The following is a 72089-nucleotide window of genomic DNA, read 5'->3' as shown; positions in this document are numbered from 1 at the left end:
AGCCTGGTCCAACAGGCACCATTAGCCACAAGGACACAAATGTGGGAAAGGATAGTCCAAAGGGTCTATGCAGTAGGGACCACCCCGCGATCCAAGAAGGAGATCATGAAGCAGTGGCATGATCTGAAGAGGGTTGTCTAGGAGAGGAGGAGCAAGAACTGGGAGCTGGCTAACCGGACTGGCAGTGGCCCTCTTATCCCACAGAAAACATTCACACCATGGGAGAAGATGGTGCTTGCCATACTGCATCCAGAGAGTCTCACAGGAGTATCCGGGGGAATGAAGGCTGGTAAGTACAAACAAATGGCAACCAACACACTGATAAGTACTTCCTTGCACAACCCAAACACCATTGCATTGTTCACCCCCACCTAACAGGTAGCTAGCCATCTTGCTTGTGAGGCTTGTTTGGGGGTGGAAGGCCTGTACCACGACTCCCACCATGCCCCCTGTTCCACACTCCAGCAGCATGGAGGCCTCCCCCACCCAGGAGCATATGTCAGCCATTGCACTGTTCTTCCTCACCGAACAGATAGGTAGCCATCTTGCTTGTGAGGCCTGTTTGGGGGTGGGAGGCCTGTACCAAAACTCCCACCATACACCCTGTCCCACACCTGAGGAGGATAGAGGACTTCCCCACCCAGGAGCATGTGTCATCCTTTGCACTGTTTACCCTCACCTAACAGGTAGGTAGCCATCTTGCTTGTGCAGCCTGTTTGGGGGTGGGAGGCCTGCCCTACCACTCCCACCATGCCCCCTATCCCACACTTGAGCAGGATAGAGGCCGCCCCACCCAGAAACATATGTCAGCCATTACACTGTTCTCCCTCACCTAACAGGTAGGTAGCCATCTTGTTTGGTAGGCTTGTTTGTGGGTGGGAGGCATGTACCACGACTTCTACCATGCACCCTGTCCCAAACCTGAGCAGGATAGAGGACTCCCTCACCTAACAGGTAGGTAGCCATCTTGCTTGTGAGGCCTGTTTGGGGGTGGGAGGCCTGTACCACGACTCCCACCATGCCCCCTGTTCCACAGTCCAGCAGCATGTAGGCCTCCCCCACCCAGGAGCATGTGTCAGCCCTTGCACTGTTCACCCTCACCTAACAGGTAGCTAGCCATCTTGCTTTTGAGGACTGTTCAGGGTTGGGAGGCCTGCACTACAACTCCTACCATGTCCCCTGTCCCACACTTGAGCAGGATAGAGGCCTCCCCCACCCAGAAGCATGTGTCAGCCATTGCAATATTCTCCCTCACCTAACAGGTAGGAAGCCATCTTGCTTGTGAGGCCTGTTTGGGGGTGGGATGCCTGTACCACGACTCCCCCCATGCTCCCTGTTCCACACTCCAGCAGCATGAAGGCCTCCCCCACCCAGGAGCATGTGTCAGCCATTGCACTGTTCACCCTTACCTAACAGGTAGGTAGCCATCCTATTTGGGAGGCTTATTTGCGGGTGGGAGGCCTGTACCAAAACTCCCACCATACACCCTGTCCCACACCTGAGGAGGATAGAGGACTTCCCCACCCAGGAGCATGTGTCATCCTTTGCACTGTTTACCCTCACCTAACAGGTAGGTAGCCATCTTGCTTGTGCAGCCTGTTTGGGGGTGGGAGGCCTGCCCTACCACTCCCACCATGCCCCCTATCCCACACTTGAGCAGGATAGAGGCCTCCCCACCCAGAAACATATGTCAGCCATTACACTGTTCTCCCTCACCTAACAGGTAGGTAGCCATCTTGTTTGGTAGGCTTGTTTGTGGGTGGGAGGCATGTACCACGACTTCTACCATGCACCCTGTCCCAAACCTGAGCAGGATAGAGGACTCCCCCACCTAGGAGCATGTGTCAGCCATTGCACTGTTCACCCTCACCTAACAGGTAGGTAGCCATCTTGCTTGTGAGGCCTATTTGGGGGTGGGAGGCCTATACCATAACTCCCACCATGCCGCCTGTTCCACACTCCAGCAGCATGTAGGCCTCCCCCACCCAGGAGCATGTGTCAACCCTTGCACTGTTCACCCTCACCTAACAGGTAGCTATCCATCTTGTTTGGGCGGCCTGTTTGTGGGTGGGAGGCCTGCACTACCACTCCTACCATGCACCCTGTCCCACACCTGAGCAGGATAGAGGCACCCCCCACCGAGAAGCATGTGTCAGCCATTGCACTGTTCTCCCTCACCTAACAGGTAGGTAGCCATCTTGTTTGGGAGGCTTGTTTGGGGGTGGGAGGCCTGTACCACGACTCCCACCATGCCCCCTGTTCCACACTAGAGCAGCATGGAGGCCTCCTCCACCCAGAAGCATGGGTCAGCCATTGCACTGTTCACCCTCACCTTAGAGGTAGCTAGCCATCTTGTTTGGGTGGCCTGTTTGTGAATGGGAGGCCTGCACTCCTACTCCCACCATGCCCCCTGTCCCACTCCCCAGTAAGATGGAGGACTCCCCCCACCACCCTGGAGCACATGGAAGCCATTGCATTGTTCATCAAACAAACTTACAGGTAGGTAGCCATCTTGCTTGGAAGGCCTGTTTGTGGAGGGAGGCCTGCACTCCTACTCCCACTATGCCCCTTGTCCCACTCTCCAGTAAGATGGAGGCCTCTCCCACCACCCAGGAGCACATGGAAGCCATTGCATTGTTCATCAAACAAACTTACAAGTAGGTAGCCATCTTAACTGGTCTGGCTGTTTATGGTTGTGAGACCTGCATCACTACACACTGCACCAATTGCATGCAATACATCGATACCTGACATGTATGATTAATAGATGTTCCTCTGCACCATGTAATAACACCCAGTATTGCATTTAACAATAATAGTGACGTTGTTTCAATTGTGTAGTGTACAGACAGTTGATGACATGAATCTAACAGAAAACTTGCACATTGCCCAGCACTGACCATTCCCCATCTAATCCACAGGTGATGAAGATCTCGCTGCTGAGGACAACAACGACCAGCAGAGCCAGTCTCCACCCCCGGTACATGGACTCTCGGATGTTGACTCCCAGGATAGTTTGGACGATGAGCTCTGGGCCGGCCCATCTGGTGTGCCAATGACCAACAGATCCCAGGACCCCATCCTCTCCACCACCACGTCTGTTGTACCAACAACAGCACAGCAGACCCCTGCAGTCAAGGCCTGTGCCTCCACCGCTGGCACCTCGGCCACCACCACCACCACCACCACCACCTGTCCCAGGGGATGACCAGGGCACACCACCAACTGTGGAGGGCAGGGAGGGTGTGCGTGGACCCACCGTTGTGAGGCAACAGGTCAGTGGCAGCAGGGCAGGTGCGAGGGCCAGGGTCACCCGCAGACCTCAGGAGGTTGGCACACCATCCCTGGACCATTTCACCAGAGTCATCGGTATATATGAACAGGCCCAGGGACAAAGTGGCCGGTCTGACGAACTATTATGTGAGCTCATCCTGCTGATGAGGTCCATCGACACACGCATTGGTCAAATGGTGGACCTCATGGCCTAGCAAGTGGTGTTGCTGAGGGACAGGCCTACGTCCCAAACAACACCTCCACCCCCCTCTGTTGTGCTGCTGGATGACAGTGCACCATCCTCCCCTGCGCCAACAGAGAGGGGTGAGTCCTCAGACACTGCTGGCCATGCAGCAGCCCCCCGCCCAAGCGATTAGGGGGGTGTCCAAAGAAGAGCCTGGGAGGCTCTGGAGGCAAAGCACCAGTCACGGAGCCAGCTCTGATGGCAACCCTCTTACCCACTGCATTGACTGTTTGGACTGTCCTTCCCCACACTGCCTTGTAAATGGCACTTGTCTGTTGGACTGGGTGAAGTAGTGTGGCTCACTGGTTAGAGGCGGCAGACCCGAGAGCAGAGGACGGCCCGGGACCAGGGTTCGATTCCCGGCGCGGCAGGTTTCTGGACCAGGGTCAGCGGACTCGATAATTCTCTCGCCTCGGTGCCCACTCTGATCAGCGATCACACTCGGCAACTCTGGGCATTAGCTTGCCTCATCTTCACTAACGGCCCCACCAGACCGCCGGGGATGCCTGGTCTCACCCTGGAGATACCCATTAAGGGACCATCTCTCAGGGAAGCCAGGAAGGGTTTTGCAGCGGTCGAAGCGCCTTGGGACCCTACGGGTAAGTAGTGCGCTATATAAATGCCTATACATACATACATACATACCACATCCATGTGGTGTCTACTCTTGCATCTCATCTAACATGACTGTCAACTCACTGCTCCATCACCACCTTCATGTAAATATGCCCGCACCCCTCACATGTCCACTTTGCAAATAAAATAACTTACGCACTACAATTTGTGCTGTTTTGTTTTTAGTGCAATATTTACAGTTTTGAAAATGTCCATGATGTATCCAAAAGATGTACAGTATGTAGGGCAGGATAATTTTGAAACACCTAGGGAGACACAACAGAACAACAGTCACTGACGACAGTGTGGCATCACAGACATAACACTACACAAAACATACACATAAGTCTACAGGCATACAACACAATGTGCAACAACTGTCAACAGAGTGCTGCAAATGTTCACATATGCAATGTCACTGCCACTTTCCACACACAGGTGACTCAACATGTGCCTGTCTGTACCCTCCGCCCATAGCCCTTCACAACAAAAACAAACACACCAGACAATGTACAAGTCGTACCTCTTCATCCACCTTCAAGTGAAGTAGCGGGTGATGAGCTGTTGACGCATGTCAACTCCTTCCTCCTCTCCACTGTCCTCATCACTGGACTCAGGTCCTTGGGCAGGCGGGGGCCTTGGTTCCTCACCATCATCCAGGAGAAGGGGAATTCCCTTGTGAATGGCCAAGTTGTGCAGCATACAGCATGCCACAACGATCTTGCAGACCTTCCCAGGCAAGTATGCCAGTGCACCTCCAGTCCTGTCAAGGCCGCGGAATCTTGACTTGAGCAGGCCAAAAGTCCGCTCAATGACACGTCGGGTCCTGCCATGGGCCTCATTGTTCCTGACGTCAAGCGGGGTCCTGGGATTCCTTAGTGGGCTAAGCAGCCATAGACAACTGGGATATGCAGAGTCACCTGTAAATGACAAACACACATTGCAATGTTGCAGAGGCAAAGGGCTGGAGGTCACACACACACAGCACACCATATCACAAGGCATACTCACCCACAATCCAAGCACGCCCGGGAAGCAGATTAGCCATCATCTGGTGCACCATGCTGTTCCTCAGGACGTACGAATCATGGGCTGAGCCGGGGAATCTTGCACACACATGTGATATGGTCATGTCCGCAAGGCACACCACCTGCACATTTATCGAAAGATAATGTTTGCGATTCCTAAAAATGCGCTCAGTCGCCTGTGGTGGCACCAGACCGACCTGGGTGAAATCGATGGCACCAACAACATGGGGGATGTGCCCAAGGGGATATAAGTCACCCTTCACATCGGCCAATTCTGCTCCCCTGGGAAAATGTAGGTATCGATCCTTATATATCACCATGGCTGCTAGAACATCCCTCAGCACCATGCTGAACATGGGTTGCGACATCCCTGCAGCGCCGGCCATGGTTTCCTTGAAGGAACCAGTTGCAAAAAAGTGGAGTGCTGCCATCACTTTGTATGTGGGTGTGAATGCTGTTGGGTAGTGACGACGGGGCTGCAGGTGAGGCTCCAAGAGATCGCAAAGGGTCTTCATGGTCGGTCTGTCGAGGCGGAATTTCCGAATGATCACTATATCCTCCATGTCCTCCAGCACTGTCAGGTGACGTATGAGATTTGGCCTCCTAGTTGAGATGTAAATGGACACATTTCAATGACAACCATCATGAGATGGCCTCAGCACATTCCGTTAAGGATGTCACGCAAAACCAAAAAATGCCATGAGAGATGCGTGGCACACAAGGTTACATGGGTGGATATTTGAGACAAACAGAGGACACACCTCTCCAATTGCAATACACAAGTGCCGCAAACAACACATAGGTCAATGGGAATGCACACATACTGAACCCCACATTCCACATTTGCACGCATCATACCGTATCATCCACAAAAGTGTGTAAGATGACCATAACTGTCTCATACCCATCTGCTGTACCTGTCACACTTCAATGCATCATGTGAACCTGGCGCACATCAAGAACCCAATGATCACAGTAGCTGGTAAACTTGTGTGCATGAGCTGATATGGTAGCACAAATAAGTAACAACACCATACAGTGAGACAAGCCTTGCCAAGGTCAGCCCTGACCCAAAACACATTGATTTGTCACATATCATTGACAACAGCTTAACACTGTCAAGCATCATCAACCATCAAATGCATAAGTGACATTGCAGGGACCACAGACCAATGTGGGTCACACATAACGTGCGACCACCTTTGCATTATATAGAATAATGGCATTGTGTGCACAATGATGTGCCCTTAGACATGTTGCTGCTGTTTACTGATGCAGAGTTCACAATGTAATTTGACATTGCATGTGGCCAAAATCGCATTTGCTACCGCCTGGCCACGGCGGTGGGCCTGCTGCGCCACCCAAATGGCGGTTGCTACCGCCTGGCCTCTGTGGTGGGCTTGCTGCCCCACCCAAATGGTGGATGCTACCGCCTGGCCACGGCGGTGTGACACCAGCAGCACCCCTTCACAAGTTCGGTAGACATTGGCATGGAGATATGGGTAGATGGCGGTGGGCATGCTGCGCCACCCAAATGGCGGTTGCTAGTGCCTGGCCATGGCGGTGCATCACCACCATGGAGCTTTGCCTTCAGCCAATGGAAGCGATGATTGCTGTGGCATGATTCACTTTTGAAAACCGTGGAAGGCGGTCATTGGATGCACCATCGCGTTAGCACACCCCGGGCCCCTGCGGTGCATCACCGCCATGAAGCATTGCCTACAGCCAATGGGAGCGATGATTGCGGTGGCATGATGCACTTTTGAAAATCACGGAAGGCGTGCTCCGCCACCGCGGAGGTGGTCATTGGATGGGTTTGAATGAGGCACACCTGGACAACCAATTATTGCAGCTTTAAACCTTACAAACGACCCCAGGGGGCTATAAATCTGTGAGAGTGAGCCTCACATTTTCACTGCTCACAGAGCCTGCTGCCTGGGACCCTCTCCTGCTGCTGCCTTAAGTGCCTGCTGCCTGGGACCCTCTCCTGCTGTTGACTGAGACCTTCTCCTGCTGCTGCCTGGGACCCTCTCCTGGTGCTGCCTGGGACCCTCTCCTACTGCTGCCTGGGGCCCTCGCCTGCTGCTGTCTCAAGTGCCTGCTGCCTGGCACCCCTCACCACTCTCTTCAAACACAGGTGTTCCATGTCCACAGGGATGGCAAGAACAAAGAAGATCCATGTCAGTCTATTCACAAGCGAGGAGCTGGAGGTCCTAGTGGACGAGGTGCTGGCACAGTACCCAAGGCTGTATGGTGGCCCCAATGTAGTGGTAAGTTATCATTGAGGGAGCTGTTGGGCAGGAGGGGTGTCAGACATGCATGGGACTGGTGATGTCTGCGACCCACTGAAGGGGGTTCAGTGCAGTCATCCTGCATGCGTGTGTGATTAGCAGGTAGCCTCTACGCCCTCATGTATGCATGCAATCATATCTGTTTGGGCCATGCAGCGTGCCCTTGTGAGGTGTTCCCCAAGTTTGCAATGTAGGGAGATTACAATAGGTCCTGAGTCTGTGTATTGCTACTGTTCTTATAGATGTTGGTACATGACACTGTGTAACTGGTCATTTACCCTACTTTTCTCCCATATCTGCAGCTCAAGGTACACCAGCGTAAGGCCGTGTCGAGGGCCATTGATGCAAAGGTTCAAGCCCTGGGGGTATCCAACAGACGACGCACCCACTGCCACAAGAGGTGGGACGACATCAGCCAGCTGGCAAAGAACGTGGCAGAGATGACCTTGGGGCAGCAACCGCACACTGCGCGTTTGGCACGGCGCAACTTAATACCACTGATGGTCCGCATATTGGCAGTGACTAATCCAGAGCTGATGCACGTCTGAAGGAGCAACGCCAGCAAGGCAGGGGTGAGTATTTGGGGAGGGTGACTTTGGCTGGGAGCGGATGCATGTGTACAGGGCCTGTGGCAGCGGTGACCCATGTGATGTTTGTCGGGTGGTGCTGTGCTGTGTCATGTGGCTGGCTGCAGGGATGTGTGCTAGTGTCAGGCATTGTGCCAAACAGCCCTTACAAAGCTGATCCTCCCTGCTGTGCTTTATCATAGCCAGGTGTGTTAGGATCCACATGGTCATTCAGCATTGGGATAGTGTGGGGAATCTATTAGGGGTGAACAGCAGGGTCCACTATCTTAGTGTGGCTTCATGTATTTCTACTTTGCATGCACCATGATCGTTGAGGGCCACACGTCTGACAACAAGGTGCCCCAGAGTACCACATGGTGCTTGGTATGGCCTACTTGCCATTGTGGACTGTCATATCCTAATAGGTGTGTGTGTTGTCCCCTCCTGTTCCCTGAAGGTCTGTCAGTGGCAATGAGTGTTGGGACATGATAGGTGTGGCATGGCAAGTTGTGTGTCTGGTACACTTCATCCACGGGCAAGGTGCTGTGCTGTGTGGCCTCAAAATGGCTCAGTCATGGCAGATATTCAGTGTTGCAGGCACTGTTGTGGTCTGTAGTGTGTTGCTGCAATGTGATTGCAGGGTGTGGTGGTAACCATGTTGATTTGGGCATCCCCTGTATGCATTGGATTGCTTTGTCCTGATGATGACATTTATACAACCCTGCATCTCTCTCTCATGCAGAATCGCCAGTGGACACGGAGCAACGGGAGCCGGAAACCAGTGGTGGCGAGAGTTGCACCGGAGACCAGTGACACAGAGCTCACCAGCGCATCTGAAGGGGACCGGAGTATGCAGGAAGAATCTGTGGCTGAGACACAGAGTACTACATCATCTGATGCCAGTGGTGATGCATCCATGTTGTCAGGCACAGGGGATGGGGAGTCTGCAACATCATCTACCACTCAGCGACCAGTGGCCATCCGGTGCTGCCCGTGTCCGTGTCAGTAAGAGGGTACGAGTTACTTTCACACCTGGCACCGCTGAGCCTGCACCTGTCCTACCTGCTGCCATCAGTGCTGAGTCTGTAGAGCTCCAGCACCAGCTTTGTGTGGGCCAGACCGCCCTGATCAGTGCCTTCAGTGACCATGACAAGAAATTAGGCCAGGTGGTTGCATACATGGAGGGCATACACTCTGACGTGAGTGAGCTACACCGTACAGTCCAGGCTTTGTCATCCGCAGTGACGTCTGCCCTTCAACAGGCACATGCTCCCATTCTAGCTCAGGAGCCTTTGTCTACCCTCCCAGTTAGTGGCCACATCAGAGGACAGTGACCACGATTCACATGGGTTACAGACACGCTACAGCACAAGGAGCACAAAGCAGACTCAACCCAAGCAGTCCCGCCCACAGACACCATCCCCACAGAAGAGCAGAGCCACCCCAGAATGCAAGGACAAGAGCCCGTCAGGGTAGAGCAAGGCCGAAAAAAGCAATGAGGCTGACATCAGGCTCACATACCTCTGAGGCATCACCAGCAAAGGACTCTCCAGTCCCTAAATCTTCACGAAGAGCCAGGCGTGCAGTGTCTGTGCCCACTGAGGTGTTGTATAGCAAGGGTACACCTAGGAAGGGCACAGGGCCACATCCCCCCACCACATCAAATCCAATTCCGAGCCCAGTGAAGCAGGTGGAGGAGGGCACTGTCGGGGCCACCCCTGGCAAAGAGGTAAAGGAGGGCACTGTAAGTGCGACACCTGGCAAGCAGGGGAAGGTGGTCCAGGGGCGTAGCCAGACAAAGTTTTCTGCAGGATCCAGTACGTCACCAGAGGTAGTGCCAGTGTCTAAACCTGATGCGGGACAGTTGGTGTGTGTGCTTGTTGTGTCATCACCAGTTCCCATTAACCCCAAGACGGGGAAGCCACTTCGTATTCCCAAAAAGTGGAAGGGCACCCCTCCAACCTCTCCCAACCACACTGTGTCACAGGTCTGTATGACTCCACCTCCATTATACCACATGGTCCAAACAGCCCTCCAGCTTGCCAAATGACTGATAGCCCTACATCACCGGCTTCTCTGTCTCCCCAGTCAAGTGTTCCTGCTGACACCGACACACAGCCAGCTCCAAGTCCACCTGACAGCCAAATGTGAGTGGCAGTCCCACTCATACACCTGTCTCTCATACAGGTGTGCTAGTCCTGCCCATTGTTTGCCACCTGGGTGTGTTGCTGGTCATGGAAGGGTACAGTGAAGCACAGTCACTGTGCAGCTCCTCATGTCCTGACTCCGCATCTCTCCATGGCCACTGAAATTGTCATTAACTGCTGTGTTGTACTCTCCCCTGTGCCCTGGACACTGGCCTTGTTGCTCTGCTGTGTTGGAGTCTCCCCTGTGCCATGGACACTGGCCCTGTTGCTCTGCTGTGTTGTACTCTCACATGTGCCATGAACACTTGCCCTGTTGCTCTGCTGTCTTGGAGTCTCCCCTGTGCCATGGACACTGGCCCTGTTGCTCTGCTGTGTTGTACTCTCACCTGTGCCCTGGACACTGGCCCTGTTACTCTGCTGTGTTGTACTCTCACCTGTGCCAGGAAAACTGGCCCTGTTGCTCTGCTGTATTGGAGTCTCCCCTGTGTCCTGGACACTGGCTCTGTTGCTCTGCTGTGTTGGAGTCTCCCCCGTGCAGCATCTCATGTACTTGCTGTGCCACCTGCCATGGACACTGGCCTTCCTGTTTGTAGTTTGCCTGGACAGATTATCTTGCATATGATCAGCATGTTGTGCCTTGCTCTTGTCTACTGTTGTTCTACTGTCACATCTGTGCAATATGTGAATAAAGACAGTTACTCCTGTTGTCTGTTTTGTCCTTGCTGATTAAAGTTATTTTGGTGTGTGCATTTGGTTGCCTGTGCCCCATGCTCTATGTCTCAGTTCAACATTGCCAAGATCCTTGCCAGCATCACAAGTTTATCCAGGGGTGACAGAGTCTTCAGGCCATTCAGACACCGATACTAGTGTTATCTGTGTTGGCTCTTTTACCTGGCATGCAGTTCTCTTTTTAGTGGTTTGCTATTGTTGGCTACGTTGTTGCCATGTCAGGTTGGGGTACACCGCCAGCACAGGGTGTGATGCTGTGCACAGGATTGCATGCAGGCTGGGCAATGTCATTATGTATGTGTGCTGTTCCTGTATATGTGCCCAGCTGTGTATGTGTATGGTCATTTTGTGTTGGCCCTTAGTCCTGGTCCCCTGGCATACATGAGATGTGTGCTCTTGGGTGATGAGGAGCTGTGCTGTGTGAAGGGTGTGCCTTTGTTGTGGGTGTGGATATGTGTGTGCCCCTGGATTGTGATAGACACACATGTCTCACCCAGGAGTTGTGTGCCTGTTGTTTGGATTGTCTTGCCCTGTGTAAATGATGGTATGCACGTGTGTGAGTTGTCTGTTGTGCACTGTGCAGTGTGTTGGTGTGTCCATGCAGTTATGTGTGACTCCTCCTTGTTGTTTTGGTCACTTATGAGTATGCAAAGTGGGTGACTTGCAAATCAGTGTTGTGTTTGTTTGATCATCAATGTGTCTTGAGTGTGTTTATGTAGACTGTGTGGCCCTGCTGCTCCTCACTGACATTGTGTTTGTGTTTCTCATGCATTGCATGGTGCCTTTTCTCCTCCTGTATGGCATGGTGTTTGTAGTGTGATGCCATCCCCTATGTGTGCCACTTGTGCCTAGCCATTGTGGGTCTGCACTCCCTCTATTTGTGTATGGGACACCCCTTACATGTCGGTTCACTTTGATGTCAGTGGTCCCCTTTGTTTACATGTGTATGTGCCTCCCCATCACTTCATTTGTGTGACTGTGCCTTGTGGTGCAGTTCTTGGGCCAAGAGTTATGTCCCACTCTGGACATTGCCCCGATGGTTTATGTGTGATGTTCTTGAGCTACTTATCAGTGAGGATTGCCCATGTGCACTTGAGCTGTGTGTGCTGCCCAGTGCTCTGGTGTAGATGGTTGTGCTCTTGTATCCCAGAGTGGTGCATCCTGTTGTTGTTGTGTTGGATGTCTCTGTGTTGGATGTGGTGTTGCTTCACTTCCTGGGTGTGCTGTTGCTTTTGTGATGTGCTGATTTGTGGTGTATGTGGGTTGAGGTTGTGTCAGTCGAGTCTGTGTGTAGCTGTTGTGCTTGTTTTTCACACACTGCTTGTTGTACATATAGTGCTGTGTGTATGTGGGCTTGACATTGCCTGATGTGCATCCCCTGATGTCCTGTGGTGTTTGTTGAATTTGTGCTTTCATGTGCATGTGTGGTTGGTTTGTTGTGGCAGTGTAGTTCTGTGCAGGTGCACTTCTTGTGTGATTTGTGGTATGTTGTGTGTTTGTTTTGTCCGTGAGTGATGATGTTGTGCACTCATGTTGTGTTTGTACTCCCATGGCCTTTCCACAGTTTGGCTTGCAGGGTATGTCTGCTTCTGTTGGGGTTGTGTGTGTGTTCCTGTGGTGTTTGTGTGTAGTTTTGGGCAGGCATCTGTTCAGGCTACCCTGTGTATCTGCTCTGTTTGTGGCTACACCCAGGGTGAGTGTTTGTTTGTGTGTGTATGTGCTAGGAAGTTTTGTCAGCCTTCGTTGTTTGTTGTGTGGTGCAGGGTGCGGAATGTGCTTGCTTGTTGCTGTGCTTGTTTTTTGTTGCTGTGTATGGGGGTGCACAGGATGGGTGGTGTTGCTGTTGTGTGTTGATGTGTGGTTAGGGGTGGTGTGTCCCTGTGGTCTCTGTGCCCTGCCCATGTCTTGTAGGGGCCCTGCCTTCTGCATTGTGCGCATGTGTTGACCGCGGCGGTGACGTGCCCGGGAGCGGGACGTTGCTGCTAGTTCGCGATCGTTGTGTGTCCCGGATGCAGAGTGGTGACTTGTTGGCAGGTGGGTAATGTGTGGGTGCCCTTGTGGATGTGTTGTGACCCCCAGCAGGGAGTCTGTGGTGGAATTGGTCCCTGTGTCAGGCCGTGTGTTGTGTGTTGTTTTTGTGTAGTTGCGTACCTGCGGCGGCGTCCGCGGCAGCCCATTTGATGGTAATGCTGTAGCAGGTACATCACCGGATGCATATGTAGAGCTGGGTCCATGGCGTTCATGACCAGGTGGAGAGGACCGGGTCTCGGCTATGGCGTTCCGCTGTCGAGTGTCTGCCGTCTCTGGTTGTGTGGTGTCTCCGCTGCGGTGCGTCTGCCTGTTTGGGCCATCCTAATTTGTGGAGCGGGGCGGAAGTCATTCTGCACGGCGGTGAGTCTCCATTGGCTCCCACCGCCGCGGTGGCGGGCGCACTTTGATGGCGGTGTGCGTCGCTCCACGGCGGACGGGAAATTACCTATGTTTTGCTATACTAATATGGCAGACGTGAGTACCAGTTCTCGCGGGCGGAAAAAGGCATTTTTCCGCACCGCCAGCGCAGCGGTGGTGCCACCGCCCGACATCCTAATGGACCCCTAAGTTCACAAACTTCACAGTCACTGCTTCATGCACAAGCACTTTTAACATGTGCTTGCTTTGGGGGCACTGGAATTATGCAACAATGGAGGAAAATGTTTTACCACAGTGCTGACTAAATTATGCAACAAACAGAAGGCAGCAGCGTAATGCAGTATATTTTCTGATACTTTATTATTTTTACAGATGGTAACAGTCTCTGGAAAAATGTTGCCTTATTAGTACCAGTGTAACATACATATCCAGCAGTGACAAAGGTGATCAGACAACCTTTGCAAAGGGCCGTACACTTCGTAGAAACACCAGTCACATTTGATCCGTTTGCGCTACAAATAATTTTTTCATTAGAATCATAAAATTATGCAGCATATGATGCATTATGTGTTAAATTTTGCAGAACCAGAATTATATAGAAAACATTTGCAAACTAGGATAATTTGCCCATCATTCTTGAACTGCTGTTGTTGAAAAAGGGAGGAGAAGTGCTGATGACAGAAGCTGCATGGCTCGGAGACAAATGGTTTGTGCTTCCTCTTTTAAGCTTATGACACCTGGACAGAGACATTTTAAGGCATGGGCAAAGTGGGCTCAGGCCCTCTGATAAAGCCAGGATTGTTCTGCAAGGCTTGCCCTGACGACCTTAAATAATTTTTTTTTTATATTTCTTTTTATTGAAAATTAACAAAGAAAAGAGCAAGGTGTCAAATAAGTACATCAAGCAGATAGACTGTGCGATGGCGGATCCTGAAAACAAGCATCATTTCACTCAAATATAATAAGGGAAGGGGTGAGGGGAGGGGAGGGAGAGGACAAAAGGAAGCATTCAGGCACTATATAGCGTGATGGTCAGGGGGAATGTGGGAGATCAGGTATCACTGTTTCAGGTGGTATACATATATCTCCTCTATAGCGATTCCAGGGGGCCCATATCTTCTGCCATTTCCGGGGGCGACCCCAAGCTACATACTCTGTCTTTTCCCTAAACATACACCAATCCATATCATTCATCCAACACTCAATAGTAGGAGGCTGTTGGGATCCCCACAGCTGTGCAATATTACGTTTGGCAATCATCGTTCCCAAGCTCACCCACTGAGTTTGGGCTACATTGTGATCGGTGGGCTCCCAAACATTTAAAATACAACGCCTGGCTTCAGGTAAAAGTGCGATCCCCGTCACATCCTGGAGTACCCCGTGAACCCTGCGCCAGTAATCGATGATATGATCACATTCCCATATGATGTGCAGAAAAGTGGCCAGCCGGCCACACCCCCGCCTACACAGATCCTCCTCCGAAAAACCCATCTGCACCAAACGAGGGCCCGTGACATATACTCTGTGCAGTATTTTAAGTTGCACTAATCTAAGGCGAGCTGGTATCGCCACCTCCTTCGGGGAGGAGATCGCTGACTGCCAGTCCTCATCATCAAGTTCAAGGTCATCACGGGTCCACTGATCCCGCAGCTGGGAGAGAATGTCCGCTCTATGATTAGTCAATTTTTTATACACCAGAGAGATGGTACTATCCGGTATATATCCATCCAGCACACGATCCTCTAGCGGGGCAGATTCAGGTATCTCCGTCCCTTTAGGAAAGACCGAATCAAGTGCACAACGAATCTGAGCATAACGGAAGAACTCCGATCCACCCAGTTTGAACTCGGTCTGCAGGGCCACAAAGGACTTCACCTGTCCCTTCGCCCAGAGGTCTCCCACCTTGGAGATACCTATGAGGTCCCACCTGTCAAATCCCTTCGTATTCCACAGTTTACCAAGCCGATCCGATCCAAACAGTGGAGTAGCCAGGGTCAAACGATCCTTCCATCCCAATGCATCAGTGGCAACCTGCCAAACACGCACAGCTGTATGCCCCGTCAGGGATCCCACTGCAGATTTGGAATATAGTGCCCTATTGTAGTTACCTCCGGGGAGCAGCCACCTATCCATAGCGAAACCCGGGGGAGGCCCGGGACAATATGTACCATGGTTGATAGCTCCCAACTGCGATGCCCAATAGTACCGTTTAATATCAGGAAGAGCAATACCCCCATTATACCAGGGGAGTGTAAATTTGGCAAGAGCAATTCGAGGCCTACCATCCCACAGCAACTCCCTCTGCAGACCCTCAACAACACGGAAGTAGCTACCAGGAACCAAATCTAGAGTATTTTACAAGGCATACAGAAAACGAGGAAGGGACATCATCTTAAAGAGGGCCGCACGTCCGAGTAGAGAAAGCGGGAGCTTTCACCACCCCGCCACATCCCACCTCAAGTGTGCCAAAGGAGGGAGGAGGTTTTTCTCATATCGGATCAAAGGGTCCATTGAAATAAAAATACCAAAATATTTGAACCCCTGCTGTACGATCTGAATAGGAAAACCACGTGGCAAAGCCGGCGCCTCACCACTGAGTACATAAAGGGAGGATTTCGCCCAGTTGATAATCAAACCAGAATTCTTACCGAAAGAGACCAAAACGTCACACAACACTATCAGGGATTTTCTGGGGGAAGTAAGATACAATAGGATGTCATCCGCATACAAGGAGATACGATCCTCATGTTCCGGGGACCAGTAGATACCTCTCATGGAAGGTTCCCAACGGATCCATGCAGCCAGGGGTTCAAGCGCCAACGCGAACAGGAGGGGAGAAAGCGGACAGCCCTGCCGAGTATCACGCGCAAGAGCGAACATTTCAGAAGCGCGGCCATTAACCACTACCTGAGCGAGGGGGTCAGCATAAAGAAGTCGTACCCAACTGATAAATTCAGAACCAAAGCCGAACTTGGCCAAAACCGCCCACAAATACGGCCATTCCACAGTATCAAACGCCATAGTGGCGTCAAGAGACGCCAAAATGGCCGGTTCCCGCAGCGTCCCTGCCATAGCGATAACACCATGCAACCGCTGAAGATTCAATGCAGTATTCCGTGCGGAATAAAACCAGATTGATCCGGATGTACTAAATCACCAATTACCTTGATTAATCTACTGGCCAATACCTTAGCCAAAATCTTAGGCTCGGCATTCAACAATGAAATCGGCCGGTATGACGCACATTTGTTCCGAGGATTTCCCTCCTTGTGTATTTATTTATTTATTATTTATTTATTTTATCGATTTTTAGAGCGCGCAAATACCCGAAGGTGTCTCGGCGCTATTGTTGCAGAACTCCCTGGCGGGTGGATGAGATTTTAGGCTGAGAACAGCCAAGTTTTCAGATATTTTCTGAAGTTGAGCAGGGTTGGAGCACATTTGATGTGGAGGGGTAGTGTGTTCCATAGTTTGGCTGTGGCAACCGTGAAACGTTTGTCTCCCCAGTTGACCCTCCTTGTGCGGGGGACTGTTAGCAGGTGAGCCGAGGATGAGCGTAATGTCCTTGGGTGTTCAAGCGGGCGGAAGGCTTGTCTTAAGTATAGGGGACCATGGTTGTAGATAGCTTTGTAAGCTATACATAACGCTTTAAATTTGATGCGGCTCCTCAACGGCAGCCAGTGTAGCTGTCGGATGTAGGGGGAGACAGATGCAAATTTGGGAATGGATAGCAGGGTCCTAGCCGCTGCATTTTGCACTGTCTGTAATTTGTTGAGGACCTTTTGTTGTGCGTTGAGAAGTAGGGCATTGCAGTAATCGGTTTTAAAAAAAACTAATGTACTGACTAATGTTTTGCCTGCAGACGATGGTAGGTAAGGGATAAGTTTTTTGATCCTTTTTAAAATATGGAATGAGGAAGAAACCACCGCGTTGGCATGCTGCTGGAATGAGAGCTTGTTGTCAAAGACAACCCCCAGATTTCGCACTTTAGATACTGGTTCCGGAGGTTGTCCCATCTGGTGTGGCCACCATTGTGGAGACCAGGTTGGCTGTAGTCTCCCGAATGTCATCACCTCTGTCTTATCAGAGTTAAGCTTCAGACAGTTTGATGACATCCAGGAGCTTATCGCCTTCATTCCGGATTGGAAATTCGCAGCTACAGCAGTGCCATCGTCCTATACAGACAACACCAACTGTGTATCGTCTGCGTATGTAGTGAGGAGGATTCCGTGGGATTTGATGACCCTCGCCAAGTCGGACACGTATATATTAAACAGTGTCGGGCTTAGCGAGGATCCCTGGGGTACACCACAAGGCAGAGAAAAGGTCTGGGAGGTGTATTGGCCCAGCTTCACAGTTTGTGAGCGGTTGGACAGAAATGAGGCGAGAAGCTCCTTAGCTTTGCCTTTTATCCCTATAGCTGCGACACGGTCGATCAAGGTGGCATGATCGACCGTGTCGAAGGCTGCGGACAAATCTAAGAGTATTAAGATTGCGGCTCCTCCATTGTCCATAGTGGACCGTATCTCGTCCACAGCTTTTAGGAGCGCAGTCTCCGTGCCATGTCCCTGGCGGAACCCAAACTGGGTGTCATCCAGTAGGTTGTTGTTGTGAATAAAGGTTGACAACTGGAGGTTCATGATTTTTTCGAAAATCTTGGCCGGGAATGGGAGGCATGCAATGGGCCTGTAGCTGGCCGGAAGGGAAGGGTCTAGAGTGGGCTTTTTGATTAAAGGTTTGATAATGGCTTCCTTCCATACTGAAGGGTAGGTGCCGGATGTGAACATTGCATTGCAAATAGTAGTTAGTGGTGGGGCAATAGTTTCTGAAATGAGGTTAAGAACGCTTGGAGGGCATGGATCCAAAGGTGAGCCGGATTTGGTTTGGGCGATCAAGGGTTGGATGACTTCTACCGAGGTGTTTTCAAAGGCTACAAATTTTGGGGTTTTATCTGAGGTTGATTGTTCGGTAGAAGGTGGAGAAGGGTCAGGCAAAAAGGTGGAAAAAATAGCCCTGACCTTATCCTCAAAGAATTTAGCCAGCGCGTCTGCAAGGGCCTGAGATCCCTCTGACTGGGGTAACAGAGGGTTGGAAAGATATGTTACCACCTGGAATAGTTTCCCTGGAGAATTTTTGGCCTCATTAATTTGCTTGGTGTAGTAGGTGGTTTTTTCAGCAATTAAGAGTTTTTTGTAATTAGAGAGGGCATTTTTGTAGGTCAATTTGTCAGAGATATTGAAGTGGCGACGCCACTGCCTTTCTAAGTTTCTGCAGTGTTGACGCTGTAATCTGAGCGATTCAGAAAACCAGGGGGCTGATGGTTGTTTTCTGTTCCGGTGAAAGGTTCTTAAGGGTGCTAGCTTGTTACATGCTTCGTTCAGATTGTTCAAGTAGGTATCCGAAGCTGCAGTGGGGTCCTGTTTATTTAGCTCCGGGCTGTCATGTATCATCAGGGTGAGATGGTCAAGATTGATATTCTTCCAGTCTCTGAAATTCGTAGACCGAGAATTTATCTGGGGGCGTGGACCGGAATTAATGGGAACAGAGAAGCAAATTGCAGAGTGATCTGTCCAAATTAAAGGGAGGACCTTAGTAATAGAGATCTCCGAGTTGTTCGTGAAGAGACCGTCTAGGGTGTGTCCTGCTGAATGTGTAGGTAGTTTAACAATTTGTGACAGACCAGCTGCCTCTAGATCACCGAGTATTGTTACAGTATCGGGGTCTTCGAGAGATTCAAGATGAAAATTGAAATCACCCAAGATGGTAAATTGAGAGGATCCAATTGACGTCTCAATGACTTTGTCTAAGAGTGAGAGGAATTTCGTTCTGGATCCTGGGGGGCGGTAAATTAGCATGCCTTTAAAAGTTGTCTTACTGGAGAGGCATATGGCGAAAAGGAGAGCCTCGCATTCAAGGAAAGTGGTCTCTGTTGTAGTTAGTTTAAGGTGGTCTTTATGAATAATCGCTATTCCACCGCCTTTCCTTAATGGTCTGTCTAATTTACTTACACAGTAATTACTAGGTGTTGCAACTCTGAAGTCAGGGCCAGACGATTCGTCTCCCCATGTCTCGGTGATAAATAGTATGTCTAAATTATGCGCATCTATGAAATCAGCGATTTCAAATTTGTGTTTTGGTAGAGAACGCACGTTTATGAGAGCTGCTGACACTGAACGAGGAGAAAGTGTGGAGTGTACAGGCCGCGTCTCGGTGCAGGTAGGACATTTAAGCGGTCCTATCCAAGGGTTGTGATAGTTGAGGCGGGGTATGGAATGGGCTTTCTCTGCAATGGGTTTAATGCTAAGGAGTTCAGCGAAGGAGTAGGATAGTGGTGGGGAGTTATTGATGGGCCGGGAGCACGATGGTACAGGGGGGGTGGCCCTAGGCCCGTCCTCGGCGCGGACGAGCGCAGACGAGCTTGCCTTATGCGCGCCTTTGGCGCGCATTCGTCGCGCCCGCTGCGCTCGTCCGCTGCGCTTCCGGTTCCTGTACATGTAAGTAGTGGAGGAAGGCTGGCTGTGGGCGTGAGCAGCTTGTAGGGGCGTGGCCTGTGGCCGAAGGGCGGCGTTGCTATGGCAACCCTCTCCGCATCAGCAATCAATCTGCTGGGCGGATTCGGGTGCGAGCAGTGAGTGCCTCAAATTCAAATATGTAACACAATTTACACAGTCTAAAATCAGTACAGGGTTTAAAAAGCAGTTTTCAAATGAAGCGAACGAGCATAAAATCTCCCGGCATCCGCCTCAGGAGAGAGTCTGAGCAACAGCGCTTGTGATCAGCGCGATGGTATTTAAGGGCTGGCTGTGGGCGTGAGCAGCTTGTAGGGGCGTGGCCTGTGGCCGAAGGGCGGCGTTGCTATGGCAACCCTCTCCGCATCAGCAATCAATCTGCTGGGCGGATTCGGGTGCGAGCAGTGAGTGCCTCATAACAACTATAGTGGCCAGACGTTGATCGCGGGGGAGAAATCCACTATCGCGGGATTCCTTGAACATATCCCTCAAATACGGGGCAATCCTGTCGGGTCTAAGCTTGTATAACTCAATTGGCAAACTGTTTGGGCCCATTGCCTTACCCGAGCGCAAGGAACGCAGAGCCAATGCTATTTCGTCTGCCGTAATCGCCGAATCCATTAAATCCCTATCTTCTTCAGAAAGACTTGGAAGGGTGATATCCCGAAGAAACAAACAAGAGTCTTCCTCCGGCCTATCAGACACAGAGGAGTACACATTGCGGAGATGAGTGGCGAAACACTCCACTACCTCCCGCGGGTCTGTAACCAAGACTCCCTCGTCCGTCTCGATTTCTGGCACCACACGACTCGCTCTATCTTTCCTATCCAGCCAAGCAATCAATTTACCGGCCTTGTCTCCAACATCATATATCCGTCCCTGTTGCTCCCGGCTAAGAGCCTTCACCGCATCAGACACTAGTGATTTGTATTCAAACTGCTTCAGCTGTAAAACATGCAGTTTTGAGTGGCTCACCTCCTGTTCCAATGCCGATTCCAAATCCATTATTTCAGTCTCTATCTTCACCACTTCCTCCTCTTTTTGCTTTTTGGTGCCAGAAATCAACGATAGGGCCTGACCCCTCAAGACGGTCTTAAACGCCTCCCACAAGGAGATCGCGGAAGAAACCGAGCCTACATTTTCTAGGAAATAATGATCAAGCGCTTTCACCAGGGCAGTACGAATTTTGGGGCTACGAAGGTACCAAGGGTTAATCGGGGCAACCCGACCCTCGGCGCCCGGGACCAAATCCAATCGGAGCCATAGTGGAGAGTAATCAGAGATCCCTCGAGCTAGATGGCGAGCCTCTACAACGCCGAAAGCCTGCGCAGCCGGCACTAACACATAATCAATCCTAGAAAGACAACCATGGGCTCCAGAGAGAAACGTATATTGCTGCCGAGTAGAATGGAGTAAACGCCAACAATCCACCAGACCCAATACGTCAATGAAATCAGGTAGCCAGCTGTGTGACCCTTTAAGGTCCCTGGGTGGATATCTATCAAGCCTTCCGGAAACCACTGCGTTAAAGTCCCCACCCAGGATCAGAAGCCCAGCGGGGAGATCAAGTAACACCCGCCCCAAGTCAGAGAAAGTAGTCGACTGTAGACCCGGGGGAACATAAATAGAAACTACGGTAAGAGTGCGACCCTCCCACCGCCCAGAAATTGCCACATAGCGGCCTCTTTCATCAATGACAGTGGAGTCTACTTCAAGCGGAAGAGCAGTCTTAACAAGGATCCCAACTCCACGCGAACTAGAGGAGAACCCAGCATGCGCCATCAGATGATATACTAATCTATTCAGAGCATGACATGTATGCCCGACCAAGTGTGTTTCCTGAAGAAGAACAAGATCGGGTGAATGGCGTTTCAGGAATTGCAATACCACCCCACGTTTAATCTTATCCCCCAACCCATTAACATTCCAGCTAATCAACCTCAATCCCCTACCCCCCATCATAAAAGAGAAAGAAGATCCAGCCACGAACCAAGTCCAATGCCTGAATGAAATCGTTCAACAGTATAGCACCCTGCAAAGACAACAAGCAAAACAACCAAACCCCCCACCCCCGGTCCCCAAACATCCAATTACAACACCCCCCACCCTGCACCCCTGCGCGAGACTAGAAAGCCACCCCAACTTGCAGTGTGCCTGTCGCCCTCACACCCAACTAAACTATGAAAAGTAAAGCTGAGGAGGAATAGACCCCAAAGATGTCCCCATAACCCCCTAACAAAATAATATTGACAGTAATAGATCAGATACGGAATCACCACAATGAAAGTTTTCTCATCGACCCCGGAGGAGCCTACTCTTGTTCTTCAAGTCCCCCCTCAGCTCCGTCAGGTCGGCTCTCAGGATTTCCCCGGGGAGTCAAAGTGTCCAACCAGTCCGCCACAACCTCAGGCTTATCAAAAAAGTACACTCTTTTGTTATGTTCAATTCTCAGTTTGGCAGGAAAGAACATGGCATATTTCATGTCCATATCCCGAAGACGTCGCTTGACCCCCAGAAAACTAAGACGCTGTTTCTGTACCATCTGCGTGAAGTCCGGGTACAAGCTGATGGAAGAGTTTTCAAACTTGAGAGGACCTCCCGCACGAGAGGCCTGCAGGATAGCATCCCTGTCCCGAAAATTAAAAATCCGTGCTATCAAAGGCCGTGGCGGGGCTCCCACCTTCGGTTGTCCACTCGGGATCCTCTGGGCCCGTTCCACCATGAAAAACTTGCTCAAACCCTTAGGTGCCAAATGGTTGATGATAAGGTCCTCAACAAAGAGGTCTGTTGCTTGCCCTTCTGCCTTTTCCGGAACCCCAATTATACGAACATTGTTCCGCCGGGCCCGTCCTTCAAACTCCTCCAGGCGACGGACCACTAGGTCATTGGAAGCTCCAAGCTGACGGACTGTGGTTTGCAACTCAACAACGTCATCCGTAAGGCTCGATGTTTTGATATCCAAAAATGTAACCTTCTCATTGGTTTTGGTTAGATCCGTCCGGATCAAATTCACTTCGATCGCCACCGTGTCCAATTTATGGGCAAGAGTCTCCATCTGCTTCCCGAGGGAAGACTGGATACCATGAATGGCGGCCATCACGTCTTTTAGCGTCGGCTCCTCTTTCGGGGACGACGACAACTTTGCGCTCTCTTGCGATCCACCACCCCCGCCAGGCGATCCTCGAATATGGGCATATCGATCCATGACGTTGGTTTGCGTGTAGCTGCCCCTTCTGGTATTCTTAACCCTCTGCTTGTCTCCATCAGGTTTTCCTGCCATGTCGTGATATTGTCCACTAGTGTCTTCCCCCCTAGGCAACAGCGAGGGAAGAGGAAACAGACAGACCAGTCAATTAGGAGAAAACACGTTTATCCCAGAGGAACTGTCGACCAGGGCATCAATGTGGAAGGCAGCCGAGAGGGCGATTGGCAATGTGGCGTCCCAGGTTTGAGATCCCAGCGACCACCAAAAACGAAAGTGAAACTAAACGGGACCGGAGTCTCACGCTGCAACAAGCCGTTGTTGTTCAATTACGCCCCGGGCACCCTGTCAACTCGGGCGCCGGGCATCCAGAAGATGAAGGCCGCAGATGTCTCAGGGCACAACTCCGGTCCCCGGGGTCCGATCGGAACGGTGGCAACGGTTTCGGGATCACCAGTGGTTCATCCGCATCAAGACATCAACTGCCAACAGGATAAATGACAGGATATATTTGGGAGGTTACGAGGGTCTCGGGAGCCCTTTGCTCACGTGGCCATCTTGGTTGCGCGCGAAGCTCCTCCCCCTTGAATAATTTATTGACAGATTGTTTTAAATACTGTTTCTCTTTAATTTAGTTGTGATGTGAGCGGTGCGAGAAAGTCTATTACTAAGATTTTGCAGCAAAATGTTGTGTTTGTTTCACGCAACACCCATAAATAAAGTTTCATTTAGATCAAAACAGGACTACATATATGAGAAGTGGGCTGGTGTCACAGAGATTATTTGCAGTAATGTAAGTGAGCTACTGCTGTGCTACAATGGGTGCCATCATGGGAATTTACGAATTATAGAATGCATTCTGCTTCCAAACAATGTAGGTTGCACGCCATTGTTCTAGCAATGCTGTAAACCGGAGTGAGGGAGAGGGGCAAAATGTCTCTGCTAGGAATCCTGCACTCTCACCGGCTGAAGAGGTATTACTGTAGTGACTTGACGTGTGGTTGGTATTTAGCTGATTCACCTGCCACCTTTTCACCCCAGCATCCACGTTTGTTGCACCTGAGGCTGTGCTTCCATAAAACATGCACTGCCCCGATCCACAGAATTCCATCAGGAAGCATGTTCACAAGAACGTTTCATTAGAGAGCATTAAGATTCCTTTTGACTACATCACAGCAATTTCATGGCTTGAAAATCTGTATTTGTGCATTCATGCTGGTGATGTATACAGTACAGTGTGCTACTCGAAGTACTGGAGCTGCTTACAACGTAAAGCGCACAACTAATCTTGCAAAGTTAGCGAGTGCACCTTAAAAAAATCCTGAAATTGGGTAAAATGTCATTTACGGCCACAGAACTGGCTCCGGAGCAAAGGCTGCAGTAGAAACGGCTGTTTTATGTTAGCCTTGGCTGCCTTTGATGGGGCTTGTCAAGGGAGGTGGTCCGTGGTGTGCACTTGCTTTGCCATGCAAGGCAGGCCTACTCTCCTGTTCGAGGCCTGCTTACATATGCAGTATCCACTTTACTTTGTGAATCCATTAAACACTGACTTAAGAGCCAGTCAGAATCCTCGGAGTGATATGCAGGGCTGCCTTACATATGGCAGACTGCCATGCGCCATGCCCATTTTCTGAATCAGTAAATATTTGAGGCACATCCGTCCCCAATATCACCATACTTTGCTGGTAAGTGCGCCGCCCATATTTCCCCAGGGACCATATGAAGTAGCAACATTGCCTAAAACAATAGGGCAAAAGTAATTAAACAAGCCAATGTGATAAGCAGAGGCACAAATGGCGCTTTCTGTTTTTCTGCTGCATTGTCGATTGGAAATAGTGATTTCTATTTTGCAATATCTCCTTCATCCCGTCCACCCACATCCACTGTGACAAATCTGATGTGTAGTCAGCATAGAATATCCTAACATATTCCCTGCGGGTCGGCCTTTATCATAGTAAGATGATGAGAAGGCGTACACACTGTGAGAGAGGGAAGCTGCTACAGGAACTGCTCTATGTATAAGAGGTGCGCCGCTCTTTTTATTGCAAAAACTCCAAACAGTAAGAAATAAAATTCGATTTGTAAAAATATGTCCTTCAAAGGGTTCTTATTGTCTGGCATCCTGAAGTAATACTAGACACATTCAGCACGTATTAAGTTCTACAGCGCTGGTGGCGCCTGGTGCGAGAGTCTTTCTTGGCACCTTCCCTCATGACCTTCTTCCAAAAGCGCACGCTGTGTTTGGTGCTACATTTCTTTTGTTTTGTAAAGCGTGGCCGCGGGCAGATTTGTGCTTTTGTTTAAAGCATTAGGGTTAATCGCAACTCGTGAGGGCTCTGCAATTAACACGAATATTTAAACAAAAGCACTCAATGAACCCCACAGCTGCACACTAGAAAACAAAAGACATTTAGCAAGAGGGTGCACTTGCTAAATGCAGAAGTGGGGTGAATGCTCTTGGGGATGTGTGCGCGCCACAGACACAGCAGTGCGCGCTCCGGGGCACAGAGGTGCGCGGGCGCACAGGCGCCCGGCTTCGTGGGAACACTGCTGGGCACCCCTGCAGGATATGTTGGCCTATAGACCAGCTAGCTCACAGTGCCACCATAAGCCCCCCTAACCCTACCAGGAAGTGAATAGTTTCTGGCAACCACTGAACATGACAACCCTGACTCCTTAGGGATCGTGGAAACAGATCAGAACCTTTTGCTCAGTCACTCGTTGTTGGACTTGTCCCTTTTTTGCTAAAGTTCCCTAACATTTTTGCCTTCCCCCTAGACCTTTTTTCTGACATGGTGCTGCCACTGAGATGCTTTGGGCACTATGCCACTGCTGATCAGTGTCAAAGTGCAAGTGCTTCCTGTGTAAAGTGTAATGGTAATTGGTTGTCCATAATTGGCATGTTTGTCTTACTAGTAAAGTCCCTAGTAAAGTGCACTATGTTTGCCTGGGCTGGTAATACAAATGCTACTAGTAGGCCGACAGCACTAATTGTGACACGCACATAAGTAGCCCTAAAGAGATAACTGCCTGGTTGTCCTGACAAGTGCACCCACTTGCCAGTCCTTACCCTTCCCTTTGTATGCACATCAGACACCTCTATGGTAGGCTCAAGGTGCCCCCTGGGCAGGGTGCAGTGTATGTGAAAGGTAGGACATGTACTGAGGTCTGTAACATGTCCTGATAGTGAAATACTCTCCATTTCGTTTTTCACTGTTGCAAGGCCACCTTGCCCATAGGATAAAACGGGGAAGGCTGTGTAATATGTTTCCAGCCTATCTTTCCATAGGTTTAAGATGGAGAGGTGAAGTTTAGTGTGCCTGAACTCACCATTTAATAACACATCTTTTTCTGAAGGTAGTTTTTGAATTGTGTGTTTAGAAACCACACTTTTAGAAGTGGCTGGTTTCTTTGTTCTAACAATTCTGTGTGTCTCTGCCTGGTTGTGGATTGACTGTCTGGATGTGAATGTTATAGGATCTGGGAAATGTCTTGACCCAGGGAGGAGTAGGTGAGACAGACACGGTTGACCTGCATCTGGAGTGTAGTGGGGAGGAGTAGCCCCTGGGAGTGAAGAGGTCTGGGCTGCTGCCATAAAACAATGGCTCCATCGCCTGCTGAGTGATTGAGGACCCAGACCTTCAATATCAAAGGAAGAGGTGTCACTGGCAGGGAGACACCCAGAACTGGTTTGGGCATGGGTCAATGCCCCCTGAACACATAGACTTCAAAGACATTAAGGGGTATAACTATGAGAGCTGAAACCCCTGGACTTTGGATTGATCAAGACTGAAAAGGATTGAAACTATTTTGCGGTCAAGAGGAACCTCTGCCCAGGAAGAACAGCTGAAGAGACTGAAGAGAAGGACTGACCCTTGCTGTTTGTTCTGGGGCTGGCCTGCAGTTTGCTGATTTAACTAAGGAGAGGCTAAGGGAATTTGATGTGTGCTGTGTCCCCCAGCTTGAAAGGACTTTGCTGTGTGCTGTGTCCCTAATTAATGTGTCTCCAAGGGCCTGAGGAGAGCTGGCTCCTTGTAGTGGAAACTCAGGAACATTAAGGTTTCCAAGTGTGTCTCAGCGACGCTGTGTGCGTGTGCTTTTTGTAGCCTCAGACCTTCGTAAGAACTGCCCCATGATCGTGTGCACCCAGAGTCCAAGTGAGTCTCAGTGACGCTGTGTGCATGCGCTTCATCCAGCCTGAGACCTTCGTGAGGATTGCCCTGTGATCGTGTGCATCGGAGTCCAAGTGAGTCTCAGCGATGCTGTGTGTGTCCCTGTTGCAGCCCGAGACCTTCGTGAGAAATTGCCCCTTGACTGTGTGTCTCAGAGCAGTCTTGCTCTCTTCTTCAATCGAAAGCGTGACCATACGTGCTGCGATCGTCATTGCCATCGGCCCGGACCGGTATCCCCAGAGGAGCTGTGAGAATTCATCAACGCCGGCACAAGCCTGATTTCACCAAGGAGAGACCTCAAACCATCACCATCGGGGGTCCGAGTTCCACTGCCCAAGATCAATGAAGTTGCATTGGAGGCCCAAGCTGCGAGGAGAGGAGACGAGAGTTAGATCGTACCCCCTAGGTAACGCTCAGCGTGAGTGCGTGGTTGCCGGGTGGGACGGGGTGCGGGCTACAGGTCTTAAGTAGAACTTTGCAAAAGCATTTACATTAGACTAATCTATTGCTTTTAAGATCTCTGGTAATGAATCACCTGCTCAAAAAACCTTACAAGCCAGAGCACCCCTGGAAAAATGGGCCCTAACCCTGAAAAGATCCATACCTGCTTCACTCACAACCATACGCACCCATTTGGATCATGCAGCTGTAGATACTGCTTTATAAGCTTTAATGTAAACAACAGCAATTAATCTACACCAAGCGCTCTAAACTCCAGTACCTTGTCCTCATACGCTTTAATACAACTGTTGTTTTTGCATTAATACAACTCACAACACATAGCTTTTGACATACATGAACAAAGGGTAGAAAGCTGAATTAGACATCATCTTTTTTCTTTTCCAAATGTCAAAATAAACCCTGTCTGGAGAATGAAATCATTTTGAGATTTCTAATGGTTTAACTTCCGAAACCCTTCTGAATGAAATCAAAAAGAGCAAGGTAGCTAGCTTAAGAGATATTTGCTTAAGAGAAAGGAAATCACTAAATGGCCACAAAGTAAACAACTTGAAAATTAAGCTGACCTCTAAAAAAGACTAAATTCAATTCAAACAAGCTGTATTGATTTAATGAATAAATCATAAAAGCACATTATGTCACAAATTATTAAAAGAAACAAATCAGCATAATATAACATTATTTAAAAATATTGTGAATGCCATAACTTAAAATTCAAAGTTCATATTCCACATTGCCTTCCTACATCTAATCACACATTTCAAGTACCTAGCTAAAGGACTAGTAAACGCTTCATTCTCTAAGAGTTGTAATGTTAGAAATGCTGGGCGGCATTGTCTCAAGCCTAATGCCCTTAAAATGGGTGCAATCCATCTTTTTCTTGGAACGGTACAACATTTACATAATAAAAGAATGTGCATTGTAGATTTACATATCCTCACATGGGTATGGGCACAAGATTCTAGACCAGTCACTCATAACTGGGAAGCTTATTAGCCTGTGAAAATTCCCCAGATGAGAACGGGTCAATTTCATCCTATCATAGGCCCCGGTTACAGTTTCAAGATATGGTTGAATACTGTGACAAACTAATAACATCTGGTTTTCCTTGACCGTGGGTTTAACAATTTGATTTGAGAATCTAATTGTCTCCAAATGCATTAAACAGTCGGTTTTCATGGTTTTTCTTGGAATTGTAGTAATGCTACCCAGGTCGTCAAAATATTCGGGATGCCCAAGGTCTAACATAAAGTTTTTAACCAAGGAATACAAAACACCCTTTGCAGCTTAAAATATTCGTTTAGAATATCCCTGTCAAAAATGGTGTATGTTGTTGACCAAATCTTTTGACATAGTAAGATTGGTTGTATCTTAATTAGATCTGATATGTATTGCATTCCAAGCTCTGCATGGTAAATATAGGTGGCAGTACAATTCGGGACTACTAGCAGGTACCTAAAAAAGGCATTCTCAATGATCAGCAGGGGCTGAGAATCAGCATAGCCCCAGATGCCGGCACCATACACAGCAGTTGAAACACACTTAGCTTTATAGATCTGTATTAATTCCACAGCCGGCCTTCTACCCAGTTTTCTAGCCAAATTAGCTGGTGCGGCCGTGGCTTTAGAAAATAACAATTTTCATGCTAAAACAGCATGAGACCAAGTCTCCCTATGATCTAAAAGGATACACAAATAAGAAAATCTACTAATAAATTCAACCTTGTTTTTATCAATAAAAATTTCTCTGCATTTTGTACTATTTGTTCTGCATTTCATAATAAACGTTTTAGAAGTGTTTACTTGAAGGCCCAGATTATACATACATTTTGAAAAGCTGGATACTACTCTTTGTGGCCTAAGTTGTGTACGTAACATTAAAACAGCGTTGTCTGCATACAGTAAGGCTGGAATTGGGCACTTATCGATGTATGGTAGATCCTGACACTGGCTAACTAAAATTTGACCTAAACCATTAATGTACAAAGTAAATAGGAAGGGGGCAAGAACACATTCTTGTCTTACCCCTTTCCTTATAGAAAACTTATTAGTACACTCGCCCATATTTCCATAACGGACCCTGGCATGAGCGTCTCAATATAGTGCCACATGAAGTCAATAAGTGGAGTTTCCACACCTATTTCCTCTAAAATACTCCAGAGTTTATAATGTCTGACGCAATTGAATGCTGAAATTAGGTCTACGAAGGCCAAGTATAGTTTCCCCTGCTTGGCCCACGTATATTTACCCAGAATGATGTTTAGATTTAGTCCTTGTTCGATCATGCCTAAGCCCTATCGGAAACCTTATTGCAATTAGGTAATCATACCAGCATCTTCTGCCCATACCTGTAATCTATTCAGTAGGATACGACCAGCCACTTTAACCAAAGAATCTAATAAAGATATTGGTTGGTAACATATAGGGTTGTTACGGTCTCCCTATTTAAAAATTGGGACGAGAATTGATTCTGACCAAGATGGGATAAAACCATGGTGACAACATGCTGCCAGTAATGTGGTTAATAATGGACCTCAAAGGGGTCACTTTGACTTATATGGGTCCACAGGCACTCCATCTGGGCCAGGAGCTTTACCACCCACACTTGCGTTTATGGCACAAGTAACTTCATCCAATGTAAAGTGGACGTCTATTGGATGGGGTTAGATAATACTGACTTCTGGAGTTTTCTGGGCGTGGCCGGTGATACCACCTGAGCATTATCATTATACGTAATTGAAAAATGGTCCACCCATTGGTCCTCGCCAATAGTTAGTTCTATTGATGGTAAATCTCTAGGCGCTGAAAAACGGTGCATTAACTGCCTTCCAGAAGCGTGTATTTTCTCCAAGTATAGAGGCTTCATGCAGTGCCCGCCAAGATTCACCGCTCAGGGCGTCCTTGCATTCTTTAAGGGGGAACATCTACATGACCTTCTGGCCATCTTAATTTCAGTCAGATTTCTGGCAGGTTTATTTAGAACTTTTTTCAGGTCTGAATGGGCTTTTAGTACACTTAGGGCCCGATGTAGGTAAATCCCATTTACCGATTTTGAAATACCGAATCCTACAGATTCGGTATTCCAAAATCGGTAAATGGGATGTAGGTCCCAACATCTGGATTCGTTACCGAATCCTTAACAATTCTTAAATTACTGATTCGGTAAATACCGAATCGGTAATGCCCATTCATTCCTATGGGCTTTGAAGCCCATAGGAATGATTAGGCATTACCGATTCGGTATTTACCGAATCGGTAATTTAAGAATTCACAAGGGTGCAGGGGGGGTCACTTTGACACCCTCTAGCACCCCCAAAACGGGCATGTGTGCAATGTGGCACACAGACATGCCCTAAGGGCACGTCTGTCTGTCACATGGCACATGTGTACATGCACAGATGTGCATGTACACAGGAATCGGTTTTTTACCATGGATTTGTATTCCATGGTAAAATACCGATTCTGTAGGCCATGTGCTGATGGAACATTGGCTACCTACATTGCATTTTCGGTAGTTCTACCGAATCGTTATCATTACAGAATCGGTAAATATTACCGATTAGGTAACTTTACCGTTTCGGAAATGATAACGAATCGGTAAAATTACCGAAAATGTGCCCCTACATCTCGATAGCCCTTTACCGATCGGAAACGGCCGAAAATCGGTATTTTCGGCCGATTCCGATCGGTAAAGGGCTACCTACATCGGGCCCTAAGAATCAAACCATCCCTGCTTATTGTTATAGGATTTTTTGCTTTCCACAAATAGGTTTCTCTGAACCTCTAAAGTAATCAACATAAACGATTTCAGGACTTCGGGATGAGAAACAGTCTCATCAAGGCACACTGAAAATTCTGATTTGCATTTGTCTTTGTAAATTCAGTTGGTTCCACTTTAGACCAGAGCAATGAGTATCCGTTAATGTTGTACAGGGGAATATTCTATACAATGTGTTCTGATGTACCCTTTTTATTTAACACATTGCATGGGAATTCAAAGGTAATGTTTATAATAGAAATGATTGCTCATTGGTTGAGATGAGTAACAACGTTATTCATCCTGCTAGAGTGTCTGTTTGAGATCAAAACATAATCAATAATCAAACCCATCCCTCTGCCATTAAAAGTACAGCTAAAGGGGACTGTAGGTGAACATAATTCCTTAGCAAACCTGAGATCAAATGAAAATATAATCATATTTAAATGATCTCAGAATGTTGGGTGAAGGAAGGGTGCAAAGTCAATTCTGTCACAGACGTTATTTCACATGTGCCTCGCTTAGTATGTGAACACAGTACAGAATTAAAATCCGAACCCCAGATAACACGCACGTCTTTAACCGTATCGTTCTGAATATTACTCAGATCATTCTGTAGTTTTCTCAGAACTCCCACTGTCTGATCATTTGGAATATTGTTATTAAAATTCAACAGGGCAATACAATGCATGTTGTCAAAATAAAACATTACAATCTGATAATAAAAATCGGATATCATAAGTTCGATCTTTTTAACATTAACTCGATTAGACACATATGTACACAACGCACCCTTATTCCTCCTGTGTGCTGATGTAATCGCTGGTCTGTGGAATGTTTTATAACCATTAATGTGCAAGGTGTTCTCCACCCAAGTTTCTTGCAGACATAATATAGTAAAATCCTTTACACATTTTAGCCATGAGGGGTTAGTGAGTTTAGAACACAAACAAAATAGTATGTCACAAGTCGGAGTCCTACCACTATCTCTTTTACTCTCTTCTTTGTTTTTGTGGCAGGTCACTCTATTAAGATGTTGTTCTGTCAAGGTCATTGTGCTCTGGCTACAGACTGAGGGGTTTACATAGGGAGTTAGATTGGTACCTTTAGCCGAGGGTGCTACCATATTAGTGGAAAAATTCTGTTTTGCAGGTGTTCGATGTAAGACAGCACCCCTTGTTTGAACTGCGCATGAGTCTGATACTTTGAATCAATCAATATCCTCTAAGGTGGGCAAAATGTCAAAATGATTATGTAGAGGAACATTATAAGTATGTGATGGGATACCGTGAGGGCCCCTCCTATGTGTTCTCGTATGAGTTAAATTTGACGGTTGATAAAAATAAACCCGAGGTACTATATTGATACCAGAAATTGTGATACATTGATTTCCATGCTCTGGTCAGAATCGCTTGTATTAACTGCAGATATTTTGAATGTCCATACTACGCAATTGCCCTGAAGCGTATTATAATCTCTGGCAACCCAGCTAACCGTTCTTGCTATTTTAAATTCAGCAAATATGGTCTTTGTTAACCCAGTTTTAGGGTCCAACCAAAATAGAGCTTTCTCTCTCAAGGCGTCCGTTGATCCTTTTGCCTGAGAGGGTAGACCTGGTATATTGGCTAAAACTATTGTATAAGGGGTGGCTGCCGGCGGCAAATCCAATGTAGATCATTCCATTTGTAAATTAATTGGAAGTGGAAGGCGGTTCTGCTGGTTTGTCCTTGTGCCTAAATTAGTGGGTACCCTTGGTATATTCTGTATTATATTCTGTATTATGGTTTACAATATTTGTGTTTGTTTTAAGGGAGATTAAGCACATAATTATTTTTTTAGAGTTAGATGGAAATGTTGGCCCCGTCTGTATGTGGCGCTCATTACAATAAACCCCCCTAGTTTTTGATCAACAAGCTGGGGCATTAGCTTGCTACCTGAACCCATTACAGTGTTGACCCTAGTAGGACAATGTTGCATTCCTAGGTGCTTATTTAACATATCTTCAATTGATGCCAACCTCGCTAATAGACTAAATAAGGCGTCACTTATAGTGTTTTGTAGGTCCTCTATTTTATCTGAAATCTTGCTGAGGTCGGTTGTCTGATTATTAATTAAGGTGTTAGTGAGGGGCTGACACCTCCTTCCAGCCTCAGACTTACTATGTTTAATCGTTTTGTTACGTTTTGTTAGAGAATCTGACCTGGTTGCTGGGTTTTTTTTCTCAGCAATTTTTAGGGATGCCTCAGGATTTCTAGGGTGCTTCGATGGAGGTTGAGGGTCACATTCCTGGTCACTCATGTATATATAGTCTGACACATTTTTTACACATCCATTCAAGGGTAATTGGCCAGATGAGCCCTCAGATTGTCTTTTCAAGGAAACATTGCATTAGTAAATTTGTGGGCTTGTTACCACCCCTCCTCCCACTTTCCCTTGAATTAATGACTCTTCCACTGAATTAATCTGTTTTTCAATAGCCGCCGTTGCCCCAGTTAAGTCATTCATTAAAGATTGCTGTACCGGTACAGATTATAGCTATTCAAGCGTGTTCAAGAAAAAAGGACTTGCCCCTGTATACTCAGTAACCCAGGGGTGATCGGTCAAGGGGGTGGCCCAGCCTGGCCTTGTCCGGTCTATGACGGGCTAAGACAGGTCCGTCTTCGCCCAGTCTTTGCCTGGGCCAAGCACCGGCACACCCCACACGTGTACCATGCTGTGCGACTGCCGCAATGAATTTATTAGTGTGTTAGGACCAGGGCCCGTGGGTAAAGGGCTGAGTGCTTCTGTCTTCCCCAAAAAGACTCCTTTGCATGCACCAATGATACCATTTCTAACAAACACCTCTGTATATTTTCCTTTTTCTCGGTGCCCAAGACTCATCTAGTAGACCATTAGCTCCTGAAAGGCCTGAATATCTGCTTGAACCCCTGAAATCTTCCAGACAACAAGGATCATTTTCCCCTCTAAAACCAAATGATCCTTTTCTCAGTTTTCATCCACCAAAAGTCCCAAAGATACCAGGACCATTCGAGGTATGGTGTCTGTGAGTTCCATCCCCCTTGGGACCTAAACTTGTGACCTCCAAAAGTGAGTCACCAAGATAATGTTAAAGGCTTCTGACCTTACTTTCCTCAAAACTTTCTGAATTATGGATAAGGGGGGAAAGGCACTCCCTCCTTTCCCAATCCTTCAGAAAGGCATCCACTGCCACTGCCTCTGGATCCGGTCTCCAACTGAAGTACCTAGGAACCTGGTAAGTCAGTCTGTGCGCAAACAAGTCTACTTGAACCAGGCCCTATAATTCATGAATCAGACTGAAAACCTCTGCATTTCATTTCCAGGCATGGGAGTCCTGGAGAAATCTGGAATTTAATGTGCCCTTACATTTTGAAGGCCTGGAATAAACTCTGCTCTTAACATAATCTTGTGATCCCAACATAAATACCAAATTCATCCAGCCAAATCCATCAGAGCTTTTGACCTTGCACCATCCAAGCGGTTTATGTAAGTTAGTGGGATGAAATTCTCAAACCGAATCAGTGTAACAGAGCTTGTCAACAACTCTGAAGCTCATCAAAGCTTTCATCCTTGCTAACATTTCTAAACAATTTATAGGAAGTAACTTTTCCTCCTTGGACCATTTTCACCTGTTTATAAATTGCTCAAGTGAGCTCCCCTGCACATATTGCTGGCATCTGATTGCAAGACTAGGTCGGGGACATTCCCAAAGATAGCCTTGCCATTCCAAGCCTTGAGATTCTTTAATCACCACTATAGATCCTCTTGAGCTTCCACTGTTAGGGGAAGAGATTCGCCATACCATTAACCTTTACTCAGTCCCAAAGCCTCCAGTCTCTTGAAGCCCCTATAATGCATGGGGCCAAGGGAAATGGCCTGAATGGAGGATGACAAAAGCCCCAAAACTCGTGCACAGTGCTTTAGGAAAACTGCCTCCTTCGACAACACTGCTCTCACCTCCATGTTTATTTTTGTAACCTTCTTCTGAGGAAAAATCAATTGGAACGGTAGATTATCTACCTGGAAATCAAAAATAAAATCTAGATTGTGAGTGTAAATAATGACAGGCTTCTTTGCATTCATTATGAAACCCAGACTTTCAGAAACTCGATCGTCCATGCCAAATGTTCCAAAAGTTCTAGCCTGTCCTACAAAATTAGCAAAATGTCATCCAAGTACATAATTTGCCAGATGACCCTCTGTCTGAGGAAGTCTACTACTGGACGCAGCACCTTGGTGAAACACTACAGACCCAAGGACAGCCCAAAAGGGAGACAGAGCAACTGGCAAATAACACCTCTCCGTCTGATGCTCAGATATTTCTGGCTTTCCCCATCCTTGGTTATCGTGAAGTAAGCCTCCTTTAGATCTAACTTCACCAACCTATCATTCAACTACAAAATGTATCTTAAAAGATGGATACCTGCAGTATTCAAAAATCCACTTCTCAGGGGTTCCACTGATACTTAGTCCATTTAAACCAACAAAGAAGAAATTTGCACAGAAGCTGAAATATAACAGAGAAGCCTTAGCAACTGAATGAGGCAGTCTAAGGAGTACAGAACACTGGGGATTTATATATGTGAGGGTTACATACTCAGCATAAAACCAAGGGGCAGTACTGGCTCTTGTAAGCATTCAAAATGACTAAGATGGGCATGCAGAATCTACTTGCTCAACAAAGTGGGAGGAGAGTTACTTCTCCATACAGCAGCAAAAATAGCCTGACAGTTATACTAGAGAAGCAGGTGCATTCTTCTAGCTAGGCCCTTCTGGGCATGTGCGAAGTGGAAGATGCTAAACATAGTTTGTCTCTAGGTAGGCTACAAGAGCAGTTAACAGAAAGGTAGGACAGAGCACATGGTAGACAAAATGGCCGCCAGAAATACAAAATGGCTTTCAGCTCATGCTAACAAATCTGTCCAATATTTAACATACCCTCCATATTGAAGTGTCTGTAGATCAGAAATTTGACCAGATCCCTTACATTATGACAGGATGTCAACCTTTGCACTTCTTCTTTGCTAGAAAAACTGTACTAACAAAACCACCTATCTTTTCTTGATCTGGGACACAATTCGAAGGCCCTTTTTCTAACACCTGAGCCACCTCTGAATCTATCAGAGACATCTTCTCTGTATCCAAGGAGAACTCTTTGGGCTGCCTAACTTAAACTAGAAAATTCCAGATTGGTATCCTGAAAACAACAATGGTATCTAAAGCCCAAGCAATCTCCTGTGGTTTTCTCACAATTGTCGATAAAGAATCTCAACCATCCCTAACCTTGACCTGGGAAGAACCAGCACTCCTCACCTTGTGATCCTTAGCTCCAAGGCCTTTATCTTCCTCCACAGGATTTTGAGCTTCTCCCACTCTTAGAGGTAAAAGCTTGAATTGGGGCTGTAGCCCTGCTGTAGTTACCATGGCCCCTTCAAGCTTGGGCATTAAATTGGGACCTGAAGCACAGAAGCTGACAATCAATATCCTACTGTCAACGCCTCCAAAAACAGCCCTGTAGCTGAAGATCCTTCGTTTGTTAGTCTATGTATGGGAGGCCTGGAAAGCTTATATAAGAGGCGGCATCACTAACAGAGCTTCTTACAGGAAAAAGAAGTACAGAGAGGAGATCTTAACAATAGAGCAAGATTTGACATGCTTGGAGTCGGCAGATCAAGTTCCCTCAGCTAATCAAGAGGAGAAAAGAGAATTAAAAGCTAAATTAGAAACGCTATTGCAAGAGAGACTTAATAAACGATGGCAGGCCAGTAAACTCTCGCACTTTGAATACGGCGAATCCGCTGGGAAATTGCTAGCCTGGAAAATAAAAGCCAACCAAATCAGGAATTACATTAAAGAAGTAAGAGTGACAGGAGAAACGGTGAATAGGAAGACTGATTTTGACATCGGGGAAGCCTTCAGTGACTTTTTTCGAAACATCTACACAGAAGAGACCAATACTAACTCTGAGGAAAGTTCTGAATGGCTGGATAAGGTAACTCTTCCGAAGCTAAACAGGTCCCAAAGGGAAAATCTCGATAAAGAAATAACGGAAACAGAAGTTGAAAATGTCATCAAACAGCTAAAACAGGGGAAGGCGGCGGGACCGGATGGTCTTCCGGGGGAATTGTACCGGGTACTTAACTCTACCCTCACCCCGGTTCTAACGACCCTATTTAATAATATATTAATCAGAGGCGAGACGCCACCTAGCTCCTGGGGAGAAGCAAATATAGCCCTAATATTAAAAGCAGGTAAAGACCCAGCAGAGTGCGGATCATATCGTCCAATCTCGCTTCTCAATAATGACTATAAAATCTTTGACTCAATTTTGGCCGCACGTTTGGGCAGCGAGATTGGATCAATCATCCACCACGATCAAAAGGGGTTTATTAGAGGCTGACCATTGGCTGATTTAACATATGACTTAGTGGGAGCCATTGACATTGCCTCAACTTTTTCTTTACCCCTTGCAACCATGACACTCAACGCTACAAAAGCTTTTGATAGGGTCAATTGGTCCTATCTGAATATAACAATGGATACATTTCAACTCGGTCCTAAATTTCGCAGAGCGATAGGCCTACTATATAAAAACCCTAGAGCCTGTCTGTTAGTCAATGGCTCGCGAACTAATCCCTTTAAAATTACAGAGGGACAAGGCAGGGGTGCCTTCTTTCCCCCCTCCTTTTCAATCTGTACGTAGAGCCATTCGCTCAGTCCATAAGAGAAGATACTAACATCCCGCACTTCTCTTTTTCTGGATGGGAGTAGAAAGTTGGACTATATGCCGATGATATCATCATCTACACAACGGACCCGGCCCTGGCATTTCCAACGATCATAAAGAAGGCGGTGGAATTTGGGAAACTCTCCGGATATGAAATAAACGCCGGTAAGACAGAAATAATGGTCTGGAATATTACAAATCTTCAACTTCCGGTAAAACCCTCAATGAGATACTTGGGAATAACAATCACCAAAGACTTAAATCTTCTGGCTCAAAACAACTTAGACCGGATTTCCCATGAATCTAAAACCTTGATGAAATCCTGGTCCTTTCTCCCGCTTACCATCTATGGGAGAACCAGTCTGGTTAAAATGAGCATTCTCCCCAAATACACATTCATTTTCAATACCATCCCATTAACTTTTGAAACCAAACAACTTACAAAATGCCAACAAAATATTAATTCATTTATCTGGGGCTACAAGTCAAGCAGACTGGCGTGGAAGAAACTAAGAAGGAGAAGAGAAAAGGGGGGGCTCGCCTTGCCAGATCTGGAATGCTACGCTTGGGCGTTCCATCTGACTCATTCCAGGATGCTACTTAAGATTCCTTTGGACAATGCAAATGGCATTATGTTTAAGGCAATGCTATTGGGTTCAGACCTTCCGCTGAATGGCTTCTTATTTAAGTTCGGACATCAGAAATTCTTTTAAAAAGTTAGGCTAAAGTCACTACTGGGCCCCTTAAAAGAATGGACACAAATTAAATCCAAGGCTGGGATTGGGTCTTTCTCTAGATATGCTCCGATTTGGGAATTGCCTGGGCTCTCACCACAATATACTGAGACAGTTAAAATGGTCCTACTGGACGCAGGTATAACACGGTGGGGGGAGTTAGTGGCAGAAGGATCCCTTATGAAATGGGAAATATTCAAGGTCAGGGTAACAACATCACTCTCCTGGCTTGTATATATACAACTGGCCAGCTGGATGCGAACTCAAACTAGGGGAAAAAAGATAATGGGTGAATACAGCCCCCTAGAAAACAACCTAGTGGAGAAACCCGCGGGAGGCAAGGAAGTTGCACTCTACTATTGGAACATCATAGATGATGGAGAGGGCGAGCCCAACCTTCCGGTAAAACTGTGGGGAGGAGAGGGAGAACTCAAGGCAGAAGGCATATGGGTAGAATCCTTTACTCTCCTCTACAAAATCATAAAGCCAGCATGGCTGAGGCGCAATCAGTTCTTTACATTACATCGGGCGTATTACTCCCCCAAGAAACTCTCGAAATTCCAACCCGGGAAATGCTGTAGCAAATGCTCTCTCCCAGCAGCCTCAGATCTACATATGTTTTGGGAGTGTCCGAACATCGCTACTTATTGGCAAGAAGTCAAGAAATCACTTGAATCAATTCTCAAAATCTCTATCCCACTTTCATGGTCTTTAATCATCTTTGGCCTGAACGAGAACATTAAGGGATTTGAAAGAGAATTTCTATTCTATGCTATTCTACTAGCAAGAAGAGAAATCTGTAAAAACTGGGTCAGCACGAACTCCCCGACACATGCAGAGTGGCTGTCTACATTATATGTAACATCAAAGGTAGATCTAGCTAGAATATGTAGTCATCGCTCTGTGAGATTCTGGAACTTCTTGATTGAGTGGAGAAGGAATAATTAGCCAACCCGGGGGTTTTTTTTTCCCCCGGGTCCGATGATTAGGCCGAAATCTCCTTGCCCAATGAGAGGCACCCCATGCCATATTGCTGTCGGACTACCTGCCAATAAATGGCCCGAATGGAGATAGTTTGTGCAGGGTTCTTCATTGCCTGAGACATCTTGTCTGCCTCCTTGTGTCTTAGGAGATCATTCTTTGGTCTCTTGGTGATACAGGGGCGACCGGGTCTCGTGGTTGGAGCGCCCCTGGATCGACTATGTGGCTAATGAGGACAAAAAAAGAAAAAAAAATAGCCTGACAGTTATACTAGAGAAGCAGGTGCATTCTACTAGCTAGGCCCTTCTGGCCATGTGCCAAGTGGAAGATGCTGAACATAGTTTGTCTCTAGGCAGGCTACAAGAGCAGTTAACAGAAAGGTAGGACAGAGCACATGGCAGACAAAATCGCCGCCAGAAATACAAAATGGCTTTCAGCTCATGCTAACAAATCTGTCCAATATTTAACAGATGGTCCTTTTAGCATGAGCTAAAGACATTCCTATGATCCAGTAGGAACATAGAAGATATTTGTACATGAATTTTTTAATAAATGTATTAATATCCTAATTCATTGCTAGGTGGGCATTTTCCATTCTAAACATTTCATTAGGCTGGCATGAGCAGGAATACAAGGAGAACAGAGTATTTAGTCATCATTAACATTCAGATAGCAGAAGAAAGTAATGACCACTATAGAATCATAATTTTTCTAGTCCTAAGCAAAAGCTAGTCCTAAAATCATCTGGTAAATAGTTTTAAGTCTCCTATGTATTTCAGTGACTTATATACTTAGGTGAGACAGTGGCTATCCTTATCAATGCTCTCAGGGGAAATGGGAATACCCTTTATCAGAGTAGAGACAGAACACTACTTTAAAATGAGGCCAGCAGAACAGTAAGAACAGTCACACAAATTTACTTATTGTGGACCATGTTGGATGCTAGGGGCGGAGCCACTAGATGCTATTCCTCTTCCATGGCAGTTCAGTCAAATGGGAACATCTCCAACACCCACTTCATACAGTGGCACTGGGAACAATTGTGCAACTATGTCAATGTCCATTCTAAGCCTCTTTGGTAGGCTTCTATCGTCCATCAAATCTGCTTCCGTTGTCTTCTTCCGCGTTGGGCCTCTTGATCCAGGCCTTCCATGTGAATAGTGCTTCTCAGTATCTCTTTTGAGTGCCCTCCTGGCAAACACTCACAGCTCACTCGAAAGTCTCAATGTCTCAATGCTGTGCACCAGTGTCTCTCCTCTGCGGCAGGCACTACAGATATTGTGCTCTTTGTTGGTCATGGGCACAGATCATCTCGTGCAGACCCGGGTCTACATTCTCAGGCTCCAACACTCATTATTCAGTGTCAGAGGACGCTCGGGCTGCTCTTTCATTTTATTTTTCCTTTCAACATGGGTACCACAATGTAGTGCCTTTTGCCAATCTTGGTGCACTACCCTTCCGTTGGAGCAAAGAAAATGGGTGGCCAAAACTCAGGCCAAGGGGCTCAAGGGACTGCACACTGTCAGAGGGTAACAGCACATGACAGGTAGAAAACTAAAGCCTCAATCCAACCCTGCCATCAACAACAGGGATCCTTCACTTTCGCTCTTTTGCACTGAAACTCTGGTTCTATGGCAAAGAGGGAACCAGCTCCTCCTTCTTGTCTGATGTCCAACGCCGTCTGATGGAGCAAGCATGATGCTTTGGAGATACCATTGATGGCGCGCTGGTGATTGCTGTCCAGCCTTGCTACTTTCTGGGTGCTGGGAGTGTAGGTCCAAGACGTCTGCCTTTCATCTGTAACTGTCACTGAGGGGAATTAGGACTCGTCTTTATCTATGTTCTGCAGGTTATTATGACTCTTCCTTTTACTCTGGAAGATCCCGCAGAACCTAGTGATGTAGGAAATGTGACACAGTTGTTAGTTTCCTTCAAATTAGCGCAAAAATATTTCATTGTATTTAACAATGGGACCACAAGCAGGTGGCCTGCAATCTTCAGAGGAGTGGCCATACGCCATGGGATTACTCTGGTCTAGAATACACTTTCACTCTCAAAGGCAAAAGCAGTACTTCTAGTCTCTTCAATTGGGTACCATTCATTATCCTCATTAACTTCAATGTGGGAGCATTATCCTCTGCAATTTAAGGGTAGGTAGCTACATGGGAATTCTATGTAAATGTGTGTCCTCACACATAGTGGCATTATCTAATGGGGTAAATTCCTAATCTAGAACACCTCAAAAGGGAAATCACATGATACAGATTATCAGGAACATGTAGATACCTCCCTTTAATAATTGTGCATCAGGTGCACTATGCAATACACAGGCTAATAATCAAAATGTAGAAACAAAATACAAGAACTAGAGAGTCCTGGTATTTCCATGATTAGAACACATCTGATCCCACCAAAAATTAAAGCAGCTGGAACAAAAGGGAAAGGAAAACCAAATTAAAATAGGCATTGAAAATGTGTCACGTTCAAAAAAATAAAATAAACGTCAGGTATCTTCTATTGAGGTGGAAAACTTGTCTTACTATAGTATTGAGTCAGTTAACCAGTCCATTACTACCCTGACAGTCAGACTGGAAAACAGCAAAGTGGGCCTAAAGAAAATTCTTAAAACCAGTCTGGTCATAAAAAAGGGAATCATACATAATACGGGGGTCCCTGGTACATCACTGGAGTCTGGAATTGTGAACTTGAACAATACACCAACAATAATAAAAGGACTGACTGGTGAAAGGAATACGGAAAAAGGGAAATGGGACTAGGACACAGCTAAAATCCCTAATAACTGGGCACAATGCGACATCGATCGGGGGAGGAGCAGCAAAAGAAAAATCTATAGGAAGAACAAGAAATTACTTGGGTGATAGTCAAGCATGTGACACAACACCAAGAGTACGGGTGATACACAAAAGACCAGAGTAGTACACAAATTTTAACTCTACCACCGGCCACTACACCATATACTGTAATATCGGCTACTCTTCCAGTTCCTTTGGGGAACAAAACCATACACTACCTAGGAAGCAGAACATGATTAACTAATGCAATATCATGAGAACGGTTCAGGTCACCTTTAGCAAGAGCCACAAATTTATAGTCCTCTTTAGGGTCCAATCAAGGAACATAATCAAGGGCTGCCCGTTCCTTAAGGGAAGGGGCAGTAATGTGACTAACTGCAGGTGACACGCTTTTAATCCTACATATCTCTTTTATTTTTCTTCAAACCATTATAGACAAATAGACATGCACTGGTGAAGTGTTGTCTCTCATGTTCACAGCATGAAATATCATATCTGTGGAATTTAGTAACCAGAACATTTCAACCAACTGTTGCGTAGCGATAGGCATTGTCATGACCATCCCCTCACAACAGAGGAGCTTGTAATAGTATCAAAAGTAAAATTATCAAAATAACGCAAAAACAAAAAAATACATGCATAAAATAAAAACTCACATGTCAAGCCTTCAGGTATACTTGCTGCATACCAAGCACAGAAAGCATGGGCAAATTACAATAGCATATGTAAACGAGCGGTGACGCACCACACCATGTCATGCACTTTATGCACTGTGATCCTGCAGCCCAAAACCCAATATTCTGGCCTGCTTAATTTGCCAGGCTTAAAATTAGTATTTAATTTTCTTACTTTCCTCACCCCCCTTTTTACAGCAGGTCACCTTAGTGGTGATTTGCTGTCAAATACAACTTACTGTGTCACTTCTGACAGACAGGACCAGCAGGAACAACATGTAAGCATGTTAAGCCACCTTAATTTTGACTGTCCAAAAGTAAAACTGTTCCACAGACACTCTGTGTGTCCCTTGCGCCACAATTTTCCTGTGAAAAATAAATTTGAATTTGCTAATCGTTTTTACCTAGGCATGTAGCCCACAAAATTCTAAAAAAGAGCTTCATCTTATTTTCTGTCTAAAACTAATGCAACATTTTATTTTCTGTTAAATGAAGGCAACTACGTGGACATTATTTTTCAAGAGCAGAAGCAGTGTGCACTATACTTCTCTAACAATCCAGAAGTCAGCTATTTGTATTATACCTAAATGTATGCAGTAACTGAAGCCTAAGGCACTTTAAAGCTACTGTAAATGGCAAGAATGCTGTTTAAATAGTCTATTTTATCCATTTTCGACTTTGGTATTTGGGACACTTAAAAATGAATATCCTATAATTGTGTTACATATTAATCATCCTCAGAATGTTCTTTACAGATTGCAGAGATTGGACATTAGACATATCTCATGTAAATCCTAAGAACATTTTGTTTTTTACGCCTGCGCCAAGTGAAATTCCATATGCAAATGTCCTCATTATGCACTACAACAAAGCTTAAATAACATTTTAATGCTACGGGGTCATAGTATGAGTATTAAGCTTTATAAATATTAAAAAACGATTTTAAAAGCACTTATTGAAAAAAAATCCATAATTAATAATTATTTTTAATAAAACCAATCATTTTTGATAATTCCACATTTAAAAGCAAGCTGCACCCCTACCTATCATATTTAGACACATTCATTCACAAGCCTAAGCACAGAAGCCTAACTTAAAACATGACAATTTTTTGCGCCAATTTTGTTTTTTAAAAGAACAATTATTTTAACATTAGAACCAAGAATATGCTTACAAAAATGCTTAAAGAGAGGAAAACCGTAAATGAAATGCTTTCCTGTAATACAAATAATGAACCTTATTTTTGCAACCTTTTTTAAAAGAGCATTCTGAAATGCAAAGTTTCACCCGTGTTTAACTGAGGAAGTCCTGGCTGAGTAAACATTCCTGTCTATTTGTGGCCTACAAAAAGGACAGCTGCTTGCTTAGCGGCAATAAAAGCCTATCTCTCAGTGTTTGAAACGTGAGCATGGTGGCAGTCTATTTCAAACTAAGACAATTCAATGTGTGTTCTATATTATGCGTTTGAGTTCAGCAAAAATTTACTTCAGCTGAAGTGCTTGTCTGTTAATATCTAATACAATGTATGTAAGTAAAAATGCTATAAGTTAAATTTTTTTTACAAAACACACAATTTTGTTTTTGAGGCCTTTTTATACCTATTGAGAGTGATTTTTAATTTTATCGTTTAAGCATTTAACAGTTTGTACATGTGGATAATTTCTTACTCTATAAATTAACTAGCAACATATAGCTATTTTAGCATATCATATGGTTAATTTCTGAATTTTTATTTAATTTCTAATTAATATTGAATAACTAACAGTTTGCATAACAGACTAAGGACAACAAGAAAGACCAGAAACACATATTGAGCACATTTCAGACATATACAGAAAGGGGTCAAAACACTCAGGACACACAATACAGCGCGCTTAATAGCCATCATTTCATAAATAGCGCCATCGCTATTTACTTACAGAATGTGCACTAATGAGAAAACCACATGGACATTTAAACACACATTTAACCCACAGATCAACACTTAGGACAGAAACAAAGGACAACCCGCAGACTGTACGTAAACCAAACCATTTGTAAATACTAGTTGTAAGTCATATTTACAAGAAGCGCTTCTCAATAGTATTCCAAAAGACTGCAAAAACAGCCCAACAAACTGTTGTATTTCCAAGAAGCCAAAATATACTCAATTCACTAGCTTTGGCTGGAAGAACACCAAAAATCGCTCTGCATATCTCCATTCATAAAATTGCGCAGAAAAAGGATCCTTGTATGTATTATGTCCATATTTTAATTCCCTGGGAGACAAAATCACCAAGGAAGAAATATGTTTTTATACCTTAACCTATTTAGATATTCCCTCAAGGGAGCCGGCTTATTCAATTTACATTTCACTATGGTACCTTTTAAAAAGCAACACATTCTTCTATGTGTGCTTGAAACAGGCATGCCAAAAATAGTGCAAAATATGCAGTATTATACTCAAAGTAGTTCTTAAATTACTCTTTGTACATTGAACCGTTCGGATTTCATAGTAGAGCAAAATCTCCTCATTACCTGCCAATATATGTTGCAACAAATATATGGTTTTTCATACAATACTTGGCCAATTTCAAATTCATATCATATCATATTCATGTTCAAAATCAAGCTCCCGGGTAAGTATACCTAAACTAAGCTTACCAATCAGGTCCCGGGTAAGTGTTCCTAGACTACCTTACCAATCGGGTTTCAAACATATACAAGTGCCACAAAACGGCTATTATCAAACAAATGGTTGTCCAAATTCTAACTGCCAAGTTCTAAATACCCTAACGGTCCTTTTTTAAAAAAATACTCATGCCAAAAAGGTTCTCAGTCAGGGGTGACATCATGTGGAGGAGCAAAATCAGGAAGATCAGAAATATACTGGGCTGCAGAGACAGAGAATCCCCAGAATCTCCATGCACAGAGTACCTCCATAGTAGAATCCTGTCCTGTCCTTCTCAGTAGATTTCTGTCTCCTGACAAGATTACTCCCTCAGACAGTCACTTCTGATGAGCCCCACTCTGGGCACCAAACTGTAGTATTCAAAAATCCACTTCTCAGGGGTTCCACTGATACTTAGTCCATTTAAACCAACAAAGAAGAAATTGGCACAGAAGCTGAAATATAACAGAGAGTTTTATTAACCTCAAATGAGGTGAGACTCCGTCACACAGAAGCCTTAGCAACTGAATGAGGCAGTCTAAGGAGTACAGAACACTGGGGGCTTATATATGTGAGGGTTACATACTCAACATAAAACCAAGGGGCAGTCCTGGCTCATGTAAGTATACAAAATGACTAAGATGGGCATGCAGAATCTACTTGCTCAACAAAGTGGGAGGAGAGTTACTTCTCCATACAGCAGCAAAAATAGCCTGACAGTTATACTAGAGAAGCAGGTGCATTCTTCTAGCTAGGCCCTTCTGGGCATGTGCGAAGTGGAAGATGCTAAACATAGTTTGTTTCTAGGCAGGCTACAAGAGCAGTTAACAGAAAGGTAGGACAGAGCACATGGTAGACAAAATGGCCGCCAGAAATACAAAATGGCTTTCAGCTCATGCTAACAAATCTGTCCAATATTTAACATGCCATCCATATTGAAGTGTCTGTAGATCAGAAATTTGACCAGATCCCTTACATTATGACAGGATGTCAACCTTTGCACTTCTTCTTTGCTAGAAAAACTGTACTAACAAAACCACCTATCTTTTCTTGATCTGGGACACAATTCAAAGGCCCTTTTTCTAACACCTGGGCCACCTCTGAATCTATCAGAGACATCTTCTCTGTATCCAAGGATAACTCTTTGGGCTGCTTAACTTAAACCAGAAAATTCCAGATTGGTATTCTGAAACCAACAATGGTATCTAAAGCCCAAGCAATCTCCTGTGGTTTTCTCACAATTGTCGATAAAGAATCTCAACCCTCCCCAACCTTGACCTGGGAAGAACCAGCACTCCTCACCTTGTGATCCTTAGCTCCAAGGCCTTTATCTTCCTCCACAGGATTTTGAGCTTCTCCCACTCTAGAGATAAAACCTTGAATTGGGGCTGTAGCCCTGCTGTAGTTACCATGGTCCCTTCAAGCTTGGGCATTAAATTGGGACCTGAAGCACAGAAGCTGACAATCAATATCCTACTGTCATCGCCTCCAAAAACAGCCCTGTAGCTGAAGATCATTCGATTGTTAGTCTGTGCCTTACTGAAGGCAGTGAACATCCTTACATTTTTTGCTTAAGGACATCACAAAACATTCTCCAAAGAGGAGTCATTTTGGGTCCTCCATGTCCTCTCTAGTGGACAGTTCTGCCAGCATGGGATTCATCCTCAGAAAGATTGCTTTCCGCCTCTCTGTCACCAGAATTCATTAGTGTTTCCTAACATGCAAATTGCATGTTGTGCCCAACCCCTCAACATATCTAAACTAATTCTGCCTTTCTTGCCCCTGGCCGCCTTGGCCATATCAAGGATGAGCATGAGAGGACCCAGGATGTCAAGGACTTTGCCCTGGCACTGTTTCAGGCACTTTTAAAATCCCTTTCTTATCGACCTAAAACAAACATGTTATAAGATCCAGGTCCAGGTTAGGAGTATTGAAGATCTTATTAGCAGTAGAGGGTATTGGGTATTACAAGTCTCCTTGTCTAAAGACTTTCTGACTCAGTGCTTTCGATACTTAGCAACGTGGTCCATTGGCCACCATGCCACACAGCCTGGATGCTTTATCATGGTGAGATAAAACATATCTCCCCCAAAGGGGTCCTTTACCTCAGTAGAGGAAGAAGCATGTTGCAGATCATTATCCAGACTTCCCAAAAGCTCACAACTGTCTTGCATGTCAAAAACATATTCATCACAATCCATGTCATCATAGTCAATATTAACAGCAATGGAGTTTAAGCTGTCCTGCAACTCTTTTGTACCATAAAGGTCACTTTTACCAAGCATGCTGCTAAGGACAACCCTTCTCTGTGCCCAGTCAAGATGGGTCCTTCCTTTTGTGCTGTTCAGAGCACCACTTTCTATTGTAGCAAAAAGGCTTGGCTTAGCTTTAACTGGGATTAGAGCCCTTCATTTCTGGTGTTACCAAGGAAGACCAGGATATCAGATATCAGGCAGAAAATACACCAACTACACTATAGGGCTGTGAAGGTAATTTAGGGCAGCAGAGGTGTACCGAGGAATGAGAGGCAGGAGGCAGGATGTCTTCAATTAAAGTTGAGACTTTAATATAAGTCTTGAAAGTATATAAATAACGGACCCACAGCTGAGAAGCACGTCTCAGTGGAAGAGCAGGTAAGAATGAATCAAAGGGTTCTAGAATAGAAGGAATAGGAAGAGTAGGATAGAAACAGAAGAAAGAAGAGAAGGAAGAGAAAGACAGAAAGAAGAGAATATTACACATCTTCCCCTTTATGGAGAAATAAGAAATGATACATTACATGATACATCAAATAAACAATGTAAAAAATGCAACATTTATAGGAAATAAATATTAGAATAAAACAAAATCTTTAAATCGAACAGGTAATTTACAAATCTTTTTTGAGGGTAAAATGGAAGTTGAAACAGAAACCATATCAGAAGCATCAACAACATTATCAGAAGTTGGAATGGAGACCACATTTCCTTGAGGAATAGAAGATGTGGAAGCGACAACATTACCATGTAAATTGGATGATGTAACATTTGAGGAAGAACCAGAACCTTCAAACAAAATATAATCATTCAAATTATGAGAAAGGGCGGTTTTGTTATAAATTGCAATTGCTCATCAGAAATAGGAACAAGTCTATTCTTGTTCCACCATCTCCCATCGTGAAGTAAACAAGAACTGAGTCCAACCTTTGAAATTTTTTAAGGAAAGGAAAAAGAAGATTCTCCCTTCTTGACACAAAAAGGTTTCTTGATGAGGACATACGAACCAGAACTAAAATCTGTTGATTTAGCATGGTTGCGAATATCAAAATGATATTTTTGTTTGCTTTGTGCTAAAGCAACAGTTTGTTGTAAAACAGCCTTATCATTACTGAATATACGACATGAGGAAGAGCTAGGAGAGTGTCGCTCCAACCAAGAAGGAAGAAGCAAAGTGCGACATTTTCTACCTCTTAACAACTCAAAAGGAGTGAAATTAGTTGTTGAATGGAGAGAATTGTGATATGCATTGACTTTATTTTTAAGAAAGAGATTCACATCTAACCCAGAGGATAGAGCAGTTTGAACCCCCTCTTTGAGAAAACGGTTCGCTCTCTCAACAAGTCCATTAGCAGCAGGACTGTACAAAGCAACTTGAAAATGTTTAATGTCCATAGATTTCAAGAAGTCTTGCATGGCATTTGATACAAAATGAGTACCGTTATCCATAACAAGCTCTCTTGGAGGACCTTCAGCAGAAAAAAACACTTTTGTGAAATTGTAAAACAAAACTGGTCGAAGCTGACTCAACAAAAGAAAAATAAATCCGTTTTGAGAAATAGTCAATCAAGACTAATAAAAATCTTGACGAGGTAGGTAATAAGTTAAAAGGCCCAGCAAAATCCAAGGCAACTTTCACCCATGGACCTTCAGGTAAGAATACTGGACGTAGTGGATTTTGTGTTTTCTTCCAATGTTTGTCAGATACGACACATTGAGGACACACATCAACAAAAGACGAAACCTGAGTATTTAGAGAAGGCCACCAATAATTTTCTTTGAGTTTCTTACAGGTAGCAGTGACTCCTAAATGTCCTGAATGTGTAATTGATATAAGCTTGTTTCTAAGAGAAATAGGAGGAATAATGCAACCATTCCTAGTACAGATGCCATTTTCTAAAGACAATTCTGAGGAGATTTGAGCAAACGGCCTAAGATTATGTGGGACATTACGAATGGGAGGCCAACCTTTAACAATAAAATTTGAAATTCTATTTAAATCATGATCAGTGGAAGCAGCTTCAAGCAAATCTGTTTCAGAAATGGCACCATTAGATGAGGAAGAAACATCAATGGAAGCCACTACACAATCAAATTCATCTATGATATCATCAGTAGTAGGTAAAGGAAGCCGAGAAAGGCAGTCAGCCCTGAAATTTTTCCCACCTTGAATGTATTTAATGGTAAAATTATATTCTTGCAACTTGGATAGAATACGTACAAAGCGAGCAGAAGCTTTACCTAAACCATCTCCTTGCAAAAGATAAACCAAAGGCTTATGGTCAGTGTACAAAGTAAAAGAATTACCCCAAAGATAAGTTTTGAATTTGGAGACAGCCCAAACACAGGCTAAGGCCTCTCTTTCAATTGTCGAATAATTGGATTCTGCATGAGACAAAGATCTCGATGCAAAAGAAATAGTGCGATCCTTACCCAAATTATTTTGTCCGAAAACTGCACCAAGTCCATTCAAGCTGGCATCGACAGTAACCGTGCAATGATGACCATGAACAAATGGACTGAGCGCAGGAGCATTGACCACCAATTGTTTGATAGTTTGGAAGGCAGTACTAGCATAATTGGACCAAATAAAACTAGTACCCTTCTTGAGCAAATTTCTTAAAGGTTGAACACAGATGGAATACTCAGGCACAAAACGAGCATAGTACTCGCAAAGACCTAAAAAAGATCTAAGAGTATCTTTATCAGAAGGAGGAGGAGCTTTAAGAATGGCCTCAATATTGCAAAATTTGGGTTTAATACCTTCTGGAGTGATAGTATGACCTAGATAATCAATTTGTTGTACCAAAAATGTACATTTATCTGGTTGTACTGTAAACCCTCTCGATTTCAAAATGGAAAAAACTTTATGTAAAATACACAAATGTTCCTCCTTGGTCTCTGTGAAAACAAGAATGTCATCTTGGTATGCTTGAACATTCTCTATGTCTTTAAAAAGAACATCCATGACCTTTTGAAAAACCGAGGCTGCCGAGGCTAAACCAAACGGCAGCCTCAAAAATGTGTAGGCTCCGAAAGGAGTAACAAACGTTGTGAGCTCTTGAGATTCATTATTAAGCAATATCTGGTGATATGCCGAATGGAGATCAATGCTAGAAAAGTATTTAGCATGACCAATGTTGGCAAGCATTTGTTGAATATGTGGGAGGGGATGACAATCAACAACGATATTGCGGTTAAGAGACCTGAGGTCCACACAAAGATGTAGATCTCCATTTTTTTTTTTTGCGAGAACAATGGGAGATACCCACTGAGAGGAATCAGTTGGAGTGATGACTCCATCCACAGTGAGTCTCTCCAATTGTTTTTTTAGATCATTCCTGACAGTAATCGGAACAGGTCTGACTTTGTGAGTGATTGGTGTAGCATTAGGTTTTAGCTCAATAACATGTTCAAAACCTTTTATAGTACCAATGTTGTCATTATAAACAGAACAAAACTCTTTTTTTAGTAAATCAATAGGAGAAGGATCATTGTCAATAGCCAAAATAGGGAGATCTCCTAGAACAATCGGGTTCTTGTGGCCAGGTTTCAAATAAATCCCTAATTTGGCTAAGTCGCTCCAACCAACCAAATCTCTGCCTTTGAGTGCAGAATATGTTATCTGCTTTACCCCACTCCTGGTACCAATAATATGTACCGAGGAATGAGAGGCAGGAGGCAGACTGTCTTCAACTAAAGTTGAGACTTTAATATAAGTCTTGAAAGTATACAAATAACGGACCCACAGCTGAGAAGCACGTCTCAGTGGAAGAGCAGGCAAGAATGAATCAAAGGGTTGTAGAATAGAAGGAATAGGAAGAGTAGGATAGAAACAGAAGAAAGAAGAGAAGGAAGAGAAAGACAGAAAGAAGAGAATATTACAAGAGGCTCTAAACCAGCAAAAAGTACCTTCAAAAATAGCTTCTAGCTGTCAGCTAGTGTAATATATTTCTGATGTTCTCAAACAGTTCTCATACAGTAAATAAATGTCACTTGAAGTCAGCAGGCGGAGCTCGAATACAGCGAAGGTTCACACAATGGCTCAATTTTTCTCTCCTTAACAGATAACCGAAGCTGCTGGGCCCAACTTCCAAACAGCTTGAGAGCAATCAACTGAATGACAGCGGTATCAAGGCAATGTGGTGGGTAGTGCGTCACCTGGAAATAAAAGAAAGACAGGGAGGGCTGGGCCCTCTGGCAACATTGGCGAGGTTGCCTGGAAACGTGCTCCATGATGTGACATTGCCAGCCCACTCCTTCCAAAAGAAAGGGCCAACTATTTGAGGGTAAGAAACCTTTAACAGGAAAGTCGGAGAGCGCAACAGCAGAGCAAGAGCGTCCGCAACCGCGACCATCCTCCAGAAGAATTAGTGCAGCAATCTCAAGGTTATCCACATCTTTAAAATATGTTAATATGTGCTAACAGTGCAATTAGGCCTGTGAAGGAAGTCAGAGATCATTCAAAAGCTAGATGAGGACTCTTGAGCATGAAACAGTAATCAGAGACCAAACCAAAGGCCAGTTAGGTAAGGCAAGTTATTCTGTTGTACATGGACAAAATTTGTACATAGAGAAAAAACAACAAGATGATATATATACCAAAATTCAATACTCACCCAGCCCAACCCTGAAACTGGAGGGGCAAAAGAACCTATACAAAAGAGCACATGAGCTTTAAAAAAAAAAGATCAATAAAGCTGGAAAAGCTTAATGAAGTACTTACCTTTTTGAAAAGCAGCAAATAAGAGAGGAGTATGACTGAGTGCACTGGCTGCTTATATGTTTTGAATATTCTAAATGCTTTGTGATGTGTTCATATTCTTTAACGGGCTGCAAGTTGGGGCAGCAAATAAATACTATTGCATAATTGTGGCATTTGGTCTTGTAATGAAATCTTTAAACCAGACCATTGTAAATTGTGAAGCCTTCATTGTAAGTTTCCTAACTGAGATTAAGTTAGAGGATCAGTTGTTATTTTTGGGAACACAAAGAGGCAATTTCAATGTACAATATGCTGTCTAGAAATAACAATATTCTACAACATTCTAACCATATATTTGCAGTGTGTGCTCCAAAATGAACCAGTGGATCAGCACTACTCCTGTTGAGTAGGTTTGAGTCATTTAGTACCCTCACCCATTAAGTACTACTTATGACTCTACTCTGGCAATATGATGTCAATGGCCAGCACCCTCCTCTTAAATTTGTTCAAGCACCACTGACAAGAGTCCATCAATTCCATTATCAGACATTTTTCCAGCTAGACTTTCATAAAAAAAACAGCATGTATTGGCTTTTTATTTCTTTTGTGAGCTTTGTAGTAAAAAATAAATCTATACCTCACAATAATATTGGATTCAATGAACTGATTTTACACACTGAGGTCCAGATTTAACAAAGGATTGCATTGCCCTTGCGTCACGCAAGGTGACGCAAGGTCAACGCAAGCCTTAAAGTGGGATTTACTAAGCCATGAAGACTCTGCTTGGCATAGTAAATCTGGAGTAAGACAAAACAGTGCAAGTCACTGCCCTGTGTTACTCTTCCGTGGGAAGGCATTCCATGTGTGAAGCATGGGTGTTTAGAGAAAGGTAACAGGGACCCCCTGATTCCGAATGGAGTTCCTAGGACAGGGTAATTACACTTATAAAAGTTTTTGGCCTACACATTTTTTTATGAGTGGAGCATGGGTGTTCCCAGGAATCCACCCATGGTTTTTGCCACATTCCCAAGTTTCCCAACACTAGTACACCTGGGAATGCATAACAATCGTATGCCTTCTGAGAGGAGGTGTAAATATGTTTATTTCTCCTTGTTCTTTCTTCTTTCTACATGTGCTACATGCTGCAGCACAAAAAGAAAGAGGAAAAGCCTCAGAGGCTTGTTTCCGTGCACAAAGGTGTCCCTTCCTGCACAAAACTATAATCCTGGCTGTAACGCAGGCTCCATTGTGCCATGGTGCAAGGGTGCCTGCCTTGGCGCTTCACAGCTAAAATTACACCAGTGCAGAAATCTATTATATTTTAGAAGATATGATGCATTCTTATCCTCCCCAGTTATCTTGCTGAATTGCGTTTTGCCAAATATTCATAAATCTGCCCCTGTATGCACATCAAATAGGCACACAGCTCTGTTCTTGTGCTACATTGGTATAATTATTATGAGGAGAATATGTCAGAGAACTTTCCATTGCTACAGGGTATCACAGATGACTGGTGACAGTCTATTGATTAATCCACATCCTTCACAGAAAGCACTCATTACAGCAAATAAACTATGATACAGACGGCAATGAATGAATCTAAAGCAATAAAACACGTCCTGACAGCATTACTAATAGAATGGGGGATGCAGTCAAGCTTTGGTTTGTATTCCGGATTACACAAGGTAATATTTGTTGTTTGCACGCGGTAAAATGTTGATGTAGCGTGCTACGAATGATTGATCATCCGTCCATTGATTGCTTGATTTATTGCTTGGAAATTGGAGGTCGTCCCAACAGCCACCACTAGCTTCTTCAGGTCCAGTGTTACAAGGCCTCTTCTATGATTTTGGGGGCCCTAGGCAGAAGGGGAATGCATGAGGTCCCTCTAATTTTCATATACTTGACCCATTCAGGGCTGTTTGCATCTGAATAGATGCTCCTGAAGCTGGGGCCCCTCCCTCTCAGTCACCTACAAGCACCCCATAACAGCTCATCAATGATTGACGGTGTAAGGGTTGCTTATCTCCAGAGAGGGTTAAGACTGCCATGGAGCTAAACAGTTGGGCAATAGTCCTCTTGCTTTGCCTCTGCTTGGGTGGGGGAGGAGTCATCATTGCAGAACAAAACTGAGGTATGTGCCTTCATGCTACTGGGACTGTCCCTCACCCCCGGGTTCGCTTCGCTACACAATAGCAGTAAGCCAGGGGAGGGTCCCCCCTAAGGTGGCGCATTTGCAAGGAGGCACATTTCATGCCATGGCGTTACTGTGTCCCATTAGTGCGAGGCCCCAAGTTGGAGGGCTGACTGCGGGCCCTGGGCAGTGGCCCACACTGCCCATGTCCAGCGTCGGCACTAGATTGTTATGGGAAAATAGTAGGAAACTATTTTTTTCGGCAATTGTCAACAATAGATTTGTATTATTAAATTCACCACCATACCAGATTTCAATTACAGGTACAGTGAAAAAAATATGTTTTCTACTGTTACAGCAACCTTTAGAACTAAGGGACTTTTGATTGTTTTGATGTTTTTACATCTTTTTACTTTGAGGGTGAAACGGGAGAAAAATGGGTAGGTTAATAAGTTTCTATGTGTTAAATAACATTCATATTTCCGCTAAGGAAAACTTTTGCACATCGACCGCAATTCCTGTGTCCTAAATTCATAAACTTCAACCGTATTAGAAATAAAGTGACTACAGTGAAATACGTGGTTTATATGGTCGTCTCTGCCTGTAACTCATTAATATGTTCATACGAAAGCAATCTACGAATATGTTCACCTCACATCTCTAGTTAAAACGACCTACCATTTTCTTATTTTTTCCTAAACACTCGATACAAATCAATCTTAACTTACCCTGAAAAAGGAATGGATAATATGATTTTGTATGCATGTTGGCAAAGGGGATAAGATGTGAATTACCGGACTAGTGAGTTAACTAGTATTAAATGTGGTGGAATGGCTATATTGCTATGTGATTCTGATATCGGAAATGTTTTTTGTAAAACCGGAATGCAGTATTACCTCTATTTGGATCGTGATGCAAACCAAAAAGTATTGTTAATTACACTTTGGGTCCAATACAGAGAGCCCTTTCCATGCACATGGGATAGTATGCTAAGCGTACATAAGAAGCATTCATTCAAATTTCAATTAAAAAAATCGAATTCAGAAACACGTGCAGACTGGTGAATGTTCGACCATGTTCGGAATATTCTGTAAATTGTGGGCAATATTACAATCTTGAAAACATACTACTCAGGTGTACATATGGATGTGGACGAGGAAGGGCCGCAAAAGTGAAAGTGGCAAAGGAAATATCAAGGAAGGGAACAGGAAGAACATGGAATACCGCTGACACAAATAAAAAAGACAGAATTGGGGCACATTTCACAAGCAATATACCTAGTAAGCTACTTAGCAGTTCTAATACACAGCCTTGACGTAAATCACATATCACACGTAGATCACGGTCCAGAACTGCAAAGAAATACCAGAGAAACCAATTGAGGGGTCCCCCAGGGCTCCTCGTTAAGCCCCACCCTTTTCAATATCTATATCTCTTCCCTCACCCCGGTAATTAGTTCCTACGGGTTAGAACTGACATCTTATGCAGACGACACACAGATCGTGGTGTCTCTGCTCCCAGGGAGAGTGGATGATGTGGCCTGCAAGTTCCAGGAATGTATGGTAGCAGTTGGCACCTGGATGGCCAGGAACTGCCTAAAGTTGAATTCGGCCAAAACCGAAGTGCTACTTTTTGGCTCCACAGTCAACTTCTGGAGCCCGAAGTGGTGGCCCGAGGAGATGGGGACACCCCCCATTCCGGTTACTAAGGTTAAGAATCTAGGCATCATGATCGATGACAAGCTCTCTTTCAGACCACAAGTAAACGCTTTAGCCTCATCCATCCACTGGATATTGAAAACCATTCGGAAGATCCTTCCTTTCCTACCAGAGGAATGTAAAAAAACTGTGATGACGGCCCTTGTGTTATCACGACTCGACTATTGTAATAGCCTACTCCTTGAGGCCCAACATGGAGTGCTCAATAGGCTACAGATACTGCAGAATGCAGCAGCCCATCTTCTCACAGGCCTACCAAAGTTCGCTTCCATTTCTCATGAACTGGAGAAGCTACACTGGCTGCCAGTGCGAAAGCGGATATCCTTCAAAGCCCTGTGTACAGTCTTCAAGGCAGTCCAGGGAATTGGTCCGCCATTCCTCAGACAGCACTTTCAGTGGTATAGACCAGGTAGGCCGCTCAGGTCAGCCGGTCTTGGCCTTGTCAAGACCCCACGCATTAGGAAAGTGTGCTGGGGGGGCAGAAGCTTCATCCGAGGGTCCGCCTTAGCTTGGAATGCCCTTCCGGTGGCCCTTCAACAGACTACTGACCTGATGACCTTCCGCAGAAGTCTGAAAACGTGGCTGTTCACAAACTAAACAGTAGGCTTAGGCTATGGGAGCTATCACTACAGCGCCAGGATACCGTTCGGTAACAGCGCGCTCTATAAATGTTATAAATAAATAAATAAATAAATAAATGAGTCTGGGAATAATGTAGCATGTAAAAACAAAATTCACATTAAAGGTTAGAGGTACACAAGTTTGCACACACACACACACACGCACACCAGAATAATAACTTATGCATACAACTAGTTTGATTAAAAAACGATATTGATAAAAGATAATTGATTATTTGGTATATATCAAATGTATCAATAACTGCGTACCTAGAGACCAGGCCCTTGCCAATGATGTAGGGTCGATTGGCTATGGGTAATGGGAGAGCACAGCCCACCTTATCCCTTCTGAAGCACAGGGAGAGAAGACATTGACCCCATGGACAAGTCTAGGCCTGTCAAGTGACCCCCAGTCTTCCCCACACCCGCCCTCTCACTGACACTTTCTGCCTGCGCTGAGCACGTGGGGAGATTTGGCAGTTTTCTGATCTTAATGAGGAAAAGCACCAAGAAAAGCAAACAGTATCTGGCTCAGTGGGGTCATCCCCCATTCTGGGGAGAAAAGTCATAAACTGTCATACTACTAATGAGGGCCTAGAAGGATATCAAATTTTTTTGTTGGTGTAACCTGTTATAGATTTATATGATGTGCATAGTTCCCTGCTCATTGAACGAGGTACAAGATTTTTTAACTGAAAGTTTTCACTTTAGGTGTTGACCATAGGCGGAATAAGTATGACTCCCCACGGAAATTTTAAGCCCACAATTCCCCAATACGAACCTTCCATTTTAGATTATTTCTTCACCAAAGAGGCCAAATGCAAATTGGCAAGCTGGACAGAAATTTGCCGGAAAAAACTACATTGGGAAAAATTGAGCAACAAGGAGTTCAGGGGCCTCATTTATGAGGCCTTGGGTCAATTTTACTCTCCCGATGCATCACTTTTTGTGACGCAACGGCTGCGTAAAACATGCCTCCTGTTGCGCACTATTTACAAAGTGACGCATCTAAGCAGATGCGTCACTTTGTAAACCCCTGCACTACATTATACCAGCGTCTGGTATAATGTATGCAGGGGGGGGCGTTCCCCCGCAAAAAAGCCTTGTATAAGTGACGCAGTGAAATCTATGCGATTTCACTGCGTCACTTCTAGGACACTGTTGCATTAAAATCTTGCGCCTGCCTCACAGCAGGCGTAAGACTGACGCAGGACCTTTCACATGGGGCTTGCCCCACGTGAAAGGACACGTTGCTGGAGTTGCGTCACTTTTGTTACACACTCCAGCAATGCGTCACTTTTGCGCTTACAGATACGTCAGAAATACTGACGTATCTGTAACTCCTTGCAACATGACGCGTCATACATTAAATATGACGCATCAGGTATGTCACAAGGAGTGCGCACTGAGAAGTGACGCATCGCTGCTTTCACGCAGCAATGCGTCATTTCTCATAAATGAGGCCCCAGGTTTTTTTGTTGGTCTTCAACCAGTACGGACAATGATCATGTGAGCAATTGTTTCCTTTGGGTGTCTTCCAGGGCCGGACTGGCCTTTGCAGGCACCGGGCAATCCCTCGGTGCACCACAAGGGTGGGGGCGGTTTTGGGCCCCTGGGGGCCGTTTTGTTACAGGGCAGTTTATGCAGCATAGCTGCAAAATGGGCCCTGCAACAAAATCGGCCAAAAACTGGCCCCGGCAAAGAGCTCAGACCTCCCCCAGGGGGGCATCAGAGCACTTTGCCGGGGCCGGTTTTGGTTCCCAGTCCAGCCCTGGTGTCTGGTGGAGAAGTGTGGCTCACTGGTTAGAGGAGGCAGACCCGGACGCTGAGATGAGACCTGGGACCAGGGTTCAATTCCCGACGCGGCAGGGTCTTGTGCCCAAAATGTCCACGAACTCGGTAATTCTCGCTTCGGTGCCTACTCGAATCACAGGTTCACACTCTGCAACTCTGGGCATTAGCTTGCTTAATCTCCACTATGGCCCCCCGCGGCGGGATGCCTGGCTTTCACCTTGGGGATACCCAGTAGGGGCTATCTCACAGGGAAAAACCAGGACGGGTTCCCAATGCAAAGCGCTTTGAGACCTGACGGTGATATTGCGCTATATAAAAATCCATCCATCCATCTTCTGTGCCATTTTGAGGAAATATTGTTCTAATTACCACTGTGAATATGCACTAAATGGTGAGCAAGTGTGGTGCATGCTATGTTTGCCTAAGAACCAAATGTCGGGAGGCAATTATGTGTGCTTCTTTTTAAGCTGAAAGCTCTGAAACAAAGCAAAGTTAGTTTTAACTCACCGATCAAATAAAAACAGGCAGAGATTTTCAATACTTCAAGGTCATAAACAAAAGGGCTGCCAATAATAAATGGGTTTCTCTGAAGAAGAGAAGGGTACAATGGCATTTGTGAGTCACAGGATGTGGGACTGAACATATATGATGACTAAGAAGTCGAGGATAGTGCCTTCTATAATGTTGATAATGTATAGTTCCTCCCAGAAAACAACCTCCCTCCTATAAACCATTTGCCTCATAGTGCCTTTCTGAGTTACTTTTGGAGACAAACAAAAAGTGCACATAGACTGCACAGTACTTTATTGTCAAAGGTGGGAAAATCAGTGGAGGTTGTGAAAGAAAAATCTTTAATGTTGGAGTCAGCACCAAAACATACTAGCAAGCAAACGAAAAAGATTATCTACTCGGCAAACAAAAAAGATTATCTACTCGACTGTGAAGTCTGATCAAGGTTGAAGAGGGACAGAAGATTTATCCACTCCAGGATCATTTGAGCCTGAAAATATTTTCAAGGTGTCGATCCTGAAAAGACATTAAATGCTATACATTCTAAATAAAACATCTGAGGGCATTAATGGTAAAAGAAAGAAGCCCCTTCTTTATTTTTGAAAAAACTCTTTTGAAGAAACTTTAGCCTTTCAAGTATCCAAGACCAATATGTCAAAGATGGTAGATGATACAAAGACATAAGAGCTGAGAGAAACAGCTATATCACGTACATCTGTACCAAAAGAAGAGCAAGAGAAAGAACTTGAGGACATATACAAAATATCCTTCCACTAACACGACAGGATACTCAGTATCTAATAAATCACATACAGGAAGGTAAAGACACCATATGGGAACATTTAAAGAATTTAGAAGCAGACTTTCCAGAAGAGGAGCGTCTACTAGATCATCACCCCCTGATATTGGCAGTAGTTAAGAGGGCTTTAGAACCACCTTGGATTAAGTCAAAATAACAAGAAGATTCTTATTTACTTGGAACACTATGCTCATTCTGAAAGAATAATCTGTTCCTTCTTATGTTGACTAGTATATTGTTAAAGACCAAAGAGGTCTATATCAAACCAGCTACGGCTCTGGCTGCAGCACCACGTACTGAGAAGAAATAAACTGTCTCTGCAAGACCCACAGTATAATAAGGCACGTATAGCGCCAGACGATGCAGCCTGAACTTCTTTTAAATTCACATCCTTTGCATTATTCCATCATCTAGTAATTAGGTCCAGAGATATCCTAGGTAAAGATTTTTTTGTTTTCTTTTATTTTCCACCTTTTTGGCACTTTACAATAGCAGCATCTGTTGAAAGATCCTGCAGCACATTAAGACAAGAAAAGCTCAGGGCTGTGAACATAGAGGCACATCGACAAAGGAGACAACACTCAACAAATCATTACTTATGATCTTGAACCTTAGGAGGGTAATGAAATTTATTTATTTTTTATTTTTATTTTTTTTTCAAGAAAAAAAAATGTATTAAGAGAAGTTCAGATAAGGTAAGCATAACATATCATAAAAACATGTTACATAAAAATGAATTCAAATATTCTAAAGAAAAGAAATAAGTATAAAGCATCGCAAAAGAGAAAAGAATGAAGGTATAAAGAAGAGAGAAAAGGAAGAGAAAAAGAAAAGAGAGAAGGAAAGAAAAAGAAAAATGCAATATGCTATAAGCATCGACTATAACAAAATACAGCTGAGAAGGTATATACTATACATAACACTCACAATGAAAACAAATGTAATTCAGAAATGCAAATATAAAGTAACAAAGGTAATGAAATTTATATTTTGGGGTTGTGTGATTTATAGGTCTCTTTCCATCAATCTAGAAGCATGGAAAACACTCATTTGCATTTTACCCAAAGTGTATTACATAAAAATGCTGAAAAAGGTGGCCAAAATAGATATAATCTGTCTTTCTAAGAAACATAAGTTGGAGACCTGTAAAACCTCTGCTCACTTTGAGCCGAAAACTGAAGATATCAGACTTTAAGGCCAAATCAACAACTTTGGTATCATAAGCATAGACTATCACAGCATAGAGACTCAGCACGCAAATCAATTCCAAAAGATACTAATGTGCTGAGGTCTAAGCCATCGTTTTTGGCCTCACAAAATAATTGAGACCTGTGGAATGCGGAGGCAGGCTGCAGCTTTAAAAGGTCTAACACATTTGAAGACAAAAGCAGAGCTGCTGTTTGGGTGGGGGGGTGGTGATAATAGTCTTAAAACTAAAATGACAGCTCTTATGCAAAAGAAGAAAGAATTTAGTAAGAAAATGGCTTCATTTATGATGCCAAAAAAGACAGGGCAGATGCAGAAGGGAAACATGTAGCTTAGTTCTTGTACTCCAGAACCATCATTCAGTACACAAGTGGACACATACTAGATACATGAAGACCCTCAGGGCACAACTAAAGACATCTGAAAGCATGTAGAGGCTCCCTTTTTACTAAAAGAAACAGGCTATTCATCCAGATCGTCTCCTCCTGGTATCATCTCAATTCACCACATCATTAGGGGACATCTGATAGACACATATGATGTGCTCCTGAAGAAATAAGAGGATTCATGCTTTCTTCTAGAAACACTCCATCTTTTACGAGCAAAAAACAGTACTGCAAAGTGTCTTACAACAGGGTAAAAAGGAAACAGCCTCATGTAAATCTATTGTACTTATAGTAGAGAAATACAGACTATGTCTGCTTCATCCCAAATGCATTAGGGCCCATCCAGTACCAGACTTCCTGATGGCAACCACACACAGAGTGTGTAATACAGTAACTGGTGCACCTAGCATCCTTGGCATGGTTTCCCCTGATGTTTTTGCCTCCTGACCTCCTGCTTTTCTGACTTCATTTTATCCGGCTTTTGGATTTTGGGCACTTTACCACTGCTAACCAGTGCTAAAATGCATATGCTCTATCCTCCAAACATGGAAACATTGGCTTATCCGCAATTGGCATATTGAATTTACTTATAAGTTCCTAGTAAAGTGCACTATATATATCCAGGTCCTGCAAATTAAATGCTACTAGTGAGCCTGCTGCACTGATTGTGACATCCACTTCAGTAGCCCTTTAAACATGGTTAAGGCCTTCCATTGCAGGGCCTGTGTGTGCATTTTTAAACTTTCATTTCAGCTTGGCAAGTTAACCTGCTTTCCTGGTCCAAACCTTCCTTTTTATGATATGTGGAGAAGTGTGGCTCAATGGTTAGAGGCGGCAGACCCTGAAGCAGAGATGAGGCCCAGGACCAGGGTTCAATTCCCGACGCGGCAGTGTCTAGGATCAATGTTCGCGGACTCGATAATTCTCGCTTCGGCGCCGTCTCTAATCATGGGCCCCACGCTGCAACACTGGGTGATAGCTTGCTTAATCTCCACAACGGCCCCACCAGCGCTGGGATGCCTGGCTCCGCCCCTCACAGGGAGAGCCAGGAAGGGTTCTACAGCCTAAGCGCCGAGATACCCTCATGGGTGATTTAGCGCTATATAAATAAATAACTATAACTATGTAGGTCACTCCTAAGGTAGGCCATTGGTAGCCCCATGGCCAGGGTGCAGTGTACTTAAAACATTGAACATGTCCTTTTAAATGTACATGTCCTGGAAATTAAATACTCCTAAATTTATTTTTCACTACTGCAAGACCTATCTCTCCTATAAATTAACATTGGGATTGCCTTAACACCTTTTAGGAATAATTTCTAATTGAGAGAAGATACACATTTGGAGTTTGGTGTCTCGGGACCCACTACTTGAAATTACAACTTATGGTCAAGTTATAGTCTGAATATGCCACTTTTAGAAAGTTGCCATTTTCGTACTTCTTTCTGTGCCTCTGACTGTCTCTAAATGCACGTCTATGTTTGGTGACAGCCGGGCTTTGTACATTCCCTCTGGACAGTCACACAAAGGGAGAAGGGGTGAAACGTTTTCACCCTGATGGCCCATCATCAGGCTGATGAGCCTTCCTGAGGTAGATTGGGACAGAGGAGCTGACACTTGCACCTGAATAGGGCTGTGCCTGTCCCCACACAAAGAGCTGCATACCCCCCTGTATTGTGCCTGGAGGCGGGGCAGGAAAGGCAGGGACCTTGTGATCTTCACAGGCCTCTTTGATGTCTCCCCCACTTCAATGGCATATTTGGGTGTAATTACTGAACCCCTGACATTACAAGATCAGAAATTTGCTGGAGCCAAGGAAATTCTGCTTGCAAGAAGAGCTGCTGTGCTGCAGGAGGGACTGTCACTTTGCTAACTGCTTTATTGTGCTGGCCTGCTGCCTGATGATTGCCGTGCTCTATGAGGGGCTGTCACTTTGCTACCTGCTCTGCTGTGTTGGCCTTATGCCTACTGATTCTTTTCCTGAGTGTGAAAGAGACTTGACCTGCTCTCTAGATCTTTGAACCCACGTTTCTCCAAGGGCTTGCTGGCTTGCCTCCTGTTTTCTGAAGTCTCAGGGACACAAATGACTTGTTGCAACTCTATTGGTGCTTCTGGACTCTGCAATCTGTGAGTCCTACCTTTGGATGAGGTGCCCCCTCCAGTCCTGGACCTCAGAAGTGGGTTCTGAAGCTCTTTTCTTTAAAAAATGATAGAGTAGCCCCTTTGCGCTGATGCAGTGTCCTCTGTCGCCTTTGCAGTGTGGAGCCAAAGACAGCCCTGCGCAGCTCGCCGATGTCACATTAATCTGACTACGAGGTTCAATGGTAAAGCAGCACCAATTCTTCGCCCTGTCTGCAAGGCTTGACGTCAATGCATTGACTATCCTTCAACACTGTCTGCGGGGTACAACTCCTAAGCATCAAACGTTTTTCATGGAAAAGACCGATGAATCGTGCACTCAACGTTGGCCCTGCGTGGGTTCTGTAGATGAGTTCCCCTCCATCGCGGTCTGCCTGAACTTTGGATTTGTACCAGTCCCTCGCAACCTCAAGGAATCTAGTGATCGCTAGGGACTTCAAATCACTGTTTTTGCCTTAAATCTTAAAAAATTCATGTCTCACATTCTCTGTATTGGATTTGTTTTGTTTTGGTATTGTTTTACTCAGATACATATTCTCTATTTTTATAAACTAGTGTGTAGTCTTTTTGTGCTTTTGTCACTGTGTTACTGTAATTCAAGTGTGCACAAATACTTTACAAATGACCTCTTAAGTTAAACCTGACTGTTCTGCGCCAAGCTACCAGAGGATGAGCACAGGTTAATTTAGGGTATGCATCTGACTTACCTTGACTCGGATTGTGGCTCCTGCTTGGACAGGGTGTATACTCTGCCAACCAGAAACATCAATTTCTCAGTAACTACTGAACCTCGATCAAACAGGGACAGCAAATGTCTTGAAGGAGTGGGCATGAAAATGGAGAGGAAAGGGCACATCAGTAGAGAGCTAAAAATTGAAATGTTCTCCTCAAAACGTAGTGGGCAAAGAAGGAATAATTCATCACACTTGTGAAGAATTTCAACAGAGCGCAAGAAGTGTCAATGAGAGAAAAAACATATCTAAAACATGCTTAAAATCATCTCTGGATTCTGTGTGTACTGGCATCAGGCTTCTGTGTGTGTAGTGGGATGGTACTGCACAGAGAAGCATTGTTACACATCCTAGGACTGAAACAAGAGGTACAAACTAATATAATTCACAGTCAATTTAAAGTACTGGAAAACGTACGGATGAATCTTTAGACAAGATGAAAGCCTACAGTGAAAGCTTAAGCCTTGAGAGTATTGCAGACGAGGGACATACTTAACAGGGCAGTGCAAAGCCCAAGAACAGGCTTCTCCAAATAGTAGCTTGTGAACTACTGGTAGCTTCTCAGTTACCTGTAAGTAGCTCTCATGTGTGCAGCCCAGCTTACTAAACTAGAAGCATTTGTGTTGCTGAAATAATATATGAATGCCAACATTGAAAGTGTGTATTCAAGATGGAAGTGTGTGTATTTTAAGAACTCATAAGGTAATTTTTCGAAACCAATTATATTAGATTTCCTCTAATGTGGCGATTAATGACAATGGGCAAATGCCTTTTAAATTTCATCAATATTATATTTCTTAAAACTGCAATGCAAACCAACATTGTATGCTGAAAAGACAAAAGTACTATAGCCAACAAAAAGCTGTTGATTAAACCAAAGTAACTTTCAGATAAGCCAGCTATAGAGACTGTACTACTCTCACAAAGAAACCAAGGCATGCGCTCTGTATTTCATCATATCAAACCAGACTCAGCACAGAGACCAATTCTGAAGCTCATGCTCCAGAACTATTTAATAAGAGTTTAATTCAAAATAACGCATTTACAAGCAAGATGTCATTCATCTAATGGAAGGAGGCTACCTAGCAGCGTAAGTAAGTAAAGTAAGTAATGTATTATGTTTTATTGATTAAAACCATTGCTTAAACATAATACAAATAAATAACTTAAGTTAAACAAGATTAAAATGTGTTAAAAGTCCTAATTCAATCCTCAATGAGAAATTGATGTGATTTCTGCGAACCCATTGAAAAGTGTATCTGGTTTCTGGTTTTCCTACCTTCGCCCAGTGGTGTTGTTTGATTAATAGAGGTTCCTTCAATAATTCCAAAATTAGTTATTTTATTTACTTGTGCAAATAAAGCCCTGAGTACGACATTGCACCCTATCGGTCTTGCACTCCTCGTCCATGTGTGTTGTGGCGCTGCTCTGCTGTCTTGGTTCTGCCAGGTGTTTCTGTATACAGTCTCTTCTATACTATGTTGAGTAATTTTTGGAATCGGCAGATCAATTGTGTGGAAACAGATTTCAAGCAGGCCAGCACTGCCTGTCAGTAGGTGTGAATCCCTGCTTGGTTGTAAAGGGGTCAAAGAAGTAGATATCATTCTTTTGCAAGGCTTGTGCAAATGCAGATTATATGGACAAGATCTTTCGGTCCATGAGTGCATAGTCGGCAGGTGTTATCTCCAGGCTTCCTCTTCCAGGGTGGGAGGTGGAGTAGGATAGGCATTAGGTCCATCTGATATTTTAGGTCTTGAATCCTGCACTTAGGTATGATTGTGGTTTGGATGCAACGTAGTCATTAAGTACAAGCCAGCTGTGTGCCCTATTTGCAAGTGCGGCCTTGTCTTCTGCATATGACAACACTCTGATGGATTTGAAGACCACTTCCCTAAAGCTAGTGTGGGTCGCTGATGATTCCCATGCATTTTCCAGCCCTAGTTGGTTTAGGGAGTCTCTGAGGTATGCTCCGACTGGTGAGGTCACTCTTACTGACAATTCAGTCCAGAGATACCAATTTAATGTGTTTTGCTCTGCTCCTCTGATCTTATGCTAGCATTTTACAAAAGCACCCCTTCAAACCAGGGTCTCTCTCTGGAGCCCAAACTCTAACCTTATTTGCGCAGCAGAGGCCTCGTTTGGAAGATGAAAGATTGTGCTATATGCCCTGATGATTTTCTTTTCCACAGAGATTGCGTCCCTTCCTCGCGTTGCCTCACTCCTGTATGTTATTGTCGGATTGAGGTTCATTTTGATGACTTCAAGTAGGGTTGACAATGAAGGCACTTGCAAGAGTTTTTTTAGAGACTTAATGGCATAGGTTATAGTGTTGCCTCTCCGTCTTAGTGCTTCTTTATGAGGGTTGAAAGAACCTTTGTTGTCTAGCAGGACTTCTAGGTATTTGTATTCCTTTACTACTTCTAGTCCTGGTGCATCCAGGAACCAATGAGGTGATTTCTTCTTGAAATGATTTATTGCCATTGTTTTATCTTACCTAGATTGATCTTCAGTGTGTTCTCATGTGAGTATTCATGTGTTTTATTGAGTAAGTGTTGTATGCCAATTGGAGTTCGTCTTACTAACAACACTAACTCTTCGACGTAAAGAAGGTTGGAGATGGTTGTCTTACCGAGCTTAGGGGTATGCGAATTGCATTTGTCCAGCCTTGTGGGGAGCTCTGCCATAAAGAGGTTTAATAACAAGGAAGCAACTACGCACCCTTGTTTTAGCCCTTTGGTGGTGGTGATATGCCTTGATTGATGGGTCTCCGTTCCCAGTTTGACATATACCCATGCGTCTGTATGAGGTAATACGAGTTACTTTAACAGGGCCGATGGTTTTCCCCATTCTACATAGCAGCGAAAAATTCAAGTGTTACCTTTTGGCATAAAGTCAGAAACACGAGGGTTCAGCAAGTGTCTTGCCGTGTTGTGTGCCCATCGCTGGAAGCAGTCAACCGTAAAACCATAGACAAACAAATTGCTAGTTACGGGAAATGTTTTCCTTCAATGCCAAAAGTGCATCAATACAGTGATTCAACTAATAGATTAATTAGTGTTCACTATCAATATGAAAAAACATCCCCATTGCCAGCTCACATCGAGATTCCAACTCTGTTCTAGCATTACCCACAATGAAGAGTAACTGCAGAAAAAATGTGTCTGTACCAAACAGCACAGTCTTTGACATTAAGTATGGTGATGAGGTTTGCTGGGCATGATGTCACCATGTCTTTGTAGCTAGTGTAACTGTAGATCACATGTAGTGCACACTCTTGCCATCTAGTGTTGGTCTCGGAATGTTATAAGTTATGTTTATTTAAGAAGTTATTTTAAGATGACTTGGGGTACCTCAGATGAAATCCATAATGGAACAATGCACATACACCACCACATATTGTTTTTTCTGCCATCTGGTTTAGATAGGCTTTAATGGCTCCATTACCACTACACATTGGGACAAAATGTTGGCACTTGAGGACCATAGAAACTATGACTGCTTGTTAACCAGTTTTCAGAAGAGTCTGGGCCAGATTGTATACCACTTAGTCCTTTCTTTTGGGGGGGAGGGGTGCCATGGAGGACAGAGTCATGTTAAGATTTTTTTGGGCACAAGGCAAAACATATTTTGAAGGTTGGTCTTCAGAATAAATTAAAATTGTAGAACCCATTTTTGGCAAATTCAAGCCTGCATGATGCCAAACAGTGCTGAATATGTCAAGCTTTCAGAAACAGGGTTTCAAAAAAGCAGTTGAATTACCTGTTGCTTGGGGATCCAAAAACCCTTATTATGACACTTGGTAGAGAGTTACAAGGTCAGAGGTAAAGGTAGGCAGAGAGAAGGAGAGAGCGTTGGAAAGAGAAACATAAAATATAGAGGACCCCATGAGAGATGTGGGCCCTGGGCAATTGTCCACTTTGCTCATGCATTAAATGTCTCTGATAGATAAGTTATACCCCTCTTACAGTATTACATTCTGATGTAAAACGGGGCTTGGGCCTGTACCCTCTATCTTCCCAGGGACCACAACAAGAGACCCTGTTACTCGTGCAACACATTCCAAACAAATAAGAGTGTTTGACTCTAAGAAATCGAGGTTGAGCCCACTAAGCAGAAAGGCAGTACCAGGATTTTACTGAACCAGGTTCTTAGTGGTGGCTTAGCATGCTGAGGCCTTCCACTCTGATGAAGACTTGTAGCAGGCCTTCTAATACTACCAGTGACTTTTTGGGTTAACCCGTGTTCTTACAGCACTTCTAATACTTGGGGGCCTGTGCAAAACATTGTCTCATTTTTCTATTGACTGATGATTCTGTCTCTGGAGATGAAAGGTCCCTAGTGCCCTACACCCTTACCTTCTGCAAGTTGAACATTTCTGGATGCAACAACAGACACAGGAAGACATAGAACCATTAATGCATCCAGATACATGTCAAAGATCAATATCGATTAGCCTTGACAATAGCCACATTCTTGTTCAACTCCCTCTCCATTCAGAGCCGCTATATACTTTGAAGCAGTAATTCTAGAGGATCTAAGGGCCTTTCCAACGCTAAAGAGAACAAATATGACACCACACCTATAACTCCACCATATCCACACTGTTTCCATTCAATACCCCACCAAATGCAAAGCCCTTATGAACCAAGCCTTGTACAACTGATAGAGCGCGCAGGTCACCCGTCTACAATTGTACCAAATACTCACCTAGGCCCATATTCAAATTAACCACAATTTCCTAGATCACAGGTAACCTGGGCACTAACTATCAGATATTTGTACTTCCTAGGTCCTATACCCTTGACTTACACTCCTGGTCATCGGTATTTGTGAACCTATGGGATCAGGCAGTCTAGCATAATAAGTATGGTAGCAATACGATAAAATGCACTGATATAATAACCACAGACTCGAGAAGTTTTGAAAACCTTTATCTAATCTTCATCAAAAGTCATAAGCCAAAGATTAACAGCAAGCAAGCTATTGATAATCAGAATCACAAACAGCGTATAGCTATGCAAAAGATATATTATGCCAACCATTTAGAATTCTAAAGGGAAGGTAAGAACAAGGAACATACTGAAAATGAACTTATAGAAAATCAGACTTGGAATGATATTTTCTAAAGGACGGGGGAAATAAGGGACATACTAAAATTCACAATTTAATCGTTTTCAAGAAGGTGGGTAAGAAGAGAGGAAACACAAATTGTTTTGACGACTGAAAAACCATGTAACTATAGGGAGGGTAAAAAATGGAACCCGTTAATAATCCAAATTAATCACTTCAGCTTCTATATTGATTTTTGATACCGTTCACCTGGCTTTCTAACTCTTGTCCCCCTCCTGAAGCCTCTACAAAGTACATGGGCAGGAAATGGTCCTCACTTCCCCTCACCGATTGGACAACGGCCCTTACTCAAGACCCCCCGAGAAAGGCCTTGAACCCTGCCTCTGCTTCTAGCAACTTTGATCACTGGATCTCCAGCACTTTAGACCAAGTTCTTCCCAAACGCCCCTGTAATCTCATCAGAAGACCTAAAGTTGCACCCTGGTACACTCCTGCTCTGAGGTTATTAAAGCTTGACTGCCGCAAACTAGAGAGAGCGTGGAGGAAGGACCATTCTCAGTCTAGGAAAGACGAATACAGGTCCTCAATGAGGCTCTATAAATCAGAGATTAAAATGGCGCAAACCTCCTTCTATGAAGGTAAAATTAGTGCTGCAGCAAACGCGCCTAGAGAAATCTTTAGGATAGCTAAGTCTCTCATTTCAGCTCCGGCTGAGCGTCCTTCTGTTGAAGGGGCACAAGACCGCTGTAATGAGCTAGCTGCCTTTTTTTCCAAGAAAATCTCGACCATATATTGATCTTTTAGTAATCCTACAGTCAACACCCCCTCCGTCCCTCCTAGGCCAGCTGACTCCTCGGCTCCCTGCAAACTGGACACAATTCCGCTTCTTGATGCCGCCAGCCTGGATAGATTAATCTCCAAAGTTTCTTCTGGCTCTCCCAATGACCCGGCACCCCCCCGGATCCTTGTCAAGGCACTGGACGTTATTCGTCCTGTGATCCTGGAAGCTTTAAACACCTCCATTGTGTCCAAGTCGGTTCCACTCGCTTGGAAGTGTGCCATGGTGAGGGCGCTTCTCAAGAAACCCTCCCTGGACCAGAACAACCTGTCCAACTACCGCCCCATTTCGTTGCTTCCCTGGTTGAGTAAACTGCTGGAGAGGCACACCAACAATATCTTAACAGACTATCTGGAGTCCAACTGTCTGTTGCGTGCCTCCCAGACAGGTTTTCGCCCTCAACATGGCACAGAAACTGCCATGTTGGCGGTCACAGAGGAAGCAAGAACGACTTTGGATCGGGGAGGAAAGGTGGCCATTATCCTGTTAGACCTTAGTGCCGCGTTCGACACGGTGAACCATGCCACGCTAGTATACCGACTGGCGGGCATGGGCGTGTCGGGCGCGGCTCTGGACTGGCTCACCTCCTTTTTGAGTGAGCGCTTTTTCCGGGTCTTTGAGGGTGAGACAGTCTCTCCTAAACATCCTCTCAGGTGTGGGGTCCCTCAGGGCTCCTCCCTGAGCCCGACCCTCTTTAACGCCTACATGGAACCTCTGGACAGGATAGTCCATCCCTTTGGTGTGCGTATAGTCACCTAAGCGGAAGATACGCAGCTGGTGGTCTCGTTAGACCACGCAGATGGATCATCCAACACCTTAGGCCCCTGTCTAGAGGCTGTTGCCAGTTGGATGCAAGCCTCCTGTCTCAAGCTTAACGGGGAGAAGACAGACATCATTCTCCTTGGAAATCCCTCCCCGTCTGCTCTTGCACCCGTCTGGCCACCATGTCTTGGCGCTCCTCCTGCGCCCAAGTCCCAGATAAAGAGCCTCGGGATCTGGCTTGACACTGCCCTTGATTTCTCTGTCCAGGCTACTAAGACTGCTGCCACTTGCTTCGGACTAATGAGGATGCTCCGGCGGGTGCTCCCTTTGCTCCCTTTCCAGGCGAGGAGGATCATGGTCCAGGCCCTCATTCTCTCCCGCCTGGATTACGGGAACGCTCTCTACCTGGGAGCACCGGCTTCGGTT

Source organism: Lissotriton helveticus, chromosome 2_1 (assembly GCF_964261635.1).
Source record: "Lissotriton helveticus chromosome 2_1, aLisHel1.1, whole genome shotgun sequence".
Taxonomy (NCBI): domain Eukaryota; kingdom Metazoa; phylum Chordata; class Amphibia; order Caudata; family Salamandridae; genus Lissotriton; species Lissotriton helveticus.
Note: the sequence above shows the minus strand (reverse complement) of the source record.